Source organism: Syzygium oleosum, unplaced genomic scaffold, assembly GCF_021117445.2.
Source record: "Syzygium oleosum isolate NSW1041296 unplaced genomic scaffold, Sole_v2.1 Sole_v2.14, whole genome shotgun sequence".
In the NCBI taxonomy this organism is placed as follows: Eukaryota; Viridiplantae; Streptophyta; class Magnoliopsida; order Myrtales; family Myrtaceae; genus Syzygium; species Syzygium oleosum.
The window spans coordinates 295,604-367,006 of NW_026607498.1; the positions used below are offsets into that span (position 1 = coordinate 295,604).

The 71,403-nt window shown below is 39.5% G+C and overlaps 5 protein-coding genes, 2 long non-coding RNA genes and 1 pseudogene across 8 annotated transcripts in view; 6 read left to right on the plus strand and 2 right to left on the minus strand.

Moving 5' to 3' along the window:
* LOC130140003 (abscisic stress-ripening protein 2-like) overlaps positions 1-9 on the minus strand; it is a 1,150-nt gene extending 1,141 nt beyond the window's left edge. The window contains exon 1 of the mRNA XM_056318141.1: positions 1-9. This exon is cut by the window's left edge and continues 238 nt beyond it. The gene's annotated coding sequence lies outside the window, so the exon portion shown is untranslated.
* A 9,437-nt stretch (positions 10-9,446) lies between these two features.
* Positions 9,447-9,830, plus strand: LOC115669113 (B3 domain-containing protein At2g33720-like). Its single transcript, XM_056317911.1, has one exon. It carries the CDS (start codon positions 9,447-9,449, stop codon positions 9,828-9,830), a length of 384 nt encoding a protein of 127 aa, XP_056173886.1.
* A 13,276-nt stretch (positions 9,831-23,106) lies between these two features.
* LOC130139835 (abscisic stress-ripening protein 1-like) lies at positions 23,107-24,257 on the minus strand. The gene is made up of 2 exons (XM_056317597.1): positions 24,010-24,257; positions 23,107-23,534 (listed from the first exon to the last, which is right to left on the minus strand). Exons 1-2 carry the CDS (start codon positions 24,160-24,162, stop codon positions 23,352-23,354), a joined length of 336 nt encoding a protein of 111 aa, XP_056173572.1. The 5' UTR covers positions 24,163-24,257; the 3' UTR covers positions 23,107-23,351.
* An 8,842-nt stretch (positions 24,258-33,099) lies between these two features.
* Positions 33,100-33,951, plus strand: LOC130139913 (uncharacterized). Its single transcript, XM_056317912.1, has one exon. It carries the CDS (start codon positions 33,100-33,102, stop codon positions 33,949-33,951), a length of 852 nt encoding a protein of 283 aa, XP_056173887.1.
* A 978-nt stretch (positions 33,952-34,929) lies between these two features.
* LOC115668150 (uncharacterized) lies at positions 34,930-38,901 on the plus strand. Its single transcript, XR_008817896.1, has 5 exons — positions 34,930-35,715; positions 36,653-36,811; positions 37,904-37,999; positions 38,119-38,591; positions 38,670-38,901. It is a non-coding gene; the product is annotated as an uncharacterized LOC115668150 (long non-coding RNA).
* Positions 38,902-40,758: 1,857 nt separating this feature from the next.
* Positions 40,759-41,826, plus strand: LOC130139836 (uncharacterized; annotated as a pseudogene).
* A 2,933-nt stretch (positions 41,827-44,759) lies between these two features.
* On the plus strand, positions 44,760-45,545 carry LOC130139837 (uncharacterized). The gene is made up of 2 exons (XR_008817897.1): positions 44,760-44,931; positions 45,241-45,545. It is a non-coding gene; the product is annotated as an uncharacterized LOC130139837 (long non-coding RNA).
* Positions 45,546-63,539: 17,994 nt separating this feature from the next.
* LOC130139875 (uncharacterized ATP-dependent helicase C29A10.10c-like) lies at positions 63,540-70,797 on the plus strand. Of its 2 annotated transcripts, XM_056317732.1 has the most exons (8): positions 63,540-64,932; positions 65,873-66,061; positions 66,986-67,244; positions 67,369-67,501; positions 67,590-69,356; positions 69,476-70,062; positions 70,159-70,276; positions 70,486-70,797. In XM_056317732.1, the coding sequence occupies exons 1-6, from the start codon at positions 63,555-63,557 to the stop codon at positions 69,905-69,907; spliced, it is 4,158 nt and encodes a 1,385-aa protein (XP_056173707.1). In that variant the 5' UTR covers positions 63,540-63,554; the 3' UTR covers positions 69,908-70,062; positions 70,159-70,276; positions 70,486-70,797. The 2 variants fall into 2 exon arrangements, with proteins under 2 accessions (XP_056173707.1, XP_056173706.1); XM_056317731.1 differs by having other exon boundaries at positions 69,476-70,276.
* Positions 70,798-71,403: the final 606 nt, after the last annotated feature.

Below are 71,403 nucleotides of genomic sequence, written 5' to 3' on the forward strand. Positions count from 1 at the left end.
GTTTGAGAGGGAGGGGTGTATTTATAGGGAGAGTTGGCACAGGCAAAGTTTCACATCCAATGTGCCAACGCGGGAGGCCTTAAACGCGTGATGGACGGTCAGGATAGGTCGGCGGGGTTCAACTCGACGCAACTTTGTCTTTTTTCGATGAAGCAGTTGTTTGTACGTCATGCCAAAAACAGAAAAAAAAAAGTAGGGGATAGACTTTTCTTTTTCTTTTTTTGGTTCTAGTTGGGGGATATTTTGGGTGGACGAGTATTAATTTGGCAGATGATTTTTATGAGTTGAAACAGGAAATAGCGAAAACCTTGAGGACATTCCAATCTTGTGTGGATATTTAATGTAATGTGCTGAGAATATATTTCGAGATTGAGCCTATAAAGAAAACCCAATCTAAATAAGTGTGAATGGTTTTTTAATTTGAGTAACTTTCCTAAAAAGACAGACCAAAAAAAAAAAAAACCTTTCCCCCAAAGGTTTCCTATGCTTGATACAAAATATTTGGCTGAACATTTCTTTATGAGTTGAAAAGGGAAACATTGAAAATCTTGAGAACATACGAATCTTGTGGACATTTGATGTAACATATTGAGAAAATGTTTCAAGTTAGAGCCCATAAAAGAAACCTGCTCCAAGTAAATTTCCTAACTTGGATATATTTCCTAATTTGAGTGATTTCCTAGTTTTATTGATTTCCTAGTATAACTAGCTTTCCCAAATGGGGTGGATACAAATTATTTGGCATGATTTTCCTGAGTTGAAGTGGGAACCAGTGAAAATCTAGAAAACGTTTAAATCTTGTGAATACTTGTGTCAAGTTTGAGGCCATAAAGGAATCCTGATCCAAATAGGTTTCCTAAATTGAGTAGATTTCCTCATTTGAGTGATTTCCTAGTTTGATTTGTTTCATAGTTTGAGTAACTTTTCTAGAAGTGATTTCATATTTTGGATACGAATTATCTGGCAGACAATTTTTATGAGTTGAAATGAAAAAACAGTGAAAATCTTGAGGACATTCCAATCTTGTGGATATTTATTGTAATATGTCGAGAATATGTTTTGAGATGGAGCCCATAAAGGAAACTCGATTCAAGTAGGTTTGAGTGGTTTTCTAGTTTGAGTAGCTTTTCCAAAACGGGTTTTGTATTCTTGCTACAAATCATTTGGCAGAAAATTTAAAAGGGAAACAGTGAAAATCTTGAGAACATTCTAATCTTATGGGATATTTGATGTAACATGTTAAGAATATATCTTGAGTTTGAGCCTATAAAGAAAATTTGATCCAAGTAAGTTTTTTAGTTTGAGCAGTTTCCTAGTTTGAGTAACTTTTCTAAAAGGGGTTTCTTATCTTGGATACAAATTATTTGGCAAACAATTTTCTGAGTTGAAAAAGTAAACTGTGAAAATCTAGAGAATGGATATTTGATATAACCTTTTAAGAGTATATCTCGAATTTGAACCCGTAAAAGGAATATGTGTCGAGAACATTCCAGTCTTGTGCTTTCCTAGTTTGATTGGTTTCTTATCTTGGATAAAATTATTTGGCAGATGATTTTCCTGAAATGGAAACTGTGAAAATCTAGATAACATTCCAAACTTGTGAATATTTGATGTAACCTGTTGAGAATATATTTCGAATTTGAGCCCATAAAAAAATCCCGATACTAGTTTAAGTAGGTTTTCTAACATGAGTGATTTCCTAATTTGTGTAACTTTTCTAGAAGTGGTTTCCTATTTTGATTACAAATTATTTAGCATATGGTTTTTATGAGATGAAATGGAAACGGTGAAAATCTTGAGAACATTGCAATCTTGGGAATATTTGATGTAATATGTTGAAAATTTATTTTGAGCTTGAATCCACAAAAGAAACCCACTCAAAGTAGGTTTCCTAATTTGTGTGGTTTCCAATTTTAAGTAGTTTCTTCATTTGAGTTACTTTTCTAAAAGAAATCAACGCTCTTACGGAACCGCGGAACCGCGTATATCTACGATGTTGTTATCGTTTCCGTTGACTTATCTTACAATGTTGTGTTCAGACTGCAAGATTTTTTTAATAATGTAATTGTAGGAGTCTAAAGTTCAAGATGAGGCTATCCGGTGTAGGTGGGTGGTTTTGACTTATTGATTAAGGAAGCCCATTCTTTAGACCAAAAAAACAAGAGAGAGATTAAGGAATCCCATCGCAGGATTGTGGTCTAGGTATGCCATAATTGAAGATCTATCGATCGGGCTTTGGATAAAGAAAAAATGTGCTTTATGAGTCGTCCATGATTTCGTACTGACCTAATTTTCGTTTTCGCAAGAATGATTTTCTCTTTTCAGATGCTCTGAGAATAAGTGAATACGTCAAATTTTCCAGCACCGCACTTCCAATTTTTTTTTTATTTTCTTTTCGTGCTATAATCTTAGATTTTTTGTAAGACGCATGACTTTATATCCCTACTTAATTTTTAAAGGGATGAACCCTGATTTAATTAGATAGCAGAATCAGTCTGTATATGCTCCATCAATGCATTTTCTAACATTTTGTCTACTTATACTAACATGTTCCTAGTGTACGTAATGACATTTCATGATCTTGAGGCACGAACAATTGTCTCATTGGCATTTTACTTGACAGACAAATAAATCAGCTCACAGTTAGTACCTCCCTCGCATGTGAACAATTTTATGCCCTTTTTCTTCTTAGGATTATTAGATGCCGACACTATCAAATTTAATTAGTTATTTAATTTAGTTGAACCCCTTCATGTTAGAACCGGCAACACTTATATACATATAAAAATCAATGGGTTGAAAATTATCTGGTGGTGCTCAGAAGGTGGACATCAATAAAACATAAATAAATGAATTTATATTACTTAATCGTGAAGAAAGGTACGTTTTCTTCTATAGGAGGGCCATTTCCAAAAAACAAAAAGAAAAAAATGACACAAATAATCCATGAATTATGGTCGAATGTGCAATATAGTACTTGAACTTTTAGTTTATTTAATGTGATCCCTTAATTTTTGGGGAAAATTGAGGAACCACATTACACGTTGGATCAAAATTTCGAGACATTATTTGAGGCATCCAAGTACTGATGTTGTTTGCTGATGACTTGAAAACAAGCTGTACATTTTTATTTCCAGTGGTAAATATCAAAGCTCGTTTGAGATGATGCATTTCTGGCCTTGGTTCTCTTGTACTTTGAATGTATGTCTTACCCCATATATACATTGAAAAACAATTTTATCAAACTGCAACTTAGTTCCTGGAAGCTGCATCGTTACCTGACGGCCAAACACCAGTTTCATGCTACTATGTTCAAGGCTTTCTCTAAAGACCTCAGAAGTTTTGTCAAGGACTTTAAAACTAGTCTCCAGCAATTGGTAGATGATTCTTTTCAAGGTAAGTCCTTCGGAGAAAACTTGTACCAAATGTTTTTGTAACTATCCTAAATGCTGCTTTGCATCCTACAATGTCATAAATTGTTTGGTTCTATATGTTCAGAAGTGTTGATGTTGCTTTGTTGTGATCGCTATCTGGTACTGTGACCTCTACAGCTGGGTGGACAAAGGTTTATACTTTTGATTTCCAGGTACGGCTCTCGATCTGTTCGCTCTTGAAGGACCCAAATCCAGATGTCTCTGGTACTGGAAATGGCGCACGTGTACAAGAATGACAGAACCATGCACGAGGCCACTGGAAGAAGCTGGACGCAGAAGTAAGCAATTGCCTAGAATGCCTTGTGTGATATAAGGAGGGTTTTGTGTCTGTGACTTTGCCCTTGCAGTTTACATGTGGTAGTGAAAGACCGTAATTCATCTCGTCCTTAGATCAGAACAAATGAAGTCTGAAAAATTACCCTCCTGAAAACGCATGCTTTGCCGCTTTCCAATTGTTTGTATGTTAATAAGTATTTCAAAGTGTGGATACTCGTTTCAAGTTGCCCATAGTGAGTAAGTTTTACTGTGATTAACATATTTTTAGCTTGCATGCCACTCTCTACTTCATGCTTGGAAACTGCAATTGGAGTGTGGTCATGTTTTGCCTGGATGTGAACTGAGTTGGCTTCCCCATCACTGCTAAACAATTGGTTCAGGCTTTATAAATCATTAAGGAAATTGTTGGTTTATAACCACTAGGTATATTGCATGAATGGTGTGACTTTGTCACGATACTTGCTGCGTGATAATGATAACTCCTCTACATTCTCTACTTCAACGTGATGACATGAAAAAGTATGTGTAATACTCAATCAAACCAAATCTTAACTTGTACTTCAGGCTGCCTTTACTTTGGATATGAACATGATTGAACATGGATCACATGTTCCATTCGTAGCATTCCAGTAAGATTTCTTGTCTATTAATTTTGTTAATCATTTTTTCTTTCTTGGGCTGTGGGCATGCGTGAGGGGATTTAGGCTCTGTAATATACTGACTGCCACAAAATGGGCCACTGATGGTCGATATAAAACAGCTTTTCCCAGGTTTGGAGGCAAAGTATGATCAACACTACCCTGAGTGGTTCATGCGAGTACGTGCGGAAGCACCAAGTTTAGTTCCAGTGACCGGTGAAATGAACCACTTGGTTCCCACTCCAAACGCTGAAGCATCCTGAAAGTGTCAAGAGTGAGCTCTGAAAACTTTACCTGATTAACCAAGCAAGAAAAATTGACTATGAGGGTACAAAGATCTTCCCTGAAACAGGAAGTAAAGAGGCCAAACAACTGAGCATTGCGTCTTGTAATTTCAGATTTCTATTTGGGATAGATGCAGCAACACAGAGCAGAGAATGTGTGTGGCGATCCAAAGGAAAACTACATATCCAAGGCCTCAGTTATACTGACTCGGTATGATATCAGAGCTGGACCTTGAGTTTGATTCGTCAGACTTTCCTACCAGTAGAGAACAATTTTTGTTCTTTTTTCTTACATCATTTGGTAGAAAATTTCTTCAATTTCGTCTCTAGACTATTAATTTATTCAATATGATGATTGAACTATAGGTAAATGTTTTATGTAGTCCTTTTCTTTGCATTATTTTCATATAATTTAAGGACTAAATTGAACATTTCGAATAGTTCATGGACCACATCGAACAAATTGAAAGTCCATAAATGGCATTGCACGTTGTACCAAAGTTTAGGGACCATTTGTGTCATTTTCTGTATTGTGGGAGATGATTGAAGTGTATTAAGCTTCTTTCGATTCTGTAATGTATGAACATTAATGTCAAATAATTCAAGGAATTGCTGCAAAATACTTTTTTAATATGTTGTGCTAATATAAAATTATGTGCTATACCACCCGCCTGGGTGGCGCTGCTGGAGCGCGCACTCTTCCTCTCGCAAAAGTTTGAGTGTTCGAATCCCGGGTGCCGCAGGGTGACTTAACCGGTGCACGTGTGTGGTGGCTAGCACGTGTCGCCCCCAGGGTTTACCTCACGGCTGTCGACCGTGCAGGGGTTCCCTGGGTCACCCAAAAAAAAAAAAAAAATTTATGTGCTATTGTGTCTTTTTAGAGACATTATGACTGCTACCAAGAGCATTATTGACGACCTCAATCAGGATGACAAACTGAATGAACAGAATTACGACGTTTGGCATCGTAAAATTTACTGAAATTCAAGAGCCTGAAATGCGAAACACGGAACAACATAAGCATGACTTAGAGGCTTATCAAGCGTGGAAGAGAAAAGATCGTGTTGCTCATATTCTGATGCAGAGTAGCATGAAAAACGATATTATGCTACGTTTTGAAAAGCATCGCGTGGTGATGACTGTGGGATGTTGTAAAGGTCCAAATATGGACGGACCTGCACCACTAGATTACGCTAACTTGCCCTGAATCGATGTCTATAAGAAGTGCATAACAAGGATTGTGCAGCTTATACAGAGTTTTGTCCGATGCCTCTGTTCTATCTAGTGCCCAAACCCTGACTTTAACAAACCAGAACATCGGTGGAGGATTCAAAGCTCAATAGTTGAAGCAGTTGCCGATATGCTCATTCCTAATGGAAAGGTAACGACTGCTGCTGATAAAAAATAGTTAATGGCACAGACGTTGATGATCTTTCAAATAGGAGCTTTGACATTAAATAAAAGATGCATTGGCATTTGCAATGGATGGCCCAAGGAAAGTGCTGTTGCATCGTATCTGAAACTGAAAGCGTCTCCATTTGAAGATGTGCAATGTGCACTGCTCTAAATATAATTTGGGATATTGACACGAGATTGATCTCTAGTTGCTTGCTGTGGTAACTGGAGGTTCTGCTTCACTGTTAAGCTCTTGAAGTGTTCACCCATGTTGGGACAATAATGTTTTCATTAGAAGTCAGAAGTATATAATTCTATCCCATCTTCTAGGAAATCGGCCTAAGAACATCTTGTTTATTCTGTCCTGTAGTATTAATTGCTGAAAGAATCCCGATCTCTTGCATCCAAATATGTTTCGGACTTTCATCTAACAATTGATGCTTATATCTCTCGGTCCTTTTACAATCTGACATTGAAGCAGTTCCTGTAAGGATGAAACAGCAATTCTGAGATATGGGTAGGGGAGCTTTCAATTTGCCTCAAGATACCAATATATAGATGATGGCTCAAGGAGAACACGTTCGGAATTAGATCAGATTGGGAACAGCTTGTTCTACATCGCAGGGCCCCTATGTCTAGGCGATGCTCTTGTAAAAAACAATATGCAGTAAAGATGTGGGATTGACTCCTATACAGCTACTGAGAGTTTCTCCAAGTGAAAGTGGTTTCATTTCAGATGCCAGTCTGCCAAGGCTTGAATTTGGAGCAACAAGAAAGCACCCTTCCATTACTGCAGTTTTTCCACCCCAGCCAAGCCATGAAGCATGTAAATTTTTGTTATGAAAATGCAGTGAAAATGGCACTATGCTCAACCTTAGAAGAATTATTTAGATCATTGGATTGGAGCCATTTGCATGACATCATCAGCGAGGGTGTCTCAAAGAAATGCATATAGTCAGGGATATTAGGGGCCGAATGCATCGTCTTCTGGAAATGTAATTGAGCAGCCAAAGAACGCAAGACAAGAGGATAGTTTCAGAATCTGGGCAACGACATCAGCGGATGCTATAAGTCAGCTGCGGCTAGTGGCTGTTTGGAAGGGTAGAACAACGGTTAAAGGCTGTCCATGATCCCTCATTACTTGATATTCTTTCATTGATTTTTCATCCTCGTTACAAGTTGAGGCAGTTAGTCTGTACTTCACCATTTACCCCATATGGATAGAACCTCTTACTGTAAGACTTGAACGTTAGATTATGCAACCACTGAAGTAATCGAAATGAACGACTTCCTCTTTTATCCTGCAGATGGAGTCCTAGTGAGTTCAACTTTTCTTTCATCTCGCAGTGATGTCACGAGAATGACTTACCACAAAAAAAGAAAGAAAGACATGAGAACGGTTACCGTTTACCGATTTCTTCTCCTCTTTTATCTTAAACAATCCTGCCTAATCTGGCAAATCGGTTGACAATAGTCTCAGTCAAGTTTTGCAGAGTCTACTGCTACTGCATGAGAAATGCTTTACAGCAGACAACGAGTGCAAAGAGGAGAACCCCAGTTAAAGTTCTGGGGATTGGATGGAAAGCCTTCTTGCGTTCCTTTTGATGTCAAAGTCAAATTGCCAAGAGAAGGCAGAGAGAGAGAGAGAGAGAGAGAGAGAGAGAGAGGCAGAGAGAAGGATGTAACGTGGAACTAGTCTCTTCAACATTCAGTTTAACATCATTCTTCCACATAGTGCGAACAAGAATGTCATTTTTTCGAAGAGGAACTAAAATTGGAAAGAGAAATGTTGTAATTTGGAAGGAAAAAGAGAGGAAAATAGCGTACTTTTGAAAAAAAATAAAGAGAAGTTGGAGGAGAATATAAAACATAGGGAAATATCCGCCTAAATTCTAAATTATACCCGCTGTAACGTCAATATCCCAAATTTTTTTCTTTTATATCACTAAAACCCCTAATTTGTGCAAGTTTACAAAAGTACCCTCAACTATCAAAAAATACCATAAACTTTACGCACCGCGATATCAATACTCCAAACTTATTTTTGTCGTACCGGTATAGGTTTAACGGTTTTTGTGACACAAACAGGTTTTCGGTATTAGTGCCAGAGAGGGTGGGATTAAGAATTTTTTGTGATAAAAAAAAGTTTTAATTATTAATGTTACGATGAGCACAATTTAGGATTTCTGGTGGTATCATCCTACAACAAAATTCAACTAAAACCTTGAGGGGAACATATAATTTTACCTAAATATTGTCCCACTTGAAAAATGTGAACAAATTGATAAAAAAGAAGGAGAAGAAGAAGAAGAAGGCGAATGTAGAACAAGCTTACAGTATACCAAACTGATTACCGACCCCGTCTCTGTTCTCTATTCCGTGTTTTTTTTTAATGTAACTACCGTGTCATTATTATGTACGTTTAGAAATCTTTCTTTTGTAAAAAAAAATCAAGAAATTTTTAATTTCCAACCTTTAAAAAAAAAAAGTTCCATCCTATTACACGAAAAAAATAATTTAACGAAATGAAGAAGCTCGTCCATAGCATAGGAATCTAACCGGGAATTTTCTCCAACTCATTATTTATATAATTACAGAATTTGCGACATTATTAATTTCCGTAGGAAAATCAATCTTGAATCTTGAAAATATTTCCTATTTTGTTAATCCCTCACATGCGCTAATCTTAACCTGATTCAAATTAGGAAAGAATTCCACACTCCTCGGTGCACTCTCGAAACTTGACTGCGGAGATTGATGACGTCGCTCCCCATTTCAATTCCAACGGTAAACTATATAAACCCTCTCTCGCCTCCGGTGTCTATGTCCTCGCCTCTTTCTCTTCACTCCAACGTTGTTGTCTTCTCTCTCTAGCTCGCTCTCTAAATTCGTCTGCACCGTGTTGCCCTCTGTTGTTCTTGCGTAGCCCTTCTCTGTTTCTTCCACCGAAAACCCATGAAGCTCATCGATTTCTTCGGCCCCAAATCGCCTCCCATTGGCGACGTCCTGAGAGACGAGGTCCACTCGCTGCCGTTCATGGGTTCTTCGCATCCACGCGATCACAAGGAGAAACCCATTGGCGACCACCTGAGAGGCGTGGTCTGGTTGCTGCCGTTGACAGGCTCTTGGTGGTGTGTTTCTTATCTGCACGATCAGGAGAAGAATGGCGACGAAGGGGCCAGAGAAATTCATCTGCAGGAGTGGTGGTGGCTCGCGAATTCTTCCCCCTCACTCCTGATCAGAACAGGAAGGAAGTCGGTGGCCCTCGTCAAGAAATCGTTCCCGCCCAACCGAAGCGAAAATCCGTGGCCTCACCTACGGGCGCTGAAACCTTAATTGTTGAGAAGAAGCCAAAGTACAATAGAACGCAAAAGGAGAAGAAAGGGCCTCAGGATGTGATACAGAGGATGAAAGACGCAATGGCGTTTCCACAGAATTGGTGCTGCTCTACGACCCTTATAAGATCAAGAAGAAGCTTACACAGCGATCTCGGCCACCTGTCGAGGCTCTTGATCGGGCGGGACTTTGTGACGAGCCACTTGCTCCGATGGATGAGCGAGGAGATAGTGAGGCAAGTTGAGAGCGGCAAGGGGGCCGACGTCATCGTGACGGACGCGGACACATGCTCAGAGCATCAACTGGTGTTCGTGTTCTGGGCGTCATCTGGGTCCTACGTCTTCAAGGGCGATTGGATCAAGGAATTTGCGAAACGGAGGGGGTTGGCGGCTGGTGATGAGATCCGGATATATTGGGATCCTAGTGCTAGCAAGTTCCACTTTAGCCTTCTTCACAAGGCGAATTAGACTTAACCTTGAATTAGTATTGTTTTTGTTAAGTGACCAACAGGAAAATTTTTGATCTCTAGAAATGGATATTAGTGATGGAATTCTATTGTATGCAATCAAACTATCTCTATTTTCCCTCAGAAATTCAATTCTTGGTGATCGCTTCTATTGAAGTCCGGTTCTCGGTCTTTAATTTTCATGTGTGGGTTTTCACTGTGGAAATATCTTTGAATGGGTAAAGTTGATTATTGTAGATTGGCAACATTTGACTTTTGTAATCCTGTCTGGGCACAAATTTTAAATGATCCTAGTAACACTTGACTTTTGCCAAGATATTTTGCACTCACCTCAACAGTGAATGCATAAGCTGGTTTTTAGTTACTGTTTCATCAAGATGTTTCTACTGAACTCTCCAAATCAACAGCCCAGATGCTTTTCCAAACGTGACTCCATATGCTGTTATACAGAGATGTTCAGCTGATTAGTTTATGTAGTTTTTACACAACATAGCTAGCATAGCTTATCCAAAGGTGCCAAAGTTAACTTCTTGTAGCTTTCCAGCTTTGGCCTGCACAGCTTAATTGTCTGCTAAATTTCAAGTATCTGGCATGAAGTCACCTGGTCCTAAAGATCCTAAAGATTGTCTTACACTTCGTAAGCTCTGCATAGACCTCTCTTTCTAGAAATTACAATTGCCAAAACCATACGACAGATCAGAAGAAGCTGGTGGATATTTTGTCGTATTGATAAGGGAGGGATGAGGCTTTTAAGCCGCCTACCTCAAGAAAGGAGCAGTTTTCGCTCAGCAGTGAAAATCTGTCCAATATGCTCCCACACATGACATCCTTTTCCATTGTCTTGTGCATTGTATGCCAATCTTGCAAGAGATTATTACCAGTGACTATTCCCTTTGAATTCAGTTTAGACTTGAGAACGTCGAGCTTAGCTGTTGTAGCAATTTAGCTTCTGAGGTCGTAGTTTTCTGGGAGTACACATAGTGCCTTTTGACAAAGTATCTTCCGAATGATAATGTAAATCATGCAAGTTGCAGTCCAAAGCGTAGTCCTGCAAATTGCTAACATCTTTTTTGTTGACAAGAAGTTCAATTTTCCAGAAGCAATCCCAGAGTCCGGATCCAGAGAAAGTGAATCAGAGTCAATCTCATCTTTCTTATGCTTTTCTGTGTGCAGATATGTTTTGTATTCGGACCAGATGGCTCATACAATATGCTGTTTATCGCACTTCTTCTCTTATCTTAGTTTCATTAACTGGAAATCACTTATCATAATACATTATTCACTAATCATTCCCCTCAACACCAAAAGTGTCTTCAGGATTTTTATTTCGCACAATGATGGAGGATAAGATTGTGTGCGCAAGCCATGACATGACAATGCCCAATGGAGGTTGATTCATTCCATTGATAGTAGAACATCTACTTTGTAGGATTAAACTTGGCAAAGATTGCCGATGCTTTTTTGTCTTCACAACATGCTTCAACGGAGTCAGAAGCTGCAACAAGAGCTGCTCTCTAAAGAAAACTGCAGTATGCTCTACATCTAGCCCTGTGGATTAGTACAGTCACAATTAATGAATTGAGAGAATTCATACACCCGGATGCAATCAGAATGTATGTCTTGATAGACAATACAATATTCATATGCATACCTGGACAAACATATTACATATATAAAATAAAGATTGGCGGTGAAGTCCTGAGAAGATTGGGAGATGTTTTTTGAAAATTAAAATTTGAAATAATAATCGGCATACATATATAAAATGAACAAAACAGGAAAATTTCATATATCACCACGATGAGAAAGAAACTGACTCAAGAAAATTAAAGATGTTAGAACTGGGCTTCAAAAGAAACACTCAAGAATTGAATTTCTAGGGGAAAATACAGATAGCTTGATTACATATAACAATAAAATTTCATCACTAAGATTCTTTCTCTAAAGGTAAAAAAGTTTCCCTTAGTCACCGAACAAAGAAATACTAATTCAAGATTAAATCGAATTGAATGATATGGTCACTCAATTAATCACTCGTAAGTTTCATAAGATGCTAATTCAACTTGCAAAGAAAGCTGAAATGGAACCTGCTAATAGTAGGATCCCAATATGGTGATCGCGTCTGTTCCGTGTAGCTCTCGCGCTGCTTAGTCGTACGCCCTCGCAAAGTCCTTGCCCGTTTGATACGTGCCCAGCCACTGCCGTACACGTTGCTCCGAATCTCGGACCCTTGCCGTCCATCTCCCTAACAGGTTCTAGTTCACACCTTGGAACTTCATTTTAGGTCAGTTTTTAGGCTAGCGAGAGGATTGCGTCTCAAGTGTGATGTTCAGGGAACTGAGAGAGAGAGAGAGTTAAGAGTGAAGCTTCCAGCGCAACGAAATTTCTCAAACGGGAGCGAGTGATTGTGGAAAGCGGTTTCACGTCCATCTCTCCTACATGGCCATTTCTTCAAAAAGGTAATTAACTAAAAATAGTAGAGAGGTGAGAGAGAGGGGTTGATGAAGAAGTTTTGGACCGGTGGTCTTGATCATATACAATCTCTTTTGACTTCATGACATTTGTTGTGCAGGTTGAGAGAGATGGGAGGGAGGGACATAGGGGTATGATATTTGTGCAGGTACATGTGCATGTGTGCATAATGGACCAATATTTTAAATAGGGTTAAATCACGAAAAACACCAAATTGGTATACCAGATAAATTTATCCTGAACTAATTTTTTGACCTCCAAAATCTCTAAACTGGTACACCTATGACAAATTTACCAAAAACTAATTGTTTGACTATAAAAAACCCCAAACTGGTACATTTGTGATAAATTTACCCTCAATTAGTTTTAGTTAAATTGGATTAATACCACGAAAAATCACAAATCGGTGCACCTAAAACAAACAGAGAATAAAATCCTAAATTGGTACACTGGTCAACTGTCACGTGGTATCAAAATCAGCAATTTGACAGTAAAATTTAACGGAGACTAAGGGAGGTAAATTTGTCATAGGTGTACTAGTTTAGGATTTTTTATGGATATACCAGTTATGGGTTTTTTATGGTATTAATCCTTTTAAATAAAGGGCATCATTAAATAATTTTTTTTCCATTTCACGAAATGAAGGTTTAAAATTCATGATTATACATGTGGTAAATTTCTGACGTTATTATATAGGCAGAAAATGTGCGACAGAGTTAAAGAGGAAATTTTGATGGGCGCACTTTGTAAATACCGATATAAATATATCCCGACTAGAATTATTGTTCTTCTAACCATAAAATATAATAGTAATTTTTGGTCAAGCACCATAGTTTAATAAAAATAAAGTAATTACATTCAAAAGGCTAGACACGGCCGGTTTTCACAAAAATGCATCCGACTTCAATATTTCGCTAATGTCGGCGAAATGATCTTTGACTTCTAGTGGCTGGCATTTTGGTCTAAATGCGCTCTCGCTTCACGAAAAGTCCCGTAACGACTTCAAGCATGGCCAACTCCAATAGTTGAAAAATCACAAACTGGTACACATGTGATAAATTTACCACAAACTAATTTTTTGACCACAAAAAACCCCACAAACTAGTACACCAGTAATAAATTTACCCTCTGTTAGTTACTATTAAATTTTACCATCAAATTGCTGAGTTGGATGACATGTGACAGTTGACGGGTGTATCAATTTGAGGTTTTACCCTTTTGTTTGTCACATGTTTACTAATTTGTGATTTTTCATGGTATTAATCCAATTTAACGGAAGATAAATTTGTCACAAGTGTATCAATTTGGGGTTTTTTGTAGTCAAAAAATTAGTTTTTGGTAAATTTATCACAAGCGTAGCAATTTGGAGTTTTTGGTGGTCAAAAAATTAGTTCGGAGTAAATTTATAACAGGTATACTGGTTTGAGATTTTTTATGATATTATCCCTAAATCTATCAAAATGATTCCAACCGGAGCCAACTTTTGTGCTGCATGAAAACCATTCTGGTTCTGTCCAGAACTGGTTTTTTGTTCCCAGAATCAGTTTTGGACCAGAAACCCGTTTGGTAACGCAATTTCATTTTTCTATTTTCGGGACAAGTTTGCTTCCAAAATCGGATTCAAACTTAGAAATGAGAACAAAAAAAGTTGGTTTTTCATTTCTGGAACAAAAGTGAGAACCATTTATGAGGAATTCATTTTCTTCAACACACATATTCATATGGAAGTCACGATCTTTGAGGTGAGAAAAAAAAGCAGAAAATCAAAAATTTCAAAACTTAACATAATGGTTTAGAATCTGTGGCTACCCACTTTCAGTGAAATTTAAATTTTTTTAGGTACCGAAAAAAATAAATAAAAATAAAAAATAAAAAATTTCACAAAATGGCTTAAAAAACCTATGACCACCCACTTTGAGCAAAATTTAATTTTTTTAATTGCCAAAAAACAAAATAAAAAATAATAAAAAATTCTAAAATTTAAAAACTTCACAGAATATCTTAGAATACCCGTGGCCACCCAATTTGAGCGAAATTTTATTTTTTTAGGTGCCGAAAAAAATAAAAAAATCAAAAAATCAAAAATTTCAAAACTTCATAGAATGGCTTAGAACACTTGTGGCCATCCACTTTGAGTGAAATTTAAATTTTTTAGGTGCCGAAAAAAAATAAAAAAATAAAAATTTCAAAACTTCACGTGAATAGCTTAAAATATCATTTTGCACCCACTTTGAGTGAAATTTAATTTTTTTATATGCAAAAAAATAAAAATAAGCAAAAAAGTAAAAATTTCAAAACTTTACGGAATGGGCTTAAAATACCCGTGGTCACCCACTTTGAACGAAATTTTATTTTTTAGTTGCCAAAAAAATTAAAAAAATTAAAAATTAAAAATTTCAAAACTTCACAAAATGGCTTAGAATACCTGTGGCCATCCACTTTAAGCGAAATTTAAATTTTTTTAGGTGCCGAAAAAAATAAAAAAATAAAAAATAAAAAACTTCACATTATTGCTTAGAATACCTGTGGCCACCCACTTTGAATGAAATTTAATTTTTTTTAGGTTTCGAAAAAAAAAGAAAAATTTTCAAAACTTCACAGAGTGGCTTAGAATACATGTGGTCATCCACTTTGAGTGAAATTTAATTTTCTTTAGGAACCAAAAAAAATAAAAAAAAATAAAAATACCATTTGGGCATCTAAAAAAAATTAAATTTTACTCAAAGTGGGTGGCTAGAGGTATTGTAAGTCATTCTGTGAAGTTTTGAAATTTTTTATTTTTTTGCTTTTTTTTCACCTCCAAAAATTAAAATTTCACTCAAAGTGGATGGCCACATGTATTCTAAGCCATTCTGTAAAGTTTTGAAATTTTTGAGTTTTTGAATTTTTTTGGGCACCTTAAAAATTTAAATTTCACTCAAAGTGGGTGGCCACATGTATTCTAAACTATTCTGTGAAGTTTTGAAATTTTTGATTTTTTGATTTTTTTTGGGCACCTAAAAAAATTTAAATTTCACTAAAAGTGGGTGGCCACAGGTATTCTAAGCTTTCTGTGAAGTTTTGAAATTTTTGATTTCTTGATTTTTTTTGAAAAAATTCAACAAATTTCCTATTTTCCTGAAATCTAAATTTTTTTTATTTTCTCGACATTTTGATGATTTTTCTGGAATTTTTCAATTTTTTGGGATTTTCTGAATTTTTTTAAAGATTTTTATGAATTTTTCGGATTTTTTATTATTTTTATTCCATTTCTAAAAAAATGGATTTTTGTTCCTGGAAATAGAATTTTCTATTGTTTATCAAACGGGTTTTTATTTCAGGAAATAGAAATTTTGTGCTGTTATCAAACGGGTTTCTGTTCTAGAAATAGAAATTGTTGGTCGTTATCAAACGGGTTTTTTTTCTCAGAAACTCATCCAGGAACCAGAAATAGAAAAATCTATTTCTGGTTCAGGAACTCATTCCGGAACAGAATGGTTATCATGCGCACCCGGCCAAGTAGCACATTAATTGTTGCATCACTTGCTAGTAGACATGGCCACGGGTCGGTTTTGGCCCGAAACCGGCCCGGTCAAACCCGGGCCCGGGGTTCGGAACCCGAACCGGCCCATGGCCTACAGGCCCGGTTCCGGTTCCAACAATTTTGGAACTGGGCCTGGAACCGGCGGTTCCGGGCCCGGTTTCAAATTATTTTTTTTTTTAAATAATAATGAAATTTAAAAAAAAATTCATTATTTAATTTTTTTTATAAAACAATTTGAACTCTAATTGCCATGCATTGTAAGTGCATTGATCTCTAATTACAATGCTTGGCTTGGGTGTATTGAACTCTAATTACAAGGCTTGACTTGGGTTTTATACACAATGATTCTAATGCCTCTTCGTTCCCATTCAATGTGGGACTCTCGGCTTGCCTTGAACACCTTCAATGTGAGACTCTTGACTTGTCTTCATGCAAATGCCAAGAGTCCCACATCGAATGGGAATGAAGAGACCATCAAAGGGGTTGTGTATAAAACCCAAGCCAAGCCATGAGCATGCGAAGTTATATGCCTTTTATGGCTACGATCCTTTGCTAGTTAAGAGCAAAGGGTTCCATTGGACCGCCTAGAACCGGACCGGACCAATGATCCGGTTCCCAGTTTTATGATTTGTCGGTCCGGTTCCTAGTTCTAAAATTAAGGGACCGGTCTTATCGGTTCGGTTCCCGGTTCCGAGCGGAACCAGACCGAATCGGGAACCAATCACCCCTACAATTTACATTTTGATTACAATTTATATTGAATAATTCATTATTTCATAATTTTATAATTCATAATTTTTTTATTTCATAATTTATTTTTTTAATTTTTAAATTACGAATCGGAACCGGCCGGTTCAAAATCGGAACCGGAACCGAAACCGTTAGGGGCGGTTCTGGTTCCAGTTCACACATGGCCACGAACCGAAACCGCAGGTTTCGAACCGTGGCCATGCCTACTTGCTAGGCTTGGTTCTTCTCTTCGTAATGAAACTTAATGCTTGCCTTATAAACAAGTTGAGCCATCTATATTTGTTGAAGGGCGATCCGACGTATAATTTGATTATCTTACTTAGGACAAGCATGTCGAGGAAATTCGACACAGCGTTCATTCAACTTAGAAATCCACACCTTCATGACAACTGCAGCACAAAATCATTTATGGGATAGTGAGGAAAATTTAAACCATGTACATCAAAAGACAAAACAGATCATAAGACTATCAATCTATGAACTAGCTTCATCTCCAAGTGGGATTGGTTCCGGCTCCAGTGCAAAGAAGAGATGACTTGGGGGCAAACTAGTAAGAACGGGACAAGATGGTGATGGAGGTGGTGGTGGCGGTGGCGGTGGCAGTGGCGGTGGTCGAACAATTAGGTCAAAATAAAAAGGGCCAAACCAACATCCCTCTTGGTCTGTCTTCCCGTCTTCCAAAAAGTCATAAAGCTATTATACGATAACCAATCCAGTCCTCAACCTTTCAATTGTGTCAATTTTGTCCTAAATCTTTTGACGATTTGTCAATTTAGTCTTAAACTTTTCAATTACGTCATTCTAAACATTTTGATAATTTGCCAATTTAGTACATATTGATTACCTGAATCCAATCTCTTTCTAATAGCAAACTATATGATCCATGAGCTTCGACGACAAAAAAGGAACGTCTTTGACTCAACAGTTAAATCTGCAATGAACATACCTTTGACTTCACATATTTCTCCTATGAAGTCCGCAAGTTGAACATTTGAAGCATTGATCTCATCATCTCTCTTCCCAAGTTTCTTGAAGAACTTATAAGGGATGAGATTCAAGGTAGACCCTCTGTCGACCAAAACCTAGCCAATAGATTAAGAGCTTTAAGGTGTCTAGAGTTGTGCGCAGTAAGTTTTTCGAATTCTATTACCTCTTCATCGGCGAATTGGGATTCAGCTTTTTCCTCCTTGTCAATTATCGAATCTTGCTCCTCTATCGCTCTTATTGGTGATGTTATGAACTCAAAAGGTAACCTAACTTGAACCATACATGAACTTGCTGGTGATATTGCTCTTGATAGAACTGCAGGTCTTCTTGACTCATACTCCTCTTCCTTTCGAGACCCTAATTCTTTTGACTCTACATTGGTTTGACCTAACTCCTCAGGCTTCCTCTTCCAAACTAAATTCCTAGACCTTAATTTCTTTGGTTTGTAAGTTGCCATGAGGGTTGCGCTAACCTGACTAATATGGACCTGATCAACTTCTTGTTGTAGCTCGAACATGTTTTTCTTCCTTTGCATTTTTCTTTTCCGAGTCATGCACATGCTGCCCCTTGGTCCTTGTACCTTTCCAAATTCAAACCATTGGCTCTCCGATCGATCATAAAGTATCTTCAATGTCAGTCGGTGGGTGGGTGTAGATAAATCGGTGCCTTCAGAAGGTAGCCCATCAAACTATTCTCCCCATCCAGTAGGGGTAACATTTCAAGGATATGAGGGTGGTGACCCATAGTTGACATAATAATCAAATTTGCCACTTGATTCTCCTAATGTATCAATAGTAGGGTCTCCTTCTTCATACCTCTGCATGAATGACTTCTACTTCACGAGTTGTCCCCTAGGGTAGGTAATTCGATCAAAATACCCAAGGAAGACTTGTTTGACCCACTGTATTATGATTGTTGGTATAATTCGGTTGACGACCATTCCTCGTGTTCTACAGAGGGGCTCTCGTTTGTGGTGCCTTTCCTTTGGGTGGTGAAGGTAGTTTTGACCTATTTCTCGTTTACATCGGGCACAAAGTTTTGGTTGTTATGGTTTTCTACCTTTGAACTTCACCGATTCCATCCTAGTCATGGGAGGGAATGGGTTAGCATCTATCTCCATTGGAGCTTTGTTTTTCTCATTGACGAACTTAATCTTGCCTCGTCGAATTGCCTCCTGAACGTTCTTTTTAAAGATAATGCAATCGATAGTATTATGGCTCCATGAGTGGTGCCATTTGCAATATTTCTTGTTTGCCAATTCTTCTCTACTCGGTATGATTTGGCCTATTGTCAATTTAATCTGGCCATCAGCTAGGAGCATGTCAAAGATCCCATCCATTTAGCCTACATCGAACGAGTAATACTGAGTGTCTTTTGCCTTCACATTGATGTTCTCTTTCATCTTTTCTTTAATTCCGGCTGATCTCAGTGCTTGACAAAATAGCTATCTCAGCGTACTCTCCTTGATCTAGGTTATCTTTAGGCACATTCCTTTCCACAAAGGCCACATCATGTTTACTAGGCTTTCTTTCTTTCTCTTTCAAGAGGTTCTCGTGCCTGACTACCCCGGTTGCCGATTGGAAAAGGTCGTTATATGGCTACCTTCCATTCTTTCCCTTATAGAGAACTTCAGGCTTCCAAAGGCTACTTGGGCGAAAGACTTCTCTTATAGCGGCAAAAGACATCTACTTCTTGCTTTCTTAATTTGGGATATGAAGTGATCTACCGATTCAACATTTTGTTGTTTCATAATCGCCAGATCTGTGACAGTTACATCGAGAATAGATCTCTGGAACTAACTATGCTTCCATTTGTTCCCAAGAGTGAACAGAGTTAGCCGGTAGTGCTATATACCAAGTAAGAGCGGTTTTAGACAAGAATAATGAAAACAATCTTAATTTCCAACAATTGCCATGTGTTGCATCACTACACATAGCAGCAAATCGACTAACGTGTTCCAATGTCGATTGATCATCTTCACCAAAAAAAATGGTTGAATTCAAGTATCTTGAAACCTCTCGGATAGGGTATTATGTCCATCCAGTCCAAGTATGGTTTTCTATACACAAGTCTGACATATCTCATATAATTCCCATATTGTCGCATCATCTGTTCAAGTATTAGTTGAGTATTCTGCTGATTTTGTCCATGAAGAATCGCAATAGGCACCACAGCGGGTTATGCTCAAGGAATAGGCTGCGGTAGCGATTGTGCTAAGTATTGTGGTAACTGTTGGCTATGTTAACGGTTTTGGTGTTGATTGTGGTAATTGCTGTGGCGATAGTTGTGGGATTGGTTGTGATAATTGTGGAACATCCTGCCTTTTAGGCGGGGTTGGTGGTCTGCCTTGGTTATTGATGACAGCATTGGGCCTTTACAACATAGGTGCTACATTGGGTTGCAGCATTACGTCGACTGGTCGCGCATTCTCCATATTTTGTAATGGCATGCTTTGTTGAGTGCTATGATATGTCACATTACCACAATTTTTTCCACCTAAATTAACTTGAGTATGATTTGGCAAATTATTTCCATTGGTAAACATTATCCTATAGGTCTGGGTCATAATGAGGGTTTCAACCCTTTGCAAAATCCTAAGTAGTGATGGGGGAGGTATAACCTGCCCTACACTACGAAATGTAATTTGAGTAGCAGTGGATGGAGGAAGATACCTGGGAGGTGTAGGATTAGCAGGGTTGACTTGCATTTGAACATAATTACTCGAAGTTCCTTAGCCACTTGCAAACTTATGGAGAGTATTGACGATCAGCGGCTTAATTACATCAGCAATGTACTTCACCATATAGTTAGTTGAATTATTATGATGCTTGTCAAAAATTCTCCTCATGGTAGCCATCATGATTAAGCTAGACTCTAATTGTCTCCTTTGCTTGTCGATGAGTTGCCTTGGAATGTCAACATCCCACCTTGTGCTTGATTTGCCACCACATGTATACCCTTTTCATTGTCAAGCAGTGGTGGTGAACTGTTATCACCAACATTGTCAGGATTAACTTGATTCCTCGTACATGCCATAGTATCTTCTCAAATCAATCACACTGGTCCTACCAAGCATGTCGAAAAGATTTTTCGCCAGAATTTATCCCGCGATGAAATATCTTTCACTGAAAATCGTTTTATTGTTTTTATTTAAGGAAATCAAGGTTTTATGCCAACTCTGGATAGGAGATATCACAAGCAAAAGGAACCAACAACTTAAATAAGAACAAGACTGTACAAACACAAACTGTGCTATAGTTTAAACGATAAAAAGGTTCGAAAGATATAGACTTGATGAAGTAACCGGATGTAAACAAATCATGCCAGAATTTAATCGATGACACAACCTAATAACAAAAAGATATTATGCCGGAATTTAATCGACGACATAGCACTTAAGATAAAGATGCACACCGGAATTTAATCGACGACGCGAACCTAAAAGCTACAAGTAGGAAATAAACTACAGTGTCGGAAGACAGAGGTAGTGAAAAGATAGTAAATTTGTTTAATTAGTGTGGGGGGCCTCCTAGTAGATGACTAATGGTAATTATAATAGTTGTGTGATAACAACTTCCTTATAGTTTTCAGCAGTTGCACTCTTCTTGATCAGTTTTCAACATTACCTCCATGCTCCTCCACTTCCAAAAGTTTTGTGCCCATATCTCTTAGCCTTGTTCCTAAACAGTTGTTCCTTCAAAAGTGTACGCCAGCTCTTGCTGGTCATTCCATGATCTTGCTCCAAACCATAATCATTCAATGGCCTTGCTCCAAGTGGTAACTGCTCATCGGTAACTGCCTCGTGATCTTGTGGTTCCATGATCTTGCCTCTGGATGATAATTGCTTTTTAACCCCGCTTCTACGTAATTGTCCTCCAAAATATACAAAATATACATGCCGATTGCTCTTCGATCCTCAATTGCTCCCTCCCTTGTGATCTTGACTTTGTAACCACGTTCCTATGTTCTTCATGCTTCCAAAGTGTTTTGATGGCTTGCTGTCCCTCACTCACCAGTACCCATATTGATAGTTATTAGCCATTTTCCATCATATATCAACAACCGATTGTCAATTTCCGTCGATATGCACCACCGATGTGTGTCAATACTAATTGTAAATATCATTTTAATCCCTACGATCGACGGCTAGGTATCAGGTGCATGATAATCCTCATACATTAGTCACGTGATTATTTATGTCCACATGTTTGATGCAGCCCAAGGTTGACTACTTAAACAATAGGATCGGGAGAGTGACTTGCACACACAGAAATTCCGTCACAAAAACGAGCAGAAATTTCGGTTATGCGTTAGTTCGGGAAAATTGTCATAATTTTGTCGATACAGATCGGAATGACCCGATTCCAAAGCCAAAAGAATGAAGACTTCTGGATCTACAACTTTTGTGTTTTGAGTTTTCTCATATAAGCACTGTAGAGTTGTCGATTTTGGAAGGAAGTGGACAATCGTGAATGGTCAGGATGCCAAAAAAAAACAGGATAAGAACTTTAGTGGTTGCTCATCTAGGCCTCCAATGAAGTTGAAATGGCATCAATTCTTCTAAATTGATGGTTGCAACTCTTCAAGGATGTAGGCTTTAAAAGCTCCGACTTTTCAAGGATGGAATGAAAACTCTTCTAGGTTTTCAATGGGAATGAACTCTTCGAGGTTCAAGAGAATTGCACTAAGCAAGTTTAATTTATCAAATTTAGTCTGATTTTAAATAAACTTGATGGCATTTTATAGAAAAATAAAAGAAAAGCAAAAGAATAAAATCAAATCTAGAAACTAGGAATTATTAAAGCTCATAGAAACTAGAAGCTATCAAAAGTAAAATATTTCCAATGCTTATGGCCGTCTAAAGGAGTCTTGTTGCAAGCTTCCAATGTATGAGTAATGACAAAACCTTTGCGACAGAATCAAAGATGAGATTTCTCACTTATCGACGAGGTTCTTTAATTGTCGATGAGATCTCTCAATATAAGGCTTATTGATGAGAGTCTCGTTGAGCATGAATGCGTGCTGACCTTAATATGGGCTGCATCAGTGTTGTTCATATGCTTGTCCCTGTCGAAGGTCTAGTCATTTCGGGTGTAAACAGTATGAGATCATGTCTCGCGTGATCTGGTGTTTGATTTAGCAAATCTCACAACAATGGATGATGATAATGACATGCGCCCCCATTTTTTTGACAAAGGTGCCCACGTGATCCCAACAAATCAGTGGAAAATGTCAACGCGCATAGTGTGGTCACAATGAAGATATCGTGATGGACTATTATTAGATAAATTTGCTAATTTGTACGTGTCCTCGCGTTAGAGACTCAATCATTCGCAGCTTTTTAACATAACTTTTGGATTATAATTGTATATAACATTGCGATCAGGTGATTCTCTAAATCTCACCCAACCCCTTTCTAGTGAATTAACATTAACTAACTGGGTGCGGATCCATTCTAGCGGAGACTCTGAGCTGATTGGTTTGGGTAAATAATATTCAATATAGTCGTTGTACCTAAAACAATATGGCAAATGCAAGAAATGAGATCATCATAGGATAATTTTATTACACACCCTAGATACAACCGGTACAAGACAAAGCCCAAACACACGGGCTCACTCTCTCAGGAAGCATTCACAGCAGCAGCTTCAAGATTCAAGAACCACCCTCTGCAAAGTACAGGAACTATTGAGGGCGGTCTCTGAGCTTGAAGCATACTTGGTTAGAGAAATTAAATTACATAAATAAGACACATAGCAAGAAGAGAGAGACGCGGAGATCCTCCATGGTTTAGAAGTGATGGTGGTGCTTCTTGCCATGAGACTTTTCATATTCTTTCTTGGCCGCCTTCTTCTGGTGGTGCTCATGGAAGGCGAACCCGCCGGCCCCTACGGCGGCAGCAGCGGCTATTTCCTCCTTTATCTTGTGCCTGTGGGCGTGCTCTGGGTGCTTCTTGGCCTCATGCTTCTCATGCTGCAATTTGCACATCATTAATTGGGAATTGTGTGAATGAATCAAAATGAGTTAAGGTAAAGAGGAAAAAAAAAAGTTATGTACACTTTTTTTAAACAGGCTCTGAGCATGGTATAAATTCAACAAAAAAAATAATAATCTATTCACTTTGAGCAGAAGTATTCGATCATGTAAATACTCTTATGGATTACAACTGTCTTTTGTTAGAGCCAATTCTGGGGAAATCTTATTCCTCTAGTTTATCGGTGAATGAAATTGATTGAATTCAAACTATTGTCATTTATAAGGATGATCCATTCTCGCATGGCATGCCATCATCATGTCCGGTTGAAATATGCGAGTCTAATCGAGATCCTTCGCATCCAATGCTTGTGATCAAGCTGATGGTTCAGCTATATAAGGTGAAGATGCAAATTTTATCTATATATAAAATGGGGAAAAATTGCAAGATTGAGAAGAAGATGATAATTATTACCAAGGCAAAAGCGCCGGCAGTGACGGCACCGAGTTCACCGAGTTGCTGGAGGTGCTTGTGGTGCTTCTCCTTCTTCCTGTAATCGACCTCAGGCTCCGGGACGGCGGGATCCTTCTGGTGGTGGAAGTGGTGGTGGCGGTGTCCTTCGGCCATGGTTGGTGGTTGTTTCTTTGGGGGATGCTAGAATTGACAATGAATCAGGTAAAGGATGACAGCTGAAGGGTATGGTATGTGTTGTGAGATCGTTTGAGAGGGAGGGGTGTATTTATGGGGAGAGTTGGCACAGGCAAAGTTTCACATCCAATGTGCCAACGCGGGAGGCCTTAAACGCGTGATGGACGGTCAGGATAGGTCGGCGGGGTTCAACTCGACGCAACTTCGTCTTTTTTCGATGAAGCAGTTGTTTGTACGTCATGCCAAAAACAGAAAAAAAAAAAAAAGTAGGGGATAGACTTTTCTTTTTCTTTTTTTGGTTCTAGTTGGGGGATATTTTGGGTGGACGAGTATTAATTTGGCAGATGATTTTTATGAGTTGAAACAGGAAATAGCGAAAACCTTGAGGACATTCCAATCTTGTGTGGATATTTAATGTAATGTGCTGAGAATATGTTTCGAGATTGAGCCTATAAAGAAAACCCAATCCAAATAGGTGTGAATGGTTTTTTAGTTTGAGTAACTTTCCTAAAAAGACAGACCAAAAAAAAAAAAACTTTCCCCAAAAGGTTTCCTATTCTTGATACAAAATATTTGGCTGAACATTTCTTTATGAGTTGAAAAGGGAAACATTGAAAATCTTGAGAACATACGAATCTTGTGGACATTTGATGTAACATATTGAGCAAATGTTTCAAGTTAGAGCCCGTAAAAGAAACCTGATCCAAGTAAATTTCCTAACTTGGATATATTTCCTAATTTGAGTGATTTCCTAGTTTTATTGATTTCCTAGTCTAACTAGCTTTCCCAAATGGGGTGGATACAAATTATTTGGCATGATTTTCCTGAGTTGAAGTGGGAACCAGTGAAAATCTAGAAAACGTTTAAATCTTGTGAATACTTGTGTCGAGTTTGAGGCCATAAAGGAATCCTAATCCAAGTAGGTTTCCTAAATTGAGTAGATTTCCTCATTTGAGTGATTTCCTAGTTTGATTTGTTTCATAGTTTGAGTAACTTTTCTAGAAGTGATTTCATATTTTGGATACGAATTATCTGGCAGACAATTTTTATGAGTTGAAATGAAAAAACAGTGAAAATCTTGAGGACATTCCAATCTTGTGGATATTTATTGTAATATGTCGAGAATATGTTTTGAGATGGAGCCCGTAAAGGAAACTCGATTCAAGTAGGTTTGAGTGGTTTTCTAGTTTGAGTAGCTTTTCCAAAAGGGGTTTTGTATTCTTGCTACAAATCATTTGGCAGAAAATTTAAAAGGGAAACAGTGAAAATCTTGAGAACATTCTAATCTTATGGGATATTTGACGTAACATGTTAAGAATATATCTTGAGTTTGAGCCTATAAAGAAAATTTGATCCAAGTAAGTTTTTTAGTTTGAGCAGTTTCCTAGTTTGAGTAACTTTTCTAAAAGGGGTTTCTTATCTTGGATACAAATTATTTGGCAAACAATTTTCTGAGTTGAAAAAGTAAACCGTGAAAATCTAGAGAATGGATATTGGATATAACCTTTTAAGAGTACATCTCGAATTTGAACCCGTAAAAGGAATATGTGTCGAGAACATTCCAATCTTGTGCTTTCCTAGTTTGATTGGTTTCTTATCTTGGATAAAATTATTTGGCAGATGATTTTCCTGAAATGGAAACTGTGAAAATCTAGATAACATTCCAAACTTGTGAATATTTGATGTATCCTGTTGAGAATATATCTCGAGTTTGAGCCCATAAAAGAATCCCGATACTAGTTTAAGTAGGTTTTCTAACATGAGTGATTTCCTAATTTGAGCAACTTTTCTAGAAGTGGTTTCCTATTTTGATTACAAATTATTTAGCATATGATTTTTATGAGATGAAATGGAAACGGTGAAAATCTTGAGAACATTGCAATCTTGGGGATATTTGATGTAATATGTTGAAAATATATTTCGAGTTTAATTCCATAAAAGAAACCCAATCAAAGTAGGTTTCCTAATTTGTGTGGTTTCCAATTTTAAGTAGTTTCCTCATTTGAGTAACTTTTCTAAAAGAAATCAACGCTCGGACGGAACCGCGGAACCGCGGAACCGCGGAACCGCGTATATCTACGATGTTGTTATCGTTTCCGTTGACTTCTCTTATAATGTTGTGTTCAGACTGCAAGATTTTTTTAATAATGTAATTGTAGGAGTCTAAAGTTCAAGATGAGGCTATCCGGTGTAGGTGGGTCGTTTTGACTTATTGATTAAGGAATCCCATTCTTTAGACCAAAAAAACAAGAGAGAGATTAAGGAATCCCATCGCTGGAATGTGGTCTAGGTATGCTATAATTGAAGATCTATCGATAGGGTTTTGAATAAAGAAAAAATGTGCTTTATGAGTCGTCCATGATTTCGTACTGACCTAATTTTCGTTTTCGCAAAAATGATTTTCTCTTTTCGGATGCTCTAAGAATAAGTGAATATGTTAAATTTTCCATCACTGCACTTTCATTTTTTTTTATTTTCTTTTCGTGCTATAATCTTAGATTGTTTGTAAGACGCATGGCTTTATATCCCTACTTAATTTTTAAAGGGACAAATCCTGATTTAATTAGATAGCAGAACCAGTCTGTATATGCTCCATCAATGCATTTGCTAACATTTTGTCTACTTATACTAACATGTTTCTAGGGTACGTAATGACATTTCATGATCTTGAGGCACGAACAATTGTGTAATGACATTTCATGATCTTGAGGCACGAACAATTGTCTCGTTGGCATTTTACTTGACAGACAAATAAATCAGCTCACAGTTAGTACCTCCCTCGCATGTGAACAATTTTATGCCCTTTTTCTTCTTAGGATTATTAGATGCCGACACTATCAAATTTAATTAGTTATTTAATTCAGTTGAACCCCTTCATGTTAGAACCGGCAACACTTATATACATATAAAAATCAATGGGTTGAAAATTATCTGGTGGTGCTCAGAAGGTGGACATCAATAAAACATAAATAAATGAATTTATATTACTTAATCGTGAAGAAAGGTACGTTTTCTTCTATAGGAGGACCATTTTAAAAAAAAAAAGGAAAATGACACAAATAGTCCATGAATTTTGGTCGAATGTGCAATGTAATCCTTGAACTTTTAGTTTGTTTAATGTGGTCCCTCAACTTTTGGAGACCATATTACATATTGGATCAAAATTTCGAGACATTATTTGAGGCATCCAAGTACTGATGTTGTTTGCCGATGACTTGAAAACAAGTTGTACATTTTTATTTCCAGTGGTAAATATCAAAGCTCGTTTGAGATGGTGCATTTCTGGCCTTGGTTCTCTCGTACTTTGAATGTATGTCTTCCCCATATATACATTGAAAAACAATTTTATCAAACTGCAACTTAGTTCCTGGAAGCTGCATCGTTACTTGACGGCCAAACACCAGTTTCATGCTACTATGTTCAAGGCTTTCCCTAAAGACCTCAGAAGTTTTGTCAAGGACTTTAAAACTAGTCTCCAGCAATTGGTAGATGATTCTTTTCAAGGAAGTCCTTTGGAGAAAACTTGTACCAAATGTTTTTGTAACTATCCTAAAGCTACTTTGCATCCTACAATGTCATAGATTGTTTTTTTTTTTTTTTTTTGGTTAAGAAATTGTTTGGTTCTATATGTTCAGAAGTGTTAATGTTGCTTTGTTGTGATCGCTATCTGGTACTGTGACCTCTACTGCTGGGTGGACAAAGGTTTATACTTCCGATTTCCAGGTACTGCTCTCGATCTGTTCACTCTTGAAGGACCCAAATCCAGATGACCCTCTGGTACCGGAAATGGCGCACATGTACAAGAATGACAGAACCATGCACGAGGCCACTGGAAGAAGCTGGACGCAGAAGTAAGCAATTGCCTAGAATGCCTTGTGTGATATACGGAGGGTTTTGTGTCTCTGTGACTTTGCTCTTGCAGTTTATATGTGGTAGTGAAAGACCGTAATTCATCTCGTCCTTAGATCAGAACAAACGAAGTATGAAAAATTACCCTCCTGAAAACGCATGCTTTGCCGCTTTCCAATTGTTTGTATGTCAAATAAGTATTTCAAAGTGTGGATACTTGTTTCAAGTTGCCCCTAGTGAGTAAGCTTTACTGTGATTAACATATTTTTAGCTTACATGCCACTCTCTACTTCATGCTTGGAAACTACAATTGGAGTATGGTCATGTTTTGCCTGGATGGGAACTGAGTTGGCTTCCCCATCACTGCTAAACAATTGGCTCAGGCTTTATAAATCATCGAGGAAATTGTTGGTTTATAACCACTAGGTATATTGCATGAATGGTGCGACTTTGTCACGATACTTGCTGCGTGACAATGATGACTCCTCTACGTTCTACTTCAACGTGATGACATGAAAAAGAAGTATCTGTAATACTTAATCAAACCAAATCTTAACTTGTGCTTCAGGCTGCCTTTACTTTGGATATCAACATGATTGAACATGGATCACATGTTCCATTCGTAGCATTCCAGTAAGATTTTTTGTCTATTAATTTGGTTAATCATTTTTTCTTTCTTGGGCTGTGTGCATGCGTGAGGGGATTTAGGCTCTGTAATATACTAACTGCCACAAAATGGGCCACTGATGGTCGATATAAAACAGCTTTTCCCTGGTTTGGAGGCAAAGTATGATCAACACTACCCTGAGAGAGTGGTTCATGCGAGTACGTGCGGAAGCACCAAGTTTAGTTCCAGTGACTGGTGAAATGAGCCACTTGGTTCCCACTCCAAACGCTGAAGCATCCTGAAAGTGTCAAGAGTGAGCTCTGAAAACTTTACCTGATTAAACAAGCAGGAAAGATGACTATGAGGGTACCAAGATCATCCCTGAAACAGGAAGTAACGGGGCGAACAACTGAGCATTGCGTCTTGTAATTTCAGATTTCTATTTGGGATAGATGCAGCAACACAGAGCAGAGAATGTGTGTGGCGATCCAAAGGAAAACTACATATCCAAGGCCTCAGTAATACTGACTCGGCATGATATCAGACCAGGACCTTGAGTTTGATTCGTTAGACTTTCATATCAGTAGAGAACAATTTTTGTTCTTTTTTCTTACATCATTTGGTAGAAAATTTCTTCAATTTCGTCTCTAGACTATTAATTTATTCAATATGGTTCTTGAACTATTGGTAAATATTCTATGTAGTCCTTTTCTTTGCATTATTTTCATATAATTTAAGGACTAAATTGTACATTTCGAATAGTTCATGGACCACATCGAACAAATTGAAAGTCCATAGATGGCATTGCACGTTGTACCAAAGTTTAGGGACCATTTGTGTCATTTTCCGTATTGTGGGAGATGATTGAAGTGTATTAAGCTTCTTTCGATTCTGTAATGTATGAACATTAATATCAAATAATTCAAGGAATTGCTGCAAAATACTTTTTTAATATGTTGTGCTAATATAAAATTATCTGCTATTGTGTCTTTTTAGAGACATTATGGCTGCTACCAAGAGCATTATTGACGACCTCAATCAGGATGACAAACTGAATGAGCAGAATTACGATGTTTGGCATTGTAAAATTTCCTGAAATTCAAGAGCCTGAAATGGTAAACACGGAACAACATAAGCATGACTTAGAGGCTTATCAAAGCGTGGAAGAGAAAAGATTGTGTTGCTCACATTCTGATGCAGAGTAGCATAAAAAACGATATTATGCTACGTTTTGAAAAGCATCGCGTGGTGATGACTGTGGGATGTTGTAAAGGTCCAAATATGGAGGGACCTGCACCACTAGATTACGCTAACTTGCCCTGAATCGATGTCTATGAGAAGCGCATAACAAGGATTGTGCAGCTTATACAGAGTTTTGTCTGATGCCTCTGTTCTATCTGGTGCCCAAACCCTGACTTTAACAAACCAGAACATCGGTGGAGGATTCAAAGCTCAATAGTTGAAGCAGTTGCCAATATCCTCATCCCTAATGGAAAGGTAACGACTGCTGCTGATAAAAAATAGTTAATGGCACAGACGTTGATGATCTTTCAAATAGGAGCTTTGACATTAAATAAAAGATGCATTGGCATTTGCAATGGATGGCCCAAGGAAAGTGCTGTTGCATCGTATCTGAAACTGAAAGCGTCTCCGTTTGAAGATGTGCAATGTGCACTGCTCTAAGTATAATTTGGGATATTAACACGAGATTGATCTCTAGTTGCTTGCTTTGGTAACTGGAGGTTCTGCTTCACTGTTAAGCTCTTGAAGTGTTCACCAATGTTGGGACAATAATGTTTTCATTAGAAGTCAGAAGTATATAATTCTATCCCATCTTCTAGGAAATCGGCCTAAGAACTTCTTGTTTATTCTTTCCTGTAGTATAAATTGCTAAAAGAATCCCGATCTCTTGCATCCAAATATGTTTCAGACTTTCATCTAACAATTGTTGCTTATCTCTCGGTCCTTTTACAATCTGACATTGAAGCAGTTGCTGTAAGGATGAAACAGCAATTTCTGAGATATGGGTAGGGAAGCTTTCAATTTGCCTCAAGATACCAATATGTATAGAGGATGGCTCGAGGAGAACACGTTCGGAATTAGATCAGATTGGGAACAGCTTGTTCTACATCGCAGGGCCCCCTATGTATAGGCGATGCTCCTGAAATCAAACAATATGCAGTAAAGATGTGGGATTGACTCCTATACAGCTACTGACAATTTCCCCAAGTGAAAGTGGTTTCATTTCAGATGCCAGTCTACTAAGGCTTGAATTTGGAGCAACAAGAAAGCACCCTTCCATTACTGCAGTTTTTACACCCCAACCAAGCCATGAAGCATGTAAATTTTTGTTATGAAAATGCAGTGAAAATGGCACATATGCTCAACCTCAGGAGAATTATTCAGATCATTGGATTGGAGCCATTTGCATGACATTATCAGCGAGGGTGTCTCAAAGAAATGCATATATTCAGCGATAGTAGGGACCGAATGCATTGTCTTCTGGAAATGTAATTGAGCAGCCAAAGCACGCAAGACAAGAGGATAGTTTCAGAATCTGGGCGACGACGTCAGCTGATGCTATAAGTCAGCTGTGGCTAGTGGCTGTTTGGAAGGGTAGAACAACGGTTAAAGGCTGTCCATGATCCCGCATTACTTGATATTCCTTCATTGATTTTTCATCCTCGTTACAAGCTGAGGCAGTTAATCTGTACCCTACCATTTGCCCCTTATGGATAGAACCTCTTACTGTAAGACTTGAATGTTAGATTATGCAACCACTGAAGCAATCGAAATGAACGACTTCCTCTTTTATCCTGCAGATGGTGTCCTAGGGAGTTCGACTTTTCTTTCATCTCACAGTGATGTCACGAGAATGACTTACCAAAAAAAGAAAAAGACATGACAACGGTTACCGTTTACGGATTGCTTGCCCTCTTTTATCCTGAACAATCCTGCCTAATCTGCCAAATCGGTTGACGATAGTCTCGGTCAAGTTTTGCAGAGTCTACTGCTACTGCATGAGAAATGCTTTACAGCAGACAACGAGTGCAAAGAGTAGAACCCCAGTTAAAGTTATGGGGATTGGATGGAGGGCCTTGTTGCGTTCCTTTTCATGTCAAAGTCAAATTGCCAAGAGAAGGCAGAGAGAGAGAGAGAGAGGCAGAGAGAAAGATGTAACGTGGAACTAGTCTCTTCAACATTCAGTTTAACATCATTCTTCCACATAGTGCGAACAAGAATATGTCGTTTTTTTCGAAGAGGAAGGAAAATTGGAAAGAGAAATGTTGTAATTTGAAAGAAAAAAAGAGAGGAAAATAGCGTACTTTCGAAAAAAAAATTAAAGAAAAGTTGGAGGAGAATATAAAACATAGGGAAATCTCCGCCTAAATTCTAAATTATACCCGCTGTAACGTCAATATCCCAAATTTTCTTTTATATTACTAAAATCCCCTAATTTGTGCAAGTTTACAAAAGTACCCTCAACTATCACAAATACCATAAACTTTACGCACCGCGATATCAATACTCCAAACTTATTTTTGTCGTATCGGCATAGGTTTAAGGGTTTTTGTGACACAAATAGGTTTTCGGTATTAGTGCCAGAGAGGGTGGGATTAAAAAATTTTTGTGATAAAAAAAAGTCTTAATTATTAATGTTACGATGAGCACAATTTAGGATTTCTGGTGGTATCATCCTACAACAAAATTCAACTAAAACCTTGAGGGGAACATATAATTTTACCTAAACAAGATATTGTCCGACTTGAAAAATGTGAACAAATTGATAAAAAAGGAGAAGAAGAAGAAGGCGAATGTAGAACAAGCTTACAGTATACCATACCGATTACCGACCCTGTCTCTTTTCTTTATTCCGTGTTTTTTTTTAATGTAACTACCCTGTCATTATTATGTACATTTAGAAATCTTTCTTTTGTTAAAAAAAATCAAGAAATTTTTAATTTCCAGCCTTTTTAAAAAAAAAAAAAGGGTTCCATCCCATTACACGAAAAATATAATTTAATGAAAAGAAGAAGCTCGTCCATAGCATAGGAATCTAACGGGAAATTATCTCCAACTCATTATTTATATAATTACAGAATTTGTGACATTATTAAATTTCCGTAGGAAAATCAATCTTGAATCTTGAAAATATTTCCTATTTTGTTAATCCCTCACATGCGCTAATCTTAACCTGACTCAAATTAGGAAAGTATTCCACACTCCTCGGTGGCAGTCTCGAAACTTGACTGCGGAGATTGATGACGTCGCTCCCCATTTCAATTCCAACGGTAAACTATATAAACCCTCTCTTGCCTCCGGTGTCTATGTCCTCGCCTCTTTCTCTTCTCTCCAACGTTGTTGTCTTCTCTCTCTAGCTCGCTCTCTAAATTCCTCTGCACCGTGTTGCCCTCTGTTGTTCTTGCGTAGCCCTCCTCTGTTTCTTCCACCGAAAACCCATGAAGCTCATCGATTTCTTCGGCCCCAAATCGCGTCCCATTGGTGACGTCCCGAGAGGCAAGGTCCACTCGCCGCCGTTCATGGGTTCTTCGCATCTGCGCGATCACAAGGAGAAACCCATTGGCGACCACCTGAGAGGCGTGGTCCGCTTGCCGCCGTTGACGGGCTCTTGGTGGCGTGTTTCTTATCTGCACGATCAGGAGAAGAATTGCGACGAAGGGGCCAGAGAAATTTCATCCCCAGGAGTGGTGGTGGCTCGCGAATTCTTCCCCCTCACTCCTGATCAGAACAGGAAGGAAGTCGGTGGCCCTCGTCAAGAAATCGTTCCCGCCCAACCGAAGCGAAAATCCGTGGCCTCACCTACGGTCGCTGAAACCTTAATTGTTGAGAAGAAGCCAAAGTACAATAGAACGCAAAAGGAGAAGAAAGAGGCCTCAGGATGTGATACAGAGGATGAAAGACGCAATGGCGTTTCCACAGAATTGGTGCTGCTCTACGACCCTTATAAGATCAAGAAGAAGCTTACACAGAGCGATCTCGGCCACCTGTCGAGGCTCTTGATCGGGCGGGACTTTGTGACGAGCCACTTGCTCCGATGGATGAGCGAGGAGATAGTGAGGCAAGTTGAGAGCGGCAAGGGGGCCGACGTCATCATGAGGGACGCGGACACATGCTCGGAGCATCAACTGGTGTTCGTGTTCTGGGCATCATCTGGGTCCTACGTCTTCAAGGGTGGTTGGATCAAGGAATTTGCGAAACGGAGGAGGTTGGCGGCTGGTGATGAGATCGGGATATATTGGGATCCTAGTGCTAGCAAGTTTCACTTTAGCCTTCTTCACAAGGCGAATTAGACTTAACCTTGAATTAGTATTGTTTTTGTTAGGTGACCAACAGGAAAATTTTTGATCTCTAGAAAAGGATGTTAGTGATGGAATTCTATTGTATGCAATCAAACTTTCTCATTTCTTCCTCTGAAATTCAATTCTTGGTAGTGCTTCTTTTGAAGCCCGGTTCCACGTCTATTTTTCTTGTGCGAGTTTTCACTGTGGTGATATCTTAGAGTGGGCAAAGTTGATTATGGTAAATTTCAATTATCTGGCATGTCCATATTTCATCAATATGAAGAAGTCACCTGGTCCTAAAGATACAAAAGATTTTCTTACACTTCGTATCCCGGCATATAGATAAGGGAGGGATGAGGCTTTTAAGCTGTCTACCTCAAGAAAAGAGCAGCTTTTGCTCAGCGATGAAACACGGTCCAATCTGGTCTCACACATGACATCCTTTTTCATTGTCTTGTGCATTGTATGCCAATCTTGCAATGGATTATTACCAGTCACTATTCCCTTTGAATTTAGTTTACCATTGAGATTGTCAAGCTTAGCTGTTCTAGCAATTTCGTTTCTGAGATCGGAAGTATTCTGGCCAGTGTACAGAGTGCCTTCTGGCGGGATATCTTCCAAATGATCATAACATTCATGCTTGTTTACATGAACTTTAAATTTTCAGGAAGCAATCCCAGTGTCTGAATCCAGAGAAAGTGAATCAGAGTCGATCTCATCCTCCTGATGTTTTTCTGTTCGCAGATATGTTTTGTTTTCAGACCACATGGCTCATATAACATGCTGCTAAAACTTGGTGGCTGCCAAATTAGATTTGTTGTGTCTGTGTTTTGGAAGGGTTAGTTTCAAGTTTGTGTCCAGTGGCCTTTTTCTTCTGTCTTGAGAGGCGTGACAAGAGAAAAAGGCATCTTTTCTCTCTCTTTCGCGCAAACTAATCCCAGTTCCTTATCTTAGTTGTATCAACTGGCAATCTCACGCTTATCACAAGGCATGATGAAGTGAGGAGGGAAATGGGTCTAGCATATGTACCAAGTCTCTTTCTAGAGCACACTTCAACGAAGTCAGAAGCTGCAACAAGAGCTTCTGTCCCAAGAAAGTCGCTCCGTGGATTAGTACAGTCACTATTTAGCAGAAGGCGTGTCTCTATAGAAAACACAACATCCAAATGCATACACAGACGAACCCATTACATCTATAAATAGTATATCTCGACGAACCCACTAGACAACCATTTCCGGAGATGACCACCATTGTTACGATTACCAAACTGCAAAACGAGGACTTGGGTGGTGCATGCGGTCACCTTTGCATTGCCCATATATCTCCTGCAGCATCGGGAAAAGAGCTCCCTTTCCTGCTTGACAGTGGAAATGGGAGATCTTCCTCTTCCCGAGGCAACATGTTTTACTCTCGCAATAAGAAAAAATAGCTCTTTTATAATTTATATAAACCCTTTTGAATTACGGACATATCAAGCTCCCTGCTTCCGATCTGCAACCTTGGGTGTACTTGCGGCGGCTCCTCCTTTCGCGGGGCTGCGAGAAGACCCACGTGCTCCGGTGGACGAGGGTTGAGATGGTCGAGGCGGGTCGACAGGAGGGGAGGTGACGGAAGTCGTCGTGAGGGGACGTGGCCCGTGGGGCACCGGCGCTGATTACCGGCTTGCGTTCTGCTACTGGGGCATCTTCGACGAAGAGCTACTTGCTGAACGGGGGGAGTGGAACGAGCTGGTTCGTCGAGGGACGAGGGGTTGGAGCTGGAGAGCTTTTTCAGGTGGGGATTATAGCTCCTCTCGGTTGTGAATTTCCTCCATGTTAATCATCCAATCAGTAGCAATAAGCTTGATGTTGTGATGATCTGCTTGGGTATGCTTTCGCTGGGTAATTTCAGGATTAGGGTTAGGATGAACTGAAGTGTGCATGCTTCGCTCTATACGTTCTTTCGGTTGGAATGCGATGCCTTTTGCGATTGTTTTCGTCAGAACCTCCTCGCTGTTCGCTTGTTGGCCTTTTGCTTCACCCTTTGGGCTTTATATGACTTGAATGAGGAAGGGTTCGTTTTACTTGGCCTCTGACTGTCAATTTCTCCTTTTAAGATAGCCTTTATGGAGCAATTTGTTTTGCTGCTCTCTGGTAGTTTGTGTTCGAGCTGTGATAATGTCCTTGGGAGTCTTCATATTGCAGCTTCTCTGTTCTGTAATATGAGTTGTTGCTTAATTATATTAAACAGGGTTTGCTTCATTTTGCACGCTGTGAGTGGTATGCAGTCTATTGGACTTAAAAATTTGACACGAAATTGTTGTGTGATCATTTCTTGCTTTGTCTCTTTGGTGCTTGGAGTTCTATACTTCCAGAATGCTGGATAATTGAGGGGCTCTTGTGGATAACCTCTATATATATTTCCTTATGTCTTCATGCTTGCATTAACTTGAAATGGTTACAATGCAGTATTATGATCTATTTTTTCTGTGCTTCTACACAAGCTAATTGCTTATTTTATCCAACCTTCTGTGTTTGCCTGTTGTTTTTCGTACATTAGGTCTTTGTTGGAGATGTTGGAGCTCGAAAATCTAGCTTAGTACTGCGGTTTATTAAAGGCCAGTTCGTTGAATTTCAGGTTCACAAAACTAGATTATCGATTTATGATTTTCAGCTGATTTTGTTTCTTTTTACCAAAGTATCTTGACTATAAAGTACTTCTGATGTTGTAGGAATCCACCATCGGCGCTGGCTTCTTTTCTCAAGCTTTGGCCGTAAATGATGCAACTGTAAAGTTTGAGATCTGGGATACAGCTGGTCAATAGAAATACCACAGCTTGGCACCTATGTACTATAGAGGAGCTGCCATTTTGTGTAACATGACAAACCTGGTAAGTGAAACTAACAAGAAACCAATTATTGGCTCTGATGCTGTATGAAGTTGCTAATTGGGAAATCTTACTGTGGCAAGAGATCTTTTTGCGAAGTAATAGTTTCCACTACAAGAGAATGCATGCAATATGTGAATCAGCTTCTTTGGGCCTTCAATTTTAGCATTCTGGTACTTCCGTTTTCAAAAGATGTTCATTTTCTGATAGTGGAGTTGCATGTGCTGGTCCTCAACTTTTGATTCTTGGGAACCCTCATCAACTTCTCACGTACAAGTTTGTGTCCTGTTGAGGTCATTACATATTATTAAATTGAAATAGTTGCTCCCATGGTATGAGTTCTCTGTGGAAATATCAAAGAGTGAACCGATTTATCCTTCTCTAGAGGCCTGGCTGACCTTTGTTGGGTTGGAGTTGTGATTAACTGTTTGGTTTTTGTTGTGAAAGTGCTTTTTGTTCTTGCTGTGTAGCTTGGCAGGTAGCGGCTTATAATAAATTTAAGACATTGAACACTGGCAGTCTTGTGTAATTGATGATATTGTTGGGAGATCCTATCCGTGTAGCCACTCTTTTAATCGATATATTCTCCTTCCTGTGGCATCGCTATTATTCTGCTCTTTGATATCAGCATTGCATTTAAATGATCTTGCGTCACAAGTGAACTTGTTTTAAGCATATCTGTATTAGGTGCATACTATATTGTTGTGCTTGTTTATGTTGATGTAAACTTTAACTGTCTTTGTCGAAGATTTACTCTCTTTCTTCCACAGGATAAACTTGAAACTGGTCGTTAATGTATTATTCTAATCATGATGCATGATCCAATGTTCCTTCTTAAGATGTTTTCCCCACTTTCTTACGGTTTATCTTGTCACTGTGCACTCCCTAGCATAATATTTACAGGATATATAACCTGGATTGTCCACTCTATAACCTTAAGCTTGGGGAAAGGAGGGAAGTCCCCACTATCCTAAAAAAAGGACCCATTTGACCTATGCCTTTGCATGACATTACTGGTTCCTCTTGCTAATTACTTGTATGCCTTTATAATGTAGCTTCACTTTTTCTCTCTGCTCATACTTACCTGAGTGTCAGGCTTCTATTTGAAGGTGATCTGATTGTGTGTATGACATAACATATGATGGGTTCAAATATGGTTTTATTTCTCTGCATTGTTGAAGATCTATTCAGGTATCTAGTGAATTTATCCTTTACTGTTCTGCATCTGCTTCGGTGCTCTGCAGCTTAGTGTTTTCTTTTGGCTTAGATATTTTGCTAGCATAATGTCAAGACTGTTTTCTTGCTTGTAGGCATCATTTGAGCGAGCAAAAAGTGGGTGCAAGAACTTCAAGCACAGGTTAGTGATTTAATCCTTTTTCTTAACTTCTGTGTTATAGTTATTTGTTTGGCTTTGCTGTTGGCATTCACTTTTATTTATGTTTTGTGGATTCTAAGTAGGTAGAATTTTTAAACTTCTTGATCTCAGATATGCTATCTACTTTTAGTTCTCCTTCTCATGTGTTAAAAGAGACATTTCTTTTTATATTTACTATGACCTTGCGGTGCAGGTATGCACGATCATTTTGTAATTTTTTGTGGAGATGTTTGGATGGGACCTCCTTATCTTTCTTCAGCAAGATCCTTATATAATCTTACAATAGTTTCATGGTTAGTTTTGAGCTAACTAGTTGTCTCCATTCTTGTCAAAGGTAAACCTAACATGGTTATGGATCTCGCTGGAAATAAAACAGAGTTGTTGGATGCCCAGAAGGTTACAGCTGAGGTAATTACAGTTTTCCTCCTTCATTGCTTTTGAGATGATTGCTTCTGTTCCCTCCAAAATTATGTTTTCATTGATCAGAAGGAAAGTGCAATTTCATTGAGGTAGCAATAAGGGGGTGCCTACCTCAGTGTCCGCTAGATGCAGGATATCTACCTCTTCCAATCACATGCATTGTTTGGAGAAGAAATCAATTGGGAAGAACCAAGACTTCTTTTAATTCACTGTCTACTCATGATCAAGCTCCTATTCCTCTCCCTTCTCTGTAGCCAAAATGTCGTAAGAGGTATCTTTGTGGATACTTGTGTTTGTCTTTGCACAGTTTGATGCCTGTCCAAGCCTTCAGTCCTCTACAGAACTCATCTTATTGGATAAAGATGTGTGAAAGGGGAGTTAGTCTTTTGACATTTTATCCTTCTTGAAGATAGGGAGATTGTGCTGCTTTTTATGCTTATTCGTGTCCTTGGGGTCTCCCTATATGCATTCTGGACTCCAAATGAAAGGTGGAACTTGATGAATTCTAACCCCTCAAGGTGGAAACTTAAAACTATCGCAAATTGCTGGCATGAAAATGACGTGATTTGAGTTGGTTAGTTAGAGTGAACATGTGAACCGAGAGCGAAGAATGAGGGTCCCCATTGGTTTTTTAAGATCTGAATTGACTACAATTTAAAGTGGTCATTGTCATTTACGGAGATGACCGACTTTTTCGGAGCTCAATTGCAAGACAAGCTACGTTTTAAGTTAGCCTAGTCTAACCTTGTTGAGCTCACTGTCAATAGGCAAGGCATGAGAAGGAAGTTGACAGATGGCATCGTTGACAACGTGCATGCGACTGAGTTTTAGTTCAGTATTGTTAGAAGTAGTAAAAGGGTAAAGTGGTCCTTAGGACCTTTAGGTCTTATTTTTGGTATATGTATTAGACACTACTGGTTAATACAGAATACACTTTTCCCTCTCTCTCTCTCTACTTCTCATGGTATCAGAGCCTCGACCCTAGCCGCTGCCGCCGGAACAACCCGTCGCCGGCGCCGTCGCCGTCGCCGGAACAACCCGTCTCCGGCGACCCCAGCTCGCGAGGGGCTCCAGCCGCGCGACCCAGCTCGCGCGGGGCTCCAGCTCGCGCGGGGTTCAGCTCGCGCGACCCAGCTCGCGCGGGGCTCCAGCTCGCGCAACCCAGCTCGCGCCGGGCTCCAGCTCGCATGACCCAGCTCGCGCGGGGCTCCAGCCGCGCGACCCAGCTCGCGCGGGGCTCCAGCTCGCGCGATTCAGGTCGAGCGAGTCACGCGAGCCTGGTGATTGGAGGTTTCCTCGCCATTGATGTGAGCGAAGGTCTCTCCATGAGCTGAAGGTCTCGAAGGTCTCTCCCCTCTGTTCCTCCTTTGTTCCTCTGTTCCTCCGAAATTGCTTTATGCAAGAAATTTGTGAAACTCGCCGTAGTTTCAGCATGTGTTATTGTCTCTCGATGGAATGACAAGCAAATGAAAATTCTTCAAGATGGATTTCAAGTTGGCGGGAAGGTGTTCTTAGCCTTTTCATAGTTGCCTGCAGTGGTTTTGTTCTTTGGACTATGCTTGCTGTTGTTGCCTTGCTTGCTTTTGTCGCTCTTCAATACGCCGGGTTAGATTGCTTGGTTGTTAGACGTTAGATTATGGATGTTTGATTAATCGGGTTATGGTTTATTGATTGGTGGAGTTGTGGAGGAAGGCTGGTAACGTTGACGAGGCTTGGGAGCCGGTATACGGTCTCTTGGGATATTGAAGGATGGGTGATTAGAGAGGAATAATCTGTGATGGCGAGGTGATGTCGTCTTCATCTAATCGAATTGCGATAAGAAGCTTGTGGGGAGTTCTAACTTCCATCAATGGAAGAAAATTGTGAAGCTTACTTTGACAGGCAGGAATCAGATTAAACACATAACTGAGCCGAAACCCGAAGATGATGCAAATTGGGATATTGTTGATGCATGCATCCTTGGTCAGATGTTAAACTCTATGGAAAATAATATAGTTGATCTAGTAACTCATATTGACACGGTCAAAGAAATGTGGGACTATTTGAATGTATTATATTAGGCCAAAATAACTTGTCACGAGTTTATGAGTTATCGCGGGAGTTTTACCGAGTCGAAAGGAAGGGACGTCTATGACGCAATACTTTCTTTGAGTTTAAGAGAATGTATGAGGAGTTGAATGCTATTCTTCCCATTTCAGCCAATATTCAGCAAATGCAACTTCAAAGAGAACAATTGGCTGTAATGGTGTATCTAGCAGGCATTGGTCCTGAATATGAAACTGTTAGGTCTCAGATTCTTGGAGGAGAGGCTGTCGCATCACTCACGGATACGTTTGCTCGGGTACTTCGGGTATCTCGTGAGTCTCCTCAAGATATTACACCTATGGCAGATAGTTCAGCTCTTGTGTTCCAATCTCGATCGGGTAGCGGTAGCAGGAGTGATGGAGGAAATCGCGGAGGATATAGTGGACGTGGTGGCCGAGGAGGAGGCCGAGGTGAAGGACCAGGGAGAGGCCAAGGCCAACAGCACATGTCTACTAACAACTCAGGGGCCATACGGACTTGTCATTACTGTGGGAAAGCTGGCCATATTCAAAAATTCTGTTATAAGTTACATGGAAGATCGGTGCGGCAACAACGGTTTGCACATCTTCCAGTGCGATTCTTCTCCATGGTCTTGAAGGCAAGGTAGTTGTTATGTCTGATGAAGAGTTTGCACGGTACACCCAGTCTCAGATTTCACAGCCTGCTTCTTCCACTGCTACTTTGGTACAGACAGGTAATGCGACTACATGCCTTTCAGCTGCTTCTTGTCCTTGGATCATTGATTCAGGGGCTTCTGACCACATGTCGGGTCTTTCAGGTATATTTTCCTCTCTTACTTCATCTTCATCCAAGGTAACCATAGCCAATGGATCATCTACACATGTTAAGGGGGTTGGCACAGTTTATCCAACTCCTTCCTTGCCATTGTCCTCAGTCCTTTATCTTCCTCAATTTCCGTTTAACCTCATGTCTGTCAGTAAATTAACCAAAAACTTTCAGTGTTCAGTAACATTCTACCCTGATTCTTGTATTTTTCAGGATCTGGCTACGAAGAGGACGATTGGTAGAGGACATGAGGCAGGGGGGTTGTATGTACTTGAAGACGCTCCTCCCATTGCATGTCCTAGTGTTGCATCCTTACATCAGATCCATTGTCGACTTGGTCATCCTTCTCTACGTAGCCTTCAGAAGTTAGATTCTAGTTTTGGATCCCTTTCTAGTTTAGAGTGTGAGTCATGCCAACTGGGCAAATTACATCGTATTAGTTACCCGCCACGAGTTATTAAACGAGTAGCGTCCCCTTTTTTGTTAGTTCATTCAGATATTTGGGGTCCTTGTCATGTTGCTTCTAATCTGGGTTTCAGATATTTTGTTACTTTTGTTGATGACTATTCCAGGGTAACATGGTTATATCTAATGAAAAATCGTTCAGAATTGTTTTCTATATTTCGTGCATTTGTATATGAAATTCATACTCAGTTTGGTGTGCAGGTTAAAGTTTTGCGTTCTGATAACGCTAAAGAGTACTTTTCTGCACCTTTTTCTGACTTTATGACTCAACATGGTATGATCCATGAATCTTCCCTGTCACGATACACCACAACAGAATGGTGTTCTTTGAAAGAAAGAATAGACACTTATTGGATGTTACTAGATCCATGTTGTTTGAAATGAAGGTTCCCAAAATCTTTTGGTGTGATCTTATTCTAATTGCATGCTATCTCATCAATCGCATGCCCTCTTACATTTTGCGAGGTGGTATTCCTTTTTCTACTTTGTTTCCAAATGTGTCTTGTTTGTCTTACCGCCCGTATTTTTGGTTGTGTCTGTGTTTTATTCGTGATCATCGACACGGAGTATCAAAACTTGATCCCAAGGCTATCAAGTGTATGTTTTAGGTTATTCTCGTACTCAAAAGGGATATCGTTGTTATTCTCCATTGCGAGAAAATACTTTATAGCTGGCGATGTTTCATTCTTCGAATCCACGCCTTATCATGATGTTCCAATTTACGTTTCGAGTTTGATGAAGACTTCTATGTGACTACCCTTCGGTCACACTGCTCCAACTACTTCACGGGTCTCTACACGGGAACCACCTCCTCTCCGGGTTTATACTCGACGTCCTCGAGTAGCTACTATTTCCCCCTTGCTCATGACACTACTACGTCATCTTGACTCCGGATCCGCCATTAGTTGACCCTCCTCTTGTATCTGATCTTGATCTTCCTATTGCTCATCGCAAAGGTACACGTACTTGTACTCAACACTCCATTGCAAACTTCGTCTCATATTCTTCTGTCTCTCGTTCTTTTCGATCCTTTCTATCTACTGTGGACCAATATCCTATCCCCAAATCTGTATCTGAAGCATTACAAAATTCTGGCTGGAGGACAGCAATGGAAGAAGAACTAATGGCTCTCCAGTTTAATCAGACTTGGGACTTGGTACCTCTTCCTTCAGCCAAAGCTGCTATTGGTTGTCGTTGGATATTTCTTTGTGAAAGTCAATCCCGATGGTTCTCGAAGCTCGTTTAAAAGCACGACTTGTTGCAAAAGGGTATGCTCAGGTTTATGGAGTTGACTATCTAGACACTTTTTCTCCTGTTGCCAAACTTACTTCTGTTCGTATTTTGATATCCCTTGCTGCCACATATAACTGGCCTTTATTTCAGCTTGATGTTAAGAATGCCTTCTTGCATGGTACTCTTCATGAGGAAGTTTATATGGAGCAACCTCCAGGGTTTGTTGCTCAGGGGGAGTCTGGGGTTATGGTTTGCAAATTAAGGAAGTCTTTATATGGTTTGAAGCAATCCCCACGAGCATGGTTTGGAAGATTTTCTGATGCTGTACTTTCTTTTGGACTGTCTAGATGTGGAAATGATCATTCTTTCTTTTATAAACAGTCACGGGGAGGCAAATTGTTCTTGATTGTGTATGTTGATGATATTATCATCACGGGAGATGATTTGACTGGTATAGCTGAACTAAAGATTTATCTTCATCAACAGTTTCAGACCAAGGATTTAGGAAAATTGAAGTATTTCCTAGGAATTGAAGTTGCTCAGTCACATAAAGGTATTGTTCTATCACAAAGAAAATATGTACTGGATTTGCTTAATGAGACAGGTATGTTGGGATCAAAACCTCTTGATTCACCCATGGAACAAGGGGTCAAACTAGCTGCTGAGGGAGGAGAAACTCTTGATAACCCGGAGAGATATAGGAGACTGGTAGGAAAACTGAATTATCTCACAGTCACTCGACCAGATATTGCCTTTCCAGTAAGTGTGGTAAGCCAGTTTCTATCTTCTCCTCGTACATCTCATTGGAATGCAGTTATTCGGATATTGAGGTACTTGAAAAAGACTCCAGGAAAAGGAATTATTTACCAAAATCATGGTCATAGCAAAGTCGAAGGATTCTCTGATGCTAATTGGGCAGGGTCTCCAGATGATAGAAGATCAACTACTGGCTATTGTACCTTGGTTGGAGGAAATCTAGTATCATGGAAGAGTAAGAAACAAAATGTTGTTGCACGCTCGAGTGCCGAGTCAGAATATAGAGCCATGGCACAAGTGACATGTGAATTAGTGTGGATTCAATAGTTATTGGCGAGATAGGCTTCAAAGCTTCGGTACCCATGACTCTATGGTGTGACAATAAAGCTGCAGTGCATATAGCTTCCAACCCTGTGTTTCATGAGAGAACAAAACACATTGAGGTTGATTGTCACTTTATTCGGGAAAAGTTGCAGAGTGGAATGATCATTCCCAATCATATTCGAACCGGTGAACAACTTGCAGATATTTTTACTAAACCTTTGGGTAATGGGAGGATAGAATATATTTGTAACAAGCTGGGCATGATTAATATCTATGCTCCAGCTTGAGGGGGAGTGTTAGAAGTAGTAAAAGGGTAAAGTGGTCCTTAGGACCTTTAGGTCTTATTTTTGGTATATGTATTAGACACTACTGGTTAATACAGAATACACTTTTCCCTCTCTCTCTCTCTACTTCTCAAGTATAAAGGTTTTAATTAATTATCTCTATAATAGATAACAGTCAAAGGAGAGTTTATCTGAAATGAAGGGTAGGTATAGTCCAGATTGTTAATTAAGGACTAGGACGTTAATGAAACACACTTTCAATTGTTGTCCTCTATAAATTGCTCATGTCTAGCCCTTTTTACTGCAGGAAACATGTGCCCAAGAACATGGTCTCTTCTTTATGGAAACGTCTGCAAAAACTGCTGCAAATTTTGGTGACATTTTCTACGAGTTAGGTATAATTGTCTCGTCGATGTATTAGTCTTGTGAATGCATATTTCATGTCATGCACGCCATTGCATTGACTGGTTTTCATTTAATTGTACTTGTCTTTGCTGTAGATACTGCATGCTGCGAACTGCGTTATTAGGTTTGCGAATTTGGATATTGCTTGTAGTTTGTCTCTGCTCTCAACCGAGGATGGTGGTTACAGCGAATTATCTATGATATCTTCTATGACAAATGTTCCTGCCAAATTTTCTGGTGCACGTTTTCTTACTTTGTCCGTGCCGTATATCTTACTGTTATTTTTCGTGGATACAGAGCTAAGAGACTACCCTGAGTTCAGCCAGCACCGAACCCGTTCGGGAATGGTTCTCATGGAGAGACCTGCTGAAAGGACGGCGGCTGCATCGTGTTGTTCTTAATATAGTCCTTGTCTGTGCTTTCTGTAAAAGTTTATGTTGTCTTCTTACAAAATGCACGATGAATTCTCGTCACTCTGAGGTTATCTCTGCCGAGTTTTCGGGTGGAATTGTACACGCGATGTCAATTTTGGTCCCTATTATTGCACAGTTTACGAGTTGTGTGATCTAATCTTCATATATAATGACTATGGCTTGGCTCCCTATATCGGTTTCTGTCTGTGAGGATCGCGAATAAGTTTCGATGCTCGTAATGACATTCTAACTTACATTTTTTTACACAAAAAGTGGGATGTAGTATTCTCAAAAGTTTAATTTCGATAGATATGTCACTGCATCGATCATGTGATTTTACTAAGAAATAGAATCATACAACCAATGCACATTCGCGGTTCAGTTTCCTATTCTATTTAGCATATGCTTTCGCCATAAAGTAGGAAACCTTGAAATTCATTCATATCCAAGATTAATCAAACATCATTAAAACGACCCGACCCAAAAATCTACTATGACCTACGTAACTTTCACAGATAAATTGGATCGAGTTTTCCTCTAAATCAATAATCAGATGCCCCGCTCTAGTTGAAGCCATAAAATTAGTAGGGATAAGCGAATAAGAAGTTCTAAAATTTATCACAAAAGTGTAATCAAATCTTGAAACCTTCAAAAAGTGCAATCAAGATCAAATCTTGTCAAATTTGTGCAATAAAGTCTCTCCGTTACTTCCGTCAATTTGGCTAATGGAAAATGCTAATAAATTTTTTTTTTATTACTTTCTTAAAACACGTGATAACGATGCAGCGTTCACCAAGCACCACATCAGGGAAAAAAAAAAAACCTAGCGTTGTTGGTCGATCAGTTGTTAAGCCTCGCGATGAAGTGATGAATGAGAGGATGGAGCAATTGGAAAAACTAGCATTGTTGGTCAGATCATTCGTGATAAGACAGGTTTGAACTGGATATTATAAAGATTGTTCACAGAGACTGTGGGGGAGGAATGGTGAAGGTCGAAGTATGTGAGAATAAGAATGGGTTAAACAAGGTTTGTTTCTTCTTTCTTTTTCAAATTTTCAAGTTTTACTTTATGTGGCGCTTGGTGAATGCACGCAGATGCATGTCTTGAGAAAGTAATGGGAGAAAAGAAAAATCACATCAGCCTTTTTTTTATGTCAGCCGAGTTGGACGGAACTAACGAATGGACTTGATTTTACAAATTTAATAAGTTTTATGACTTGATTACGTTTTTTTTAAAAGGACTTTTGAAATAAATTTTAGGTCTTTTGGTGCATCTATCCCATGTTTTTTCCAAATAATTTGACTACCTCATAAAGTTATTATTGTGCCTTAACTTTAGTTAACTCATATAGTTTCATTACTAAGACCGAATCACGAATAAATTTACCATAATCATAAAAATTAAAACTAATTTCACATAATTCTAGATTCCAAAGTTACATAGTTGCCTCTACAAAATTGTTCCTTCTACATTTTCTTTACCCTTAACCTTCCATTATTCTCTTCATCAAGCTATACAAATTGAATCAAGTACATAAGGCCATTCATTTGCTATCAAAGACACATGAATATTTTATTTACAGTACAGACATCACATGAATCTTATAAAATTACCAAAACATCCCACTTTTAAAGCAATTACGTCGAAATTTTGACTAGTTAGATGAATTATCTAAATTAAAAAATATTATTAACTTAATTACGTTGACGTTTCTAATCATATAAGCCACTAGAATTTCCAATTTTGGCATATTAGTCCCTACCGTTGTGAAATTACAAATTTACCTTGACAAGTTTCTGAGCTAGTTATTTTTGACCGGTTTGATTTCTTTTAATTGATCTAACTAATACGCCATTAATTAACACTTTAAACCATACAACAACACCGATAACAGAGCCATTTTATTGACAATTGATTTTTTCCGATAATCAAAGTTTTTTTTTTTTGGCACAAATCGACAGTCAAAATTAGAAAATTCAAGATTTGAGATCTCTGATTGCAACGAGTCTTGTTTCTTGACCAAAAGAAAAAGATTATTGTCCTTAGTACCTTTGTTTCATGCAAGTATTAATTTAGCATAGGCGCGTAGAATTAGCCCTTTAGATTTTAAATTTTCGTAAAAGTGGCCAAAATGTTAACTTTTTTGTCAAACCGATGAATTTAAACCTTTGACCAAAAATTTATAATTTAATTAGTTTCTAATCTTTTTTCAGAAACTTCATATTGGAAAATTGAAATTTAGAAACTTCGGATTTTATTGAAAAAGCCTCGTAGCCGCAATTTGCAAAGCTCTGTTTTCCTCTATTTTGTGAACCAAAAGCTTTGAAAAGCTTGAATTCTTGGTTGAAGATTAGTTGTAGACTCCGATTCCGGTCACCGTGTTCACGCTATTCGTCGCCATCTATCACAGTCGTACATCGTTTACAGCGGTCCGTCATCATCTTTGAACCTACGCCCTATTCTAGCCAATTCCGTTTGGTCTAAGCTACAAAGTGCGAGTTCACCCAAACAAAAAAAGAAGAAAGAAAAACTCTAGTTCCAAGAGCGATTGAGAATTGTTACTCTTGATTTCTTGAGTTATTAGTCCGTCAAAGAAACCAACGTCATCGTTCATAGCCATTCCATTGTTGTCCCAACCTTGTTCGGTTTAGCCCTGTTCCGCGGCCGAAAAGCTTGGAGAGCTCTAATCTCCGCTTAAAGCTCACCCACCGGTATTGATTTCAATCATCGACCATTGTCTAGGCTTCGATCCCCTATCTGATTGACAGTAATTGTTACGTTTAGTTCCATTAACCAAGTAAGATCAAATTTTTTAGATAGTCTTTTAAATCCAACTTGGCGAAGTTTCTGAGTTGTGTCTATGCTTGATTTCTTTTCTTCTTATTGCTCCTTTTCTTCTCCGTTTTCTCTATTTTGTATGTGCCCCTTTTTTTACTCCTTTCCGCGTTTTATTTTCCTCATCCCCTCCTCTTTTGACCAACCAAGAGTTCTCTCTTTTTTTTTTTTTTTTGGTTGCTGCCATTTGATCAAGTCAAAAAAACCAATATTACAAAAATAATCAAACATTTTCAAACTTAAACAGGCCAAAAAAGCCAAGTGGGCCGCGCCAAAAGTACGGCCGAATAACAAATAACCTATATAACAATAAATATTTATGGTTAAATTAATTAAATATCTTCAAACTTGAACCAGCCAAAAAAGGCAAGAGAGGGCCACTGTAAAAGCACGGAAAAATAATGAACCAACCCAACGAGCCACGAGGCCATATAAAACTCGTTAACAAGCCCATATATAAGCCAGTATTTTTTTTTTGGGATAATGACACAAATAGTCCCTGAACTTTGACTTAATTTGCAATTTGGTCCCTGAACTTTTAATTTGTTCAATGTAGTCCCTGAACTTTAACATAATGTTCAATTTGATCCATGATCTTTTGATTTGTTCAATGTGGTCCCTGAACTTTTAATATGTGCTCAATTTAGTCCCTGAACTATATGAAAATGTTCAATATAGTCCCTGCACTTAAATTAATGGAAGGACTATATTGAACATTTTCAAATAGTTCAAGGACTAAATTGAACACATATTAAAATTTCAGGGATCACATTGAACAAATCAAAAGTTCAGGGACCAAATTGAACATTAGGTTAAAGTTCAGGGACTACATTGAACAAATTAAAAGTTCAGGGACCAAATTGCACATTGGGTCAAAGTTCAGGGACTATTTATGTCATTTTCCCTTTTTTTTCATCTTTTTAGTAAACTCTTAGCAATACTCCTCGATTTTTATCCTTTATTTTTTTTGAACTTGACCAATTTGAATGTGGGAATAGGGAAATGGGGGAATTTATACGTTGCGCATGTTGATTGTATATCAAAAACTCTTGTCTAGCACCCACCTCGGGTGGCTTTAAATTCCTCATTTAATTCTCTAGTATTTTATAGATATTTTTAAAGAAAATCCTTTTTTATTATTTCTCGTTTATATTTGCAACTTCATTTCCTTACTTGCACGTCCGCTGCTGACAATTACTTGTTTTGTCCGACATTAAGTGCAATTTTGGATGAAGAGGAGATTCCATACTTCTGAAGTCACTGGGTTAAAGGTGAACTTGTCATTCTTCAAATGTCCTAGAGCGGACCCTTGGTTTGAGCTGTGAACCCATGGTAATGTGGCATACATTATGTCAAAATATAGATTTAGCTTCTCGTTCAAAATTTTTCGATGTAAATATTATTATCCTTCTTTGGTTTTCAAATAACATGTAAAGACATAATATTACTCGTTCATATAGTTAGGATTCTTATAATTTGTAAGAGATATTTAGAGATATTGTTTTAGGAAAATTTATTAAGTATTCACCATATATGTGTCCTTCCATCGCCTTCAACCACTCAACACTCTACGACGCTTTTGAACTGAAAGTATTGACAATCATATCATATTTTTCTCCTCATCTTTTTCTATTTCATGCATTTAATATCATCTTTTATCATACCTAGAATGTTTTGTTTATCGCAACTTAATTGACCGGCATTAGCACATGCCAATTCTTCAAAGGTTACTCAGAGTGACAAAGATATGCTAACTTTTTGCCTGAGATGCTAAAGTTAAAGGACTAGACTTCTTCAGACAAGTTTGAGTTCATAGCTGCACTACCATTTCATGCCTATACCGACCATCGATCTAGCTTCCTCAATCTGGTTGTGAAGTTACTACAAAATGGCTTGAAGCCAGACATGAGACCGAAGACCTATATTGCCTATGGTTTTGCAGAAAAGCTAGGAAGAGGTGCCTCTGTAACCAAGCTTCACCGTGATATGTTAGATGAGGTGTGCCATTCTTCACATTTACCCAAACCTAATTCTCAAATTAATACACCCATGCCACATTTACCCAAAATTAATTTTTGTATCTTAAAAAACCGTAAACTTGTATATTCGTGTCATATTTTGGGGAAATATGGCACGGATGTACCAGAAAAATTTGTTTAGGGTAAATGTAACATGAGTGTACATTTTGTAGTAAATGTGGCACAAATATATTAATTTGGGAGTTTATGATACAAAAATTAGTTTGAAGTAAATATGACAAGGGTGTACTGATTTGGGTTTTGTTTTTTTGTATTAGCCCTTTTTTTTGTTTCGATAATATCAATGCTGAATTTATGCCCTAACTCCAAAAATTAATCTATTTAGATTAACAAAAGGTTTAAAACTTTACCATGCACTGAGAAACAAAGTAGATCCTACTTGACGAGGTTTCCAAGACCTGTACATGTTAGATTTCCTTTCTTATTTTCTTTTCCTTTCTTATTGTTTTTCCTTTTCTACTCAAGTTTCTCTATTTATTATGTGATCCATTTTTTTTCTTCTTTCCGCATTTTATTTTGCTTATCCCCTCCTCTTTTGACCAGTCAATTTTTCTTTTTTCTTTTCTAGTTATTGCATACCAAATTTGACCAAGTCAAAACATCATTATTACAAAAATAATCCAATATTTTCAAATTTGAACAAGCCAAAAAAGCCAACTGGGCTGTGGCAAAAGTATGGACGAATAACAAACCAACCAATATAACAATGAATATTTAGGGTTAAAAAAATTAAATATATTCAAACTTGAACTGCACGAAAAAGGTAGGTCGACCACGCTAAAAGCACGGATGAATAATGAACCTTGAACTAACCCATAATCAAGTGATCACACCTAATATTTTTAGTCTCTCAAGACATCATCCCACATGAAATGATCTAGCATAGTACACCAAATGAGAAGATGTAGTGACTTTCATGACAAAGAAAATCAAAGCAAAGCAAATCCCAGAATACAATAAAACAAAGTCAAATCCAGAAAACAATGAAGATTAATAGAGCACCGGTAGGGTTAAACACATACTCATTCCATAAAAATGGATCTGTTAAGCAAAATAGTCAGCGACCGATCACTATATCTCGAATCATCATTAGTGATGAGCACACGCTCGAAAATCCTTCTTCAATAACTACGGCGTTGCCTATTGGCGGTACGTGCCTAGATTCGGCTTCCTCTACACCATCGCCGGACGGGGACAACCAAAACGGGTTGAAAAAACACAGATCTAACTTTTGAAAGAGCAAATCTTCATGATTTTGCGAGACGCCAAGAATCCTACGATCATGAATGAAACTGGCGATAGATGACCTGTACGGGTTATCGAATCCCAAAAACATTATTAAACTCCCAAATCTAAATCGGGAGAGAAAATCTCCTAGGTCTATAACTAAATCATAAAAGTTCAAACTCTCGGATCTAGAATTAGACCGGGTGAAGAAAACTCCCGGATTTAGATCGGGATGGAAGAAAAAACAAGAGAAGAACAAAAAGACTTCAATAAAATCACGGGAGAGGAGGGTGAGACTAGTTGAAACCCACCCCATGGCTTAAGCTTGAAGAAGACGATGGAGAGAGAAGATAGAGAAAAAAACTTTTTCGGCTTCTTTCTGCCCTAATCCCCATATCTTTCTTATCTCTTTCTATTGATTGGTGGAAAAAAAATAGTTAGCTCACTAATTTTTCATGTATTTTGATATATGAACTATATATATAGTTTTTAGTGATCTATAACGACGGGACGGATAAACAAGACAGGGTAGAGTCCATACCAACCTCATCCGCCCTGCCGAGTCCCCTAGAGTCCCCCACTCCCTAGCCCCGATCTTTCCCACGTTCCCCGCTTAGGCTAAAAGCATTTGCGCTGCTCTTTTCATCCGTGTTGTTCGGAGGACAACAACTACTGTTGATGGGGCCGAGTGTACTCCCACTGAATCATGCGGCGCGCGTCGTGCAATAGCGATCTCATCATCACGAGAAGCTGGCCAACATCGGCTTCCTCGCCTAATCCCATGTTGGAGTCGTATGAGACGAGTAGAGAGTTGTCATCCCATGCATTTGCAGTGGTATGAAAGAACGCAGAAGCCTTGCATAATGAAAAGTAGAAGTTAACCATGCAAGCGACATCGTCAAGCCCCGCATAAGTAGACTTCTGCCAAATACACACGTTGGATCTAAACTCAACAGGATCTACACCTCGCCGCAAGAAAAGTTCGACCATCCGTTGTATCCCAGCGGGAGAAGTCTCGATGCGAGCAAGTGATGTGTGTGTAGGCGAGTGATTTCGGAAATGGAGATTTTCTGAGTTGTGTACGGATGGGTGTGTGTTTACAAAATAGTTATCGAAGGGTAAAAGGAAACCAAAAGATAGGTTACGATCGATACTAAGGTATAAAGGCTACGCCACCAACCGAAAATGAGGATCGGAATCGACGAAGTTCACCACCGAGGCTTAAAGGACAAGCCACTCGCCAAGGATAAAGGACTTCGGGATAGGAGAAGCTTACCACCAGGGCCTAAAGGGAATCCATTAGCCGAGGATAAAGTGCTTCTTGGCTCACCACCGAGGAGTAATCCACTCTCCAAGGATAAAGAAACCAATTTAGGAGTTATCCACTCTCCAAAGATAATCGCTCAATCAAAGGAAAATCTCTTTATATTCTCATTCATCAACGTCTTGTCTGGTCTTACAATGGAGGACTCTCCTCTATTTATAAGGGAACTAAGAAATAACTGAACATTAAAAGACATGGCAATTACCCAACCATTTAAGGACTTAGAAACTAGAAAGCATTAAATACCTAGGAACTAAGGACTTTGACTCTTGAGACTCACAGACCAATTAAGACCTAAGAACTTCAAAAAATGCATTGATGGCACATGGAGACTTGATATCTTGAGCATTGCACCTAATCTCTCAAAATTTGTGCTGCAGCCTTGATGAGCTGAAAACTACCTCATTAAGTCAGCATATGTCATAAGAACTTGCTTAGAACAACCTCTCATCGATATATTATCAATGCGTATTGAAATCAATTATTAATCTTGTTGTGAAGATATTGGATTTCGAATGGCCGGATAGACATATCAACAAGAGTCTTACCGATAAGATCGATAAGAGAAAAGCTTCATCTTTGGCTGTATCGGTTTATCGACAAGAGTCTTACCGAGAAGAATCGATTACCCCTTCAATTGATGATCTCCTTATCGATGATCCATTGAAACAAGTTATGACCGATTTCTACTTTAGGTTGAATGAGCATCGATGGTGCTGACTTAGTTGATGGACTTAAGTTAGATGCTCCCGCATCATTCTCCCCGAGTTGTTTGAGATTTGTCCTCAAATTTAAGAAATCTTCATCTTCCAAATATGGAAGTAGGTCTCCCACATTGAAAGTTGCCAAAACGTGGAACTCTCCAGGAAGATCAATGTTGTATGCGTTGTCTCCGATTTGTTCGAGAACTTTGAATGGGCCATCGCCTCTCGGCATGAGCTTGTTCTTTCAACGAGACGGAAACCTTTCTTTCCTCAAATGCAACCACACAAGATCACCTGATTTAAAATGAGCCTTCTTCCTATGCTGATTAGCTTTCTTCTTATAAGACTCATTAGCTTTTTCGATCTTGGATCGAATATGCTCAAGGAGCTTCTTCATCGATTCAGCTCGTTCTTTGCCATTGAAGTTCACTTGCGAGTTGGACGAAATTGGAATCAAATTGATCGGCGTAAGAGGGTTAATTCCATAAACAACTTCAAAAGGTGATCGACTAGTTGTGTAACTTGGTGATATAAGCAAACTCAGCATGTGCAAGTTTCAAATCCCAATCTGTCAAGGATTTACTAACCATTCCTCGAAGAAGAGTAGTAAGGGTACGATTGGTTACCTCCGTCTGACCATCGATTTGAGGATGATAAGTGGTGCTGAATAAGAGTCGCGTACCGACCATTCTCCATAGAGTCTTCCAGAAATAACTCAAGAATCTAGAGTCACGATCCGACACAATGGTCTTTGATACTTCATGAAGGCGAATGATTTCCTTGAAATATAGTTCAGCCATATGAGAGGCATCATCTGTTTTATGACATGGAACGAAATGAGACATTTTAAAAAACCGACCAACGACCACCATAATGGCATCTTTTTCCCCTTGAGTTCTCGGAAGAGCGACAATAAAGTCCATACTTATATCTTCTCATGGCTGTAATGGAATCGGAAGTGGAGTGTATAGCCCTTGATGGAAATGACTTTTGGTTCTTTGACAAGGTGCACACCTCGAGATGATAACATGCACGTCTCCGCTCATCTTTAGCCAATAGAAATGTTCTTGAAAAACCTCGAGTTTTATTTACACCGAAGTGACCAGCCAAACCTCTACCATGCACATCACTGATCAATAATTCTCTAAAGGAACTCTTTGGCACACATAATCGATTTCCTTTAAAGAGAAAACCATCTTGAACAGAATAAGTACCTTGAATTCCATGCTTACAATTGTCGATGGTGGATGAAAACTCAAGATCTTCGGAATACAGTTCCTTCATCGATTGAAAACCAAGGATCCTAGAATCCAAAACAGCAAGCATTGAATATCTCATTGATAAAGTATCCGCTACAACATTAGTATGGCCCGGTTTATACTTTGAGACAAAAGAAAAGGATTGAAGAAATTCTACCAATTTGGCATGTCTCGAATTGAGTTACCGTTAGCCACTAATAAACTTGAGAGCCTCATGATCAAAATGAAGAACAAACTATTTTGGCCTCAAGTAATGACTCCAATGATCAAGAGCTCCAACAATGGTATAGAACTCCTCATCATAAGTTAAATAATTCTTCTTAGAATCAGTCAACTTTTCACTAAAATACATCAAAGGCTTTTGCTCTTGGATAAGAACAGCCCTAATGCCAACTCCGCTTGTTTCCTCCGAATTGCATCGATATGCTGCTTTGTTTGGTAGAAAAGCACCAGGAAGCAAATCAATGTGATGTTCGATACCTCTTATGGGAGGTAATCTAGGTGGCAATTCCTCCAGGAGCACATCTGCAAATTCTTTGAACAAGGAATGCATGTTTGGATGCATGGGACCCTCTATCTCACTCTTTTTCTCAACCATAAGCAAAGCAAATATATTCTTTTGTTTGCTAATGGCTCTCTCAACCCGTGTTTCACTCAAGAATAGGCTTTCATTACTAGTGTTTCCCTCCCTAGGTTGATTTTTGTGGGTCATGACTGGATTCAATGGTAAAAGGGCATCCATAGGAAAAACATCACAAAGAACTTGGTCTTGGTAATTCTTCCCAATTGAAAATGAAATCAAGGCTTGCTTAGTTACCTTAAGATTGCTTCCTTTACTCAGCCATTGAAGCTTGTACGGTTCAGGATGCTTAGATGTTGGAAGCTTCGGTTTTTCAATCAAGGTTGTCGATGCAACGTTGGTGCAACTCCCTCCATCGATAATTACCGTACACACCTTTTCCGTTGATAGTGTATCAAGTGTGAAAGATGTTCTCCCTTTGTTCATTCTCCTCAGGAGAAATCACAGAATGCAACGCTCTTCGGATGACTAACAACTCGCTATCATCAAACTCCTCTTTATCTTCAGATTCAAATTCGTTCTGGTCGGAAGCCTTTTCATCCTCTTGAAGTTCCAAATCAATCTTCTCGATATCTTGAAAAGTCATAACTCTTCGATTAGGACAATTTGCTTGCAAATGGCCACAGCCATGGCACTTAAAGCATTTCCTCACGTCTATCATATTTCTTGTGGAAATCTTTAGAAGGTTCCACAGACTTTTCTTTGCCTGGTCTTTGTCGATGCACTCTCAATCTTACTCGAGGAAGCACCCTTAAAGTAGGATGTTCCTTTTGTCGAGGTTCTGGAAGGAAACCTCTTGTTGCTCTTTATTTGCTTTTCAACCTTTATTGACAACTTACATACGTCTTCAAAGGACCAATAAGGTTGAAGTTCAACCAAATAAGCAATTTCTCGATTCATTCCGCTGAGGAATCGAGCGATGGTTTGCTCTGGAACTTCTGGAACTTTGCACCTCATCTCGAGTTGTTCAAACTCTCGGATGTATTCTTCAATACTCTTCCCTTATTGTTTTAAGGAATTTTGCTTGAGGAACAAGTCTTGCTTATAGTTGTTGGGCAAGAATCTCTTCTTCATCAACTTCTTGAGTTCATCCCAAGACTTGATTCGGCTTTTTCCTTCCCTGAGTCGCTGAGGCTTTAGATTCTCCCACCATAGAGAAGCATATTTTGTCATTTTAAGGATATCAACCTTGCATCTCTTCTCGTCCAAATAGGACTTGAAGTCAAAAACTCGTTCGATAGCATGTAGCCAATCGACAAAGTCGTCGGGATTGAGACTTCCCTCAAACTTGGGTGCCTCCGCTTTTATCTCACAATCATCCTGCTTATGCCTCCCTCTCCTTCTCCGGACTCGGTATTGCGAATCACTAGAGTTACCTCCAATGGAATCGGATTTGTCACTAGAGCTTCGATGAGAATCTGAATCGTTGCGTTGATGTCAATCATTAGGACGCCTTACTGGTTATCCTTGTCTTGTCGGATCTTCAAGAAGGTTAAGGACTCTCTCCATTTGTTGCTGGAGATTCCAAATAACGCGGTCTAGCCTTTCATTGTGCGCTTGTTCCAAGGTCAGACCTCTAGGAACTGGTTCATCCATGTTGAGAATGAATTTGAACAAAAGGAATCACTCAAATGAGTTCAACCTGAAGCTCTGATACCAACTTGATACGTGCGTGGACAAGTCATTCCGGAAATAGGGATTTTCTGAGTTATGTGTATGGATGGGTGTGTGTTTGCGAAATAGTTATCGAAGGGTAAAAGGAAACCGAAGGATAGGTTACGATCGACACCAAGGTATAAAGGTTACGCCACCAACCGAGAATGAGGATTGGGATCGACGAAGTTTACCACCGAGGCTTAAAGGACAAGCTATCCACTAAGGATAAAAGACTTCGGGATAGGAGAAGCTCACCATCAGGGCCTAAAGGGAATCCATCAGCCGAGGACAAAGTGCTTCTTGGCTCACCACCGAGGTGTAATCCACTTTCCAAGGATAAAGAAACCGATTTAGATAATCCCTCAATCAGAGGAAAATCTCTTTGTATTCTCATTCAACATCTTATTTGGTCTTACAATGGAGGACTCTCCTCTATTTATAAGGGAACTAAGAAATAACCGAACATTAAAGACATGGCAATTACCCAACCATTTAAGGACTTAGAAACTAGAAAGCATTAAATACCTAGGAACTAAGGACTTTGACTCTTGAGACTCACGGACCAATTAAGACCTAAGAACTTAAAAAGATGCATTGATGGCACATGGAGACTTGATATCTTGAGCATTGCACCTAATCTCCCAAAATTCGTGCTGCAGCCTTGATGAGATGAAAACTACCTTATTAAGTCAGCATACGTCATAGGAACTTGCTTAGAACAACCTCCCATCGATATATTATCAATGCGTATTGAAATCAGCTATTAATCTTGTTGCGAAGATATTGGATTTCAAATGGCAGGATAGATATATCGACAAGAGTCTTACCGTTAAGATCGATAAGAGAAAAGCTTCATCTTTGGGTTTATTGGTTTATCAACAAGAGTCTTACCGAGAAGAATCGATTACCCCTTTAATTGATGATCTCCTTATCGATGATCCATTGAAACAAGTTATGACCGAATTCTACTTTAGGTTGAATGAGCATCGATGGTGCTGACTTTGTTGATGGAGTTAAGTTAGATGCTCCCGCATTAGTAAGCGACGAGCGTATGTAGTTCATGCAGCGATCCAAAACATGCAGTTCATCATGCACATACGAACGAACGACATCGCACGAGCACTGTAGATGAAAGAGCTCACCATTGTAAAAGTGGGTTCGTGTGAGCTTTTCAAGCGCCTAACGATGGAGTTGTTTACACTAAGCATTTTAACGTAACGAAAAAAACCCTTATCGGCAATACTCAACTCTTGAATTATGTTCATTTTTCCATTCTAGCGCTAATATTTTCACCAAAATTTCGAAAATTGTAAGATTTTGAAACGTAAAAACCCTTTTTTTTCCATGCCCTAATTTGGGATGATCCAATGTCCGGCGACACAAAAATATGGTAAGTCATTAGCGTGGGTTTATAAATCGGAAGTGGAAGTGGGTTTATAAATCGGAAGTGGAAGAAACTTGACTACAATCGGTTGAAAGAAACTTGTCGTGATCGTTTATGGTGTGGCCTTAAATTAAGTTTGCAGCACCGTTACAACATATTCTGGGAAATGTTTAGTTCGGGGGAAATTGTTGATTCAATCCTAGACATACTATATGGATTTCAAATCAATCCAAAACTTTTCAATTTTATTAATTGAGTTACAAATCTCTGCACGAAATTCCAATATAGTCTTTCTGGTCAATTTCGGGAAAATCACCAAAATAGTCCTAGACTAATTCCAATTGTGCCAATTCAGTCATAAACCTTTTTTTTTGTACCAATTGAGTCCTAAACCTTTTGCATTTGTGCCAATTCAGTCCATCGGGCCAATTTTGGCCAATTGGAGCTGACATGGCACGACCAATGCTGACATGTACAATTTTTAACAATATTTTAATATTTTTAGATTTTTTTAATTATTTTTTACTTTTCTTTCTCTTTTTTTTCCTTCCTTCGTCCTTTGGCCGGTCGCCTCGGTTTGACGACTAGCTAGAGGCGAGGGCCGACGAGGCAAGCCTTCGTTGGATCTGGCGAGGTCAACCTCGCCGGCCAGAGGAAGAATAAAGGAAAAGAAATGAGAAAAAAAGAATTAAAAAATTCGAAAAAAATATTAAAATATTATTAAAAATTGTACACGTTAGTGCCGGCCATAAAAAATTGGCCAAATCAACTGAATTGGTACAAATGCAAAAGGTTTAGGACTTAATTGGCACAAAAAAAGGTTTAGGACGAAATTGACGCAATTGCAATATGTTTAAGACTATTTTGGTAATTTTCCTGTTGATTTCTACTTAAAATCCTTGAAGTGAATGCATGGCAGGTAGGACGTCCGATACTAACCGAACCGCCGCGTTGGTAATTTTCAGTGAAATTGGGTCAAGATAACTACATTTGAATTTCGCGAAAAGGTACAGGACTGAATTGGCAACATTGAAAAGTTTAGGATTGAATTAACATCTGTGCAATATATTTCAGGACCGATTGGTTGATTTTTCCGGTTCATTCGAGACAAAATTGACGGTTTACGGTTGTAATTGGCCATTAGCAATGGATCAATCGGACAAGTTATTTAGACAATCGATAGTTAAAGAAGATGGAGAGGAAATGCATCACGAAAACGTGGGTGCGATTGAGTTGCGAGATGGAGAGTCAAGATGAGAATGGTCGAGTGGAGAACGGGAGGAGACCTTGAGTAGGGAAGGGAAATTTATAGGAGGAGGAACTTTCCTTTCCCTTTGCTTTTGGGGGCCCACGGGCTAGCTCCCCCGTCCAAAGGCCACCGGTCAAGTAGACGAGGCCTAGAGTTTGGCCCTTTAGGCCCAAATAATTCGATTTGGGCCGGCTCAGCCCAATTTCCACCATTACTCCATCGCAATGTATGTTGATGGAATAACGACACAAACGGTTCTTGAACTTTGATTAATGTACAACGTGGTTCCTGAATTTTTAATTTGTTTAGTGTAGTCCTTGAACTTTAGCCTAATATTTAATGCGGTCCATGAACTTTTAATTTATTCAATATAATCTCTAGACTTTTAATGCATGTTCAATATATTTCCTAAACTATAGGAAAATGTTCAATAAAATTTTTTAGGGACTCAATTGAGCATGTACCAAAAGGTCAGTACGACATTGAACAAATTAAAAGTTTATAGATTACATTAAACATTAAGCTAAAGTTCAAGGATTATTTGTATCATTTTTTCTATTTTTTTTCTAGAATTCAAGTAAAGTCAATAGTCAACGTTGGTACTTATAGTTTACTGTTCCATGTAGGGTATCTTAGCATTTTTCTTTTTTGGAAAATAAAAAGTGAGTCACTTGAGATTTGCCTATACGTGGAGGATTGTTTCAAGTTGCGTCTACGTAAAGCCCTCTAACGCTGCCTTGGAGGGTTAAAAGCGTTTGGTCAATAAGATTTCGGATGTGATATTCAAAGAACTAGATTCCGGCGAAATTGAGAATTTTAGCTTGTCAAAATTGTTGCGACAACAAAATTTAAAAGACTCGTTCTGTCGTGCAATAAATCAAATCTTATGCTAACTAAAAGAATGAAGAAATATGCGAATCGGGTATTTTTTTCTTTAATAATTTCATGTGGGATTATCGTAAATGGGGCTTTTCGAAATTCTTTAAAAATGAGAGGGCCCTCTTCTCGTAATGTAGTTGACACATTAGGTATGCATTGAATCATCTAAATTAATGAAAATTTAACCATAACTTTTTTTTCGGCTAAAGTTTTGGATCCATATTATTAAACCAAAAGTGTCATTTACAATACCTCCATTGCCCGAAGTAAAGAGCATTCAATGGGGCTTAGGGTGGCCCCCGTCTCCAAAATTACTCTTAAGTCTTAAACATATAATGCCCATTTATTAAATAGCCACCTACTTTCTTTTTTTTTTTTTTTAGGGTTAATACCACAACAAACCCCAAATTGGTACACCTATGACAAATGCACACTAAATTAATTTTTTGACCACAAAAAACTCCAAACTGGTACACCTGTGACAATTTTACCCTCAATTAGTTTCCGTTAAATTTTACAGTCAAATTTCTGAATTGGATGACACGTAGCCGTTGATGGATTTATCAGTTTGGGGTTTTATCCTCATTTTGTCACAGGTGTATCTGTTTGTGATTTTTCGTGATATTAATCCAATTTAACGAAGGGCAAATTTATCACAAGTGTACCAGTTTGGGGGTTTTTTATTATCAAAAAATTAGTATTTTGTTACATGTCTACCAGTTTTGGGTTTTTTATGGTCAAAAAATTAGTTTTGGGTAAATTTATCACAGGTGTACCCATTTTGGATTTTTCGTGGTATTAACCATTCTTTTTATACATGACCCTCTTCGTAATCCTTCTATTGTTAATTGTTTCTAAATTTGTGATCAAATGGTCCTTTTATAATTATTGCCAAAAATAGCAAAAGGCTTCATTCAAAAAAAAATATAATTTCAAAGATAAAGATCCTTATAGTTTTAAAAGAGTAATATTAAAATATCTTATTTCTCCATCCAATTAAGGTTATTAATCTTTGTCGCGATGTCGGACAAGGAATGAAAAATAATTGCGGACGCGCTCAAGGCGCGCATGGAAACTAAGTAAAGCTTTAAATCGTAAGTAAATCCCAAGATAGCCAACTTACCCCGAAATAATCCCAACTGAAGGATTTCTATCGCCACTCTGATCGTCTCGCATATATCCAAATCGAATCGCTGAAACTTGCACATTTATAATAATGTTCCCTTTTTTTTTGCCTCTTTAAGAAATCCAGATCTCGCAACTCACGCGTTTTGACCCTTCTATCTATCGGAAGCCCTCGCGCACGGGGAAACCGAGTAAAGTCTTCTAAAATCGCAAGTGAATCCCGAGATAGCTAACTTACCCCGAAATAATCCCAGCCGCAGGATTGCTCTTACCATCCCGATCGACTCGCACATATCCAGATCGAGCCCCCAAAACTCGCACCTTCGTAATAACACCCCACCTTCCCGCTCCTCAGCAAAAACCCATATCTCACAACTCGCCCGCACCCCCCGGACACCTCTATCGATCCGAAGCTTCCCCCGATCAAACCTAATCTCTTTCTTCATAAACCCCTCTTTTTTCGAAAGTAAAAATGTAAAATCAAGTGTACACGCAAGGGGTGACCCAACCAAAACCACAATTCATTATGTTCCAAGGAGAAAAAAAAATTTGAAGAAATACAAAAAGAAATTAGGAGGCCTAGTGAAAATTTCGCACTCCTAGTGGTAGTTGTGAGTAGTACTAGTAGTAACTTAGTAGGAGGACTCGGAGGACTCGGAGGAAGGACAAGAGGGGGTGGTGGTGTCGTTTCATGCTTTGGCACGGGAGTGGCCTCAACCTAAAAACGGCACGAGGCTGCCCTTCCCCCCTCCTCCCCCTCCCCCTTCCCCCACTCGCCTACCTATATATTTACGTTGGATATTCTCCTCCTCCTCCACCCCCTCCTCGCGCAAGATCTCCTCCACGTCGCCCCACCCACGCGCGCGCGCGCACGCACGCCCCGAAAACACATCATCGAGCCTCGCGTTCTGCTCGATCGAATCCGACTTCGCCTTCTCCCCTCCTCCTCTCCCCCCTTCTTCTCCGATTCCACCGATCGCCGACCTCCCTCCTCGATCCCGACCGATCGCCGCCGCCGCCGCCGCCGCCGCCCCCTCTCCGGCGCCGCCGCAGTCTCCGGCGGCCCCCTCCGGCGGAGCCCCCGCGCGCCCCCGGTCCGTCCCCGGCCTCCCTGCCGGTTCGGTGGTCGATCTGGCTCCGTGCGCGCGCCCCGCCCCGCCCGCCGCCCCCCTGCGGTGAGTTCTCTCGCGCAAAGTCCGCCGCTGACCCAACCGCCCACCGATCGGCGCCGCCGGTCGGTGGGGGCGGCGGGAGCTTTCGATTGTGGAATACGCATTTGGTTAGAGTGGTGGGGCGCTAGTGCGTTTCTGATTTTTTTCCGTCGGGCGAGATCGTGTGGGTGCCGCGGTGGGATAGGCGCCGATTTGGTCGGTTTAGGGTTTCTTTTTAATCCGCGGAGGATGGGAGCTGATTGGGTAGATGCTTGCAGTCTGGTTTGGGTCGTGTTGGGTTCGCTAATGGGAACGATTCGGTTCGGCTCTGTTCGAGGTTTTCGTCGGAAAACGAATTGGTTTGGTTTGATCCGTGGCGTCCTGGATCGCGGTGCGGCCCTGGTAGTACGGCTGTAGAATCTTTATCTCTGTGTTGACACCTGACATATCGAAGTAGCAATTGGGCAGCCTTGGCTATCCTTGATTAAGCGATTACTTTTTCGTTTTTTTTTCCTTCCAGTTCGTGTTCGATTGAAACATTTGTCCTTCAAGTACTGGTCTTTTGTCGGGAGCCTTGTTCCTGCGTTAGATATGCTTATAATTATCGTCTTATGATTTTACAGGTCCAATTCGGCCATCAGGATCGTTTGATTTCTCGGTGTTGATATTTCATTTCGACATACACATTCCGTCGGAAGTGTGAATTGCATGTTGAGAAGGCGGCGCAACGGGTTTCGGTTGAAGTTATTTGTGCTGACAGTACAGTTTGTATGCGTTTACCTATGAGATGACATCTCAGGGAAGGCCCATGTTTGATCTGAATGAACCTCCTCCGGGGGATGATGAAGAGAATGACAGCGTGGTCAGCATACTGCCGCAGAAGGCTCTTCCATCTTCAAATCCTCACAGTTCCACTGTGCTTGTGTCATCAGTAGTTCCTCAAAGAATTGTCAACAATAACGCTTTCTCACATGCATCATCCGTGTCAGGTTTTCAACCTTTTGTTCGTCCCAAAGCTGCTCATACCCCTGAGCTAGGTCGTGTTGGACGGAAGAATGCAGGGGATAGGAATTGCCATGTTGCCTCATCATCAAAATTGAGTGATGTTGAGGAGAAGAATCCGGCAGGTCCGTTGGTTTCTGACTCTGTGGCAGGTCATAAAGCTGAGAGAGAAGAAGGTGAATGGTCAGATGATGATGGCGCTGCTGATCCACATAGATCCAGCTGTTTGCATGAACCAGGCAAAGCTTCACGTGGAAAAGGATTGACTGAGTTGCAGGATACTAATGCTTCAGGGGTGAATAATGAGATTGTTTCTTGCAATGGCAATACCTCTGAAAGTGGTAAGGGTGAGAATTCAGCTTCTGCACCTGCTGGACTAAACTTGCATCCAAATGATTCTGAAAGCAACGACAGCCATAATGTCGAGGGCAATGCTAAAATAGATTCTTCTAATGGTGTTCAGGAGGAAGTTAGTGTAGGTACAAAACAGAAAGAAGTCAAAGGCATTGAGGCGAGCTATGCTCTGAAATGTGCTAATAATCCAGGAAAGAGGAAGATGGACCAACATAAAGAAGCTATGCTAGGCAAGAAGCGCAACAGACAGACCATGTTTCTTAATTTGGAAGATGTAAAGCAAGCTGGACAAATGAAGACTTCAACACCAAGACGACCAAACTTTTCATCAACTCCAAGCACTCGTTCTGCGAAAGAAACTCGAACTATTCCTCCTCCTTCTGAACGCATTATCGAAAAACTGGGTCAATCCATTTCTAAGGACCTGAAAAGATTGGATGTATCTGCTATTGAAGGAGGCAATACTGCTGAGCAGAGTGAGTCTAAGCTCGAATGCAATGGTGATGTAGATGCTGGAGTACTGGCTAAGCCTAAGAAACTGATTAACAATAATGACCCTCCGGCTGAATTGTCACAACCTTCAAGGCAGAGTTCCTGGAAGCAACCCATGGATCTGAGACAGCCGAAAAGTTCTCCACTTCCTAACAAGAAGCCAGGTTTAATCAGTCAGATCTCCTTGGATTCAAAGTTGGTGAATAAGAAACATCTTGTTCCCAAGAAGCAAACGATAATTAATTCTACTTATCAAGATACATCAGTTGAGCGCATGATACGTGAGGTGACCAATGAGAAATTTTGGCAACAACCTGGTATAATAACAGCAGCCATGCTTACTGTTCTTTTTTGAAAATTGCTTACTGTGCACTGGAAAATTTTGCTGATGCTATGATGCATATGTTTCATTCCTTTGGATAACTTTTTCCAATAGTATTTTGATGAATTTAATGCTTGAAAGACATCAAAAGGGCATATTGTGCTGTGCAATCAAAACTCGGACTTTTCATCATTGCCTTTTAGCTTAATGGAGAATCATAGGGCTTCACATGAATGGCCATACTTGTTGCTTATGACGTTTGTGTAGCACATTGTAAGAACTAAGAAGGTTCATTCTTTTTGTGCAAAGTTGCTGTAAAGTTTACAGTTAAAATCCTGGTGCTGGTTTGGCTGCTTGGGCAGGAAATTAGTTCATAGTTGGGTCTGGTTTTGCCTACTTAACCATCTCTGACCAAAACTGGATCAAGCTGAAATCAACCCAGTTCAACTGGTTTAATAGGGATGATTGGACTGGGTGGCTAAAGACTTAGTCGGTACTTGTAATTTGAAACATGTGGTGGGTATAAGAGTCAGTTGGATGTTAGGGTCTAATAGCTTATTGAAGTGATTCGGACCTGGATAATTCCCGTTCATGGGAGTTTAATTCATATGTGGATATTTCCACATATGAATTCTAACCCTTTCTTTGGCTGGCATGAGTTGGCTGCCATCAGACTCCTGTGTGATTATCCATTCATTTATTTGCATGTTGCCGCGCTCGAGGACATGCATTTTAGTTTGGAAGGGAGTCCCAGAATATCTTGATCCAAATGCATGTTTAGTCATAGTGCGGATGGTGATATTGGTTTTTATTAGCCTATATTGTCTTGTCTGTTTCTGCAGATGGTGATATTTGTTTTTATTAGCTTAGTTATCTGTCTGATTCCTTGTTGGTTCTCTTAAGTGTAAAAGGTGATGTGGCTTCTTGTGTTCCAGGGGAGACTGATCTACAATGTGTTCCTGGTCGATTTGACTCTGTAGAAGAGTACGTCAGAGTATTTGAGCCTTTACTTTTTGAGGAATGCCGTGCACAGCTTTACAGTACATGGGAGGAGTTATCTGAAACATTTTCGAGAGATACACATGTAATGGTTCGAGTGCGGAATATCGAAAGGAGGGAAAGAGGTAATAATACTTTCACCAAATTGGAGGTGTTTTCTTTTTCAGGAATCTGGAACTTATGGTGCATATTGTTTAGGACATTTTACACATCTATTATTTTCATATCACTCTTTTTATGTATAACATTATTTTGTAGTCAACATTTTGAAAGGGTTCTCTCCAGAGTGGAATCACATTATGGTAAGGCATGCTGTGCATTTGCTGCAGCAGTGGTGTGCTTGTTATGTTAGGCTAGACTCTGTAATTGAATGACCTAAAAATTAAAAGCTGAAAGCAAGTAGACCTGTCCATGGCTGATTGGATGTTGTACCTATTTAACAGGTCAAGCATTTGGTTCTTGCTTGGCCTACGTGCTTAAGTCTTGAGAATTTATTTTTGCAGAAACATACTGACCCCTGTCTTACCCGGTGGGACGTTTTACCAGTCAGTCTAGGAATCGAGGGTTACCTAAGTCATTTGGATGCTGTCAGATTTGAAATCATTAATGCACAGCCTCGCGTACTCTTAGAGTAAAAAACTTTTTGAGGATTGGTGTGGGAGGCATGATGCACAAAAAAATTCAATGGAAAAAGTTTACATAAACACGCTGCTCTTGTACTGGATTTAGATGTTGTGGACCTCTGACCTAGCTTTTGTTTCATTGAAGTTCTTTTGTTCCTATTCATTCCATGATGGATTTATGCTCATTAGGTGTGCTTGTAATTGAAGGTTTATATGACTTTGACTATTAGATGACTATGACTAGTAGATTAGCGCTTACTTGGTCGTATTCTTTAGTAGGCTTCATTTTAGCAGTTCAGGCATCATAGGTCATAGAAAGTTAAGATGGTAAACGTACTAATTATGGTTTTTGCTCTCTCTCTCTCTCTCATATATTTATACACACATTTTTGTATGTGTATATGTACTGACTAAATTGTTTCTCAGGATGGTACGATGTGACAGTTCTTCCAGTAAATGAGTGCAAATGGATGTTTAAGGAGGGTGATGTTGCGGTTCTTTCAACTCCTAGGCCTGGATCATTCAGATCCAAAAGAAACAATTTCTCTGTTGTTGATGAGGGAGATGAGCCTGAGATAACTGGACGTGTGGCTGGTACGGTTAGGCGATTTATGCCTATTGATACTCGTGATCCTCCTGGGGCAATCCTTCACTTCTATGTTGGCGATTCATATGATACCAACAGGTTAAGTTTGCTGTATTCAGCGTTAGATTATTTTACCTCAAATGGAATTGTTTCTATATATTATCTATGTTGTGTAGTACCCATGTACTAACTCTAATCATATGCTCTTAATGGACATTTTCAGTGAGGGCAACGAAGATCACATCTTAAGGAAACTCCAGCCTAGAGGCATCTGGTATTTAACTGTCCTGGGCTCTCTTGCTACCACTCAACGGGAGTATATTGCTTTGCATGCATTTCGTCGCCTTAATTTGCAGGTACAGCTGGAGTTTTTTGTTTTTCAGTATAACTGCCATTTTTTGTTACTTGTGTTAAATCACTTTTAACTGATTCTATCCTCTTCAGATGCAAACAGCGATACTTCAGCCTAGTCCCGAGCAGTTTCCTAATTATGAGCAGCAGATCCCTGCCATGCCAGAGTGCTTCACTCAGAAGTTTGCAGAACACTTAAACAGGACCTTTAACGGACCCCAACTGTCAGCGATTCAGTGGGCTGCTATGCATACAGCTGCCGGTACAAGTAGTGGGACAACAAAGAGGCAAGAACCGTGGCCCTTCACTCTCGTTCAGGGGCCTCCAGGTACAGGCAAGACACATACTGTATGGGGTATGTTAAATGTGATCCATCTGGTTCAGTATCAACATTATTACAACTCATTGCTCAAGAAACTGGCACCTGAAAGCTACAAGCAACCTAGCGAGGGCAGTTCTGATAATAATGCAACTGGATCAATTGATGAAGTTCTTCAGAGCATGGATCAGAGTCTTTTTCGGACTCTTCCAAAGCTCTGCCCGAAGCCTAGAATGTTAGTGTGTGCTCCTTCCAATGCAGCAACAGATGAGCTCCTGGCTCGTGTTCTTGATCGTGGTTTCATTGATGGGGAAATGAGGATATATAAACCTGATGTAGCCCGAGTCGGGGTCGACTCACAAACACGTGCAGCTCAGGCCGTCTCTGTTGAAAGGAGAACCGAGCAACTTCTTGCCATGGGTAAAGAGGAGGTGTATGCCTGGTTGCACAGGTTGAGAAGTAGTGAAGCTCAATTCTCTCAGGAGATAGCCGAAATTCAATTGAAACTCAACAGTGCAGCTGCTGCTATTCGTTCTCAAGGATCTGTTGGTGTGGATCCCGATGTCTTGATGGCAAGGGACCAGAATCGTGATGCGTTGCTTAAGCAACTTGCTCAAGCAGTTGAGAACAGGGACAAAGTGCTGGTTGAGATGTCTCGCATCCTCATTGTAGAAGTAAAGTTTCGTACCGGTAGTAATTTTAATTTGGAAGAGGCCCGCGCCAGTCTTGAGGCAAGTTATGCCAATGAAGCTGAGATTGTCTTCACTACTGTTTCAAGCAGTGGCAGAAAGTTATTCTCCCGCCTTTCTCATGGTTTCGACATGGTAGTCATTGATGAGGCAGCACAGGCCAGTGAGGTGGCAGTTCTTCCTCCCCTCTCTCTTGGTGCTGCTCGATGTGTTCTGGTTGGGGATCCACAGCAGCTTCCTGCCACTGTGATCAGCAAAGCAGCTGGGACTCTTCTATATAGCAGGAGCCTTTTTGAGAGATTTCAACAGGCTGGATGCCCAACGATGTTGTTGTCTGTTCAGTATAGGATGCATCCACAAATCCGTGATTTCCCTTCCAGGTATTTTTACCAGGGACGCCTAAGCGATAGTGAGAGTGTAGTGAAGTTACCTGATGAGGTATATTACAGGGATCCATTGCTTAGACCTTACTTATTTTATGACATTACACATGGGCGGGAATCCCACAGAGGTGGTTCTGTCTCCTACCAAAATATACACGAAGCACAGTTTTGTCTACGTATATATGAGCATCTACAGAAAAATCTGAAATCTATGGGTGTGGGGAAGATTTCCGTGGGCATAATTACACCTTACAAGTTGCAGTTAAAGTGCCTTCAACGTGAGTTTGAGGAGGTTCTGAATTCAGAAGAAGGGAAGGATATTTATATCAATACTGTCGATGCTTTCCAAGGACAAGAACGTGATGTCATTATAATGTCGTGCGTTCGTGCTTCAAGTCATGGAGTTGGCTTTGTTGCAGATATTCGTCGTATGAATGTTGCTCTAACTCGTGCTAGGAGAGCTCTATGGGTATGGGTTCATCTGCCCTGTTCTTTTGCATTTCTGTTTTTGGCTGACTCCCTGTCCTGTTCACTTGTCAACTTACAGGTACACAGACTGATTGTTTACATGTTTTCTTCTCTTAATAGGTAATGGGAAATGCTAATGCTTTAATTCAGTCTGATGACTGGGCTGCATTGATTGCTGATGCCAAAACCAGAAATTGTTACATGGACATGGATTCTGTCCCCAAAGAGTTTTACACACCTAAAGGACCAACTCTCGCTCCCCTGCCAGGTAAGGCTCCTTTGAACTCAAGGGGGTTGAGGTCAAGTGGGTTGAGGCATAGATTGACAGACACGCACACAGAGCCCAGGTCAGCGGTGGCACCAGAAGATGACGAGAAGTTGCCAGCATCCTTAATCCCCAGGAATGGGAATTTCCGGCCTCTTAAGCCACCCGTGGAGAATTCACTGGATGGTGTTGATCAGGTGGGTGACAGATCAAGAGAATCCTGGCAATACGGCGCACAGAAGAAGCAGCAGGGTTCCTCTGGAACAGTGTGGAAGAGAGATTACTAATTGCTTGTCCTCTTTGTATTTTGATCTTTTCCAAACTCAAGCTCCACCTTGTGTTCCGTTTATTAAAAACGTGGAACACAGTGCTTGCCTTAGGGGGAGAAAAGCTCTGATGGCCGGAGGCGCTGCTCAAACAAGCGAAAAATGGACAGAATCAGGTCTCCGCTGAACTACTTTTGTTTGATAATTGAAAGTTTCTTAGGAGATTAGCCATAGAGAGGATCGGAAATCCTCAGCAACCCCACCTTGCACAGGAAACCTTGCTGCAACATGTCTGGCCGGTCTGCCCCTCTATCTTTTTGCTGAGCCAGGTATCAGGCCTTTTGTGGGGACGAGATGGTTTCGGTAAACTTGCTGGTGTCGGATTTTAAGGTAAGAACATTGCTTTCTTAAGTAGTTTTCTGATAATTACATCATGGGGATACCAGAGTTTTTACGAGTGTTATGAAAAACTATATAGAAAGGCACTCAGAAAATAGAAATGTGGGCATGAACGTGAATTTTATGCAGACTAGAAACTTAGAGTTTTATAGTTTTTGTCAAAGGAGTGTTTGACTCTTGAATGGGCTCTGCTTGCTCAGGCTCTCTCAGTCTCTCTGGGCATACAAGCGGATGGTGGAAACACTTCTCTGTGACTGCCCCTTCCCTTTAGTTGCACTGAAGCTTCTTATTTGTATGAAAGGAAGGGAAGGGAGTAAAAGAAAGAAAAAAAAACTTGTGTACTTGGTTGGAATGCTTTTGCTCTTCCTCAAGGGGAAGAGAGACATATCTGCAATGGGGGATGCCTCGGCAAGGTGTGGGAGGGCATGGATTTGTATATAAATGAATAATTTCCCTTTTATTCTGATTGTAACTTCATTTAGAGTAGGAATTCAATTCTTTGATTTAGATTAGTCGATGCATGCTCTCTTAGTTATATTTAATATGTTACATTTGCCAACGAAAAGGGAAAGGAGGGCCTCTGTCCTTCTTGTCTTCCTTCTCTGCGACTCTTTTCGCTGCTGTTTATCTGTCAGGTGGCTCTCCTGCTCGTCGAGGGAAGGCTATGTATCTCGCTGGTTGCGTGCGTGGATCCATGAAACCTTTGCGCCAAAAGGAAAAATGAATCGTCCCTTCGATTCTGGAATGATAGTGTCGGAATGCGACAGCTAGAAACCATCCCTACATTGCCAGCAGGGAGTGCGGTCGAGTGGTATTCGGACCAGGTCTGGCTTGTTTTGCCGGGGAATGTATTGATGCTCTTGACGGAGAAATATTAGCGACCTTAAATCAATAAGTAGTGTCGAAACATCCTTCGGACATTCCTATTCCCTGTGAAGATGTGGGTGGATCTTGTGATAGGTTAATGACTCCAGGGAGTGTACTGCATGCGAAAATTAGAGACGCATTTAGTGCAGCAAGCGAAGCCCCATCCGCTTTAGGTATCGGCCATTATCCTTTTCATGGTAATGCTTCAAGCCCTACAAAACAAAACATGAAAGGGATGGTTTGTCTAAACG

Excerpts from the sequence above, each read along its gene's own strand:
- LOC130139835 (XM_056317597.1), bottom strand. The coding sequence starts at position 24,162 with ATGGCCGAAGGACACCGCCACCACCACTTCCACCACCAGAAGGATCCC. Across the intron at positions 23,535-24,009 it reads CTGCCGGCGCTTTTGCCTTG|CATGAGAAGCATGAGGCCAA; the intron begins GTAATAATTATC and ends TGCAAATTGCAG.
- LOC130139875 (XM_056317731.1), top strand. The coding sequence starts at position 63,555 with ATGACATCTCAGGGAAGGCCCATGTTTGATCTGAATGAACCTCCTCCG. Across the intron at positions 67,502-67,589 it reads TTCGTCGCCTTAATTTGCAG|ATGCAAACAGCGATACTTCA; the intron begins GTACAGCTGGAG and ends TATCCTCTTCAG. Across the intron at positions 69,357-69,475 it reads GTGCTAGGAGAGCTCTATGG|GTAATGGGAAATGCTAATGC; the intron begins GTATGGGTTCAT and ends TTCTCTTAATAG.
- LOC130139913 (XM_056317912.1), top strand. The coding sequence starts at position 33,100 with ATGAAGCTCATCGATTTCTTCGGCCCCAAATCGCGTCCCATTGGTGAC.
- LOC115669113 (XM_056317911.1), top strand. The coding sequence starts at position 9,447 with ATGGCGTTTCCACAGAATTGGTGCTGCTCTACGACCCTTATAAGATCA.